This window comes from Triticum urartu, chromosome 6A, assembly GCF_056163025.1.
Source record: "Triticum urartu cultivar PI428250 chromosome 6A, HENAU_Tu73, whole genome shotgun sequence".
NCBI classification, from domain to species: domain Eukaryota; kingdom Viridiplantae; phylum Streptophyta; class Magnoliopsida; order Poales; family Poaceae; genus Triticum; species Triticum urartu.
The window spans coordinates 137,922,311-137,994,399 of record NC_141878.1 but is presented as its reverse complement, the minus strand read 5'-3'; the positions used below and the strand labels follow the sequence as shown (position 1 = coordinate 137,994,399).

At 44.1% G+C, this 72,089-nt stretch overlaps 1 protein-coding gene across 1 annotated transcript; it reads left to right on the top strand.

The window, feature by feature from the left end:
* Positions 1–22,840: 22,840 nt before the first annotated feature.
* On the top strand, positions 22,841–56,498 carry LOC125517644 (E3 ubiquitin-protein ligase SINA-like 4). The gene is made up of 3 exons (XM_087529998.1): positions 22,841–22,848; positions 55,579–55,720; positions 55,803–56,498. Exons 1-3 carry the CDS (start codon positions 22,841–22,843, stop codon positions 56,496–56,498), a joined length of 846 nt encoding a protein of 281 aa, XP_087386124.1.
* Positions 56,499–72,089: the final 15,591 nt, after the last annotated feature.

Genomic DNA, 72,089 nt, shown 5'->3' with positions numbered 1-72,089 from the left:
AGAGGCATACTAGTGACACTCTGTTTGTCTATGTATTCACACATGTATTATGTTTCCGGTTAATACAATTCTAGCATGAATAATAAACATTTATCATGATATAAGGTAATAAATAATAACTTTATTATTGCCTCTAGGGCATATTTCCTTCAGGTATTTCCCCAAAGAGGAAGGGATGATGCAGCACAGTGGCGGTAGGTATTTCCCTCAGATATGAAACCAAGGTTATCGAACCAGTAGGAGAACCAAGCAACACAACGTAAACAACCCCTGCACACAGATAACAAATCCTCGCAACCCGACGTGTTAAAGGGGTTGTCAATCCCTTCCGGGATACGTGATAACCCACAAGTATAGGGGATCGCAACAGTTTTCGAGGGTAGAGTATTCAACCCAAATTTATTAATTCGACACAAGGGGAGCCAAGGAATATTCTCAAGTATTGGCAGTTGAGTTGTCAATTCAATCACACCTGGAAACTTAATATCTGCAGCAAAGTGTTTAGTAGCAAAGTAATATGATAGTAGTGGTAACGGTAGCAAAAGGTAATGATAGCAAAAGTAATGTTTTTGGTATTTTGTAGTGATGATAGCAATAGCAACAGAAAAGTAAATAAGCGAAGAACAATATATGGAAAGCTCGTAGGCAATGGATCAGTGATGGAGAATTATGCCGGATGTGGTTCATCATGTAACAATCATAACCTAGGGTGACACAGAACTAGCTCCAATTCATCAATGTAATGTAGGCATGTATTCCGAATATAGTCATACGTGCTTATGAAAAAGAACTTGCATGAAATCTTTTGTCCTACCCTCCCGTGGCAGCGGGGTCCTAACGGAAACTAAGGGATATTAAGGCCTCCTTTTAATAGAGTACCGGACCAAAGCATTAACACATAGTGAATACATGAACTCCTCAAACTATGGTCATCATCGGTAAGTATCCCGATTATTGTCACTTCGGGGTTAACGGATCATAACACATAATAGGTGACTATAGACTTGCAAGATAGGATCAAGAACTCTCATATATTGATGAAAACATAATAGGTTCAGATCTGAAATCATGGCACTCGGGCCCTAGTGACAAGCATTAAGCATAGCAAAGTCATAACAACATCAATCTCAGAACATAGTGGATACTAGGGATCAAACCCTAACAAAACTAACTCGTTTACATGATAAATCTCATCCAACCCATCACCGTCCAGCAAGCCTACGATGGAATTACTCACGCACGGTGGTGAGCATCATGAAATTGGTGATGGAGGATGGTTAATGATGACGATGGCGACGGATTCCCCTCTCTGGAGCCCCGAACGGACTCCAGATCAGCCCTCCCGAGAGGTTTTAGGGCTTGGCGGCGGCTCCGTATCGTAAAACGCGATGAATCCTTCTCCTTGATTTTTCTCTCCCCGAAACCAAATATATAGAGTTGGAGTTGAGGTCGGAGGAGCTCCAGGGGGCCCACGAGGCAGGGGGCGCGCCCTAGGGGGGCAGGCGCGCCCCCACCCTCGTGGATAGGTGGTGGGCCCCCTGGTCTTCATCTTTTGCAAGGATTTTTTTATTATTTCCAAATAGACGTTCCGTGAAGTTTTAGGTCATTCCGAGAACTTTTGTTTCTGCATATACATAACACCATGGCAATTCTGCTGAAAACAACGTTAGTCCGGGTTAGTTCCATTCAAATCATGCAAGTTAGAGTCCAAAACAAGGGCAAAAGTGTTTGGAAAAGTATATACGACGGAGACATATCAACTCCCCCAAGCTTAAACCTTTTCTTGTCCTCAAGCAATTCAGTTGACAAACTGAAAGTGATAAAGAAAAACTTTTACAAACTCTGTTTGCTCTTGCTGTTTTAAATATGTAAAGCCAGCATTCAAGTTTTTAGCAAAGATTATGAACTAACCATATTCACAATAACACATAGGTCTCATGTTTACTCATATCAATGGCATAATCAACTAGCGAGCAATAATAATGAATCTCGGATGACAACACTTTCCCAAAACAATCATAATATGATATAACAAGACCCTATCTCGCTAGCCATTTCTGAGACTGCAAAACATAAATGCAGAGCACCTTTAAAGATCAAGGACTGACTAGACGTTGTAATTCATGGTAAAAGAGATCCAGTCAAGTCATACTCAATGTAAACTAACATTAATGAATGCAAATGACAGCGGTGCTCTCCAACTGGTGCTTTTTAATAAGAGGATGATGACTCAGCATAAAAGTAAATAGGTAGGACCTTCACAGAGGGAAGTAGGGATTTCTAGAGGTGCCATAGCTCGATTTTAAAATAGAGATGAATAATATTTTGAGCGGTATACTTTCATTGTCAACATAACAACCAAGAGATGGCGATATCTTCCATTCTACACACATTATAGGCGGTTCCCAAACAAAATGGTAAAGTTTATACTCCCCCTCCACCAACAAGCATCAATCCATGGCTTGCTTGAAAGAACGAGTGCCTCCAACTAACCAGAGTCCCAGGGGGAGTTTTGTTTGCAATTATTTTGATTTAGTTTGCATAAAGCATGGGACTGGGCATCCCGGTGACCAGCCATTTTCTCGTGAGTGAGGAGCGGAGTCCACTCCTCTTGAGAATAACCCGCCTAACTTGGAAGATACAGACAACCCTAGTTGATACATGAGCTATTCGAGCGTACAAAACAGGATATTTATTTGAAGGTTTAGAGTTTGGCACATACAAATTTACTTGGAACGGCAGGTAGGTACCGTATATAGGCAGGTATAGTGGACTCATATGGAATAACTTTGAGGTTTATGGAGTTGGATGCACAAGCAGTATTCCCGCTTAGTACAGGTGAAGGCTAGCAGAAGACTGGGAAGCGACCAGCTAGAGAGCGACAACAGTCATGAACATGCATTAAAATTAATCAACACTGAATGCAAGCATGAGTAGGATATAGTCCACCATGAACATAAATATCGTGAAGGCTATGTTGATTTTGTTTCAACTACATGCGTGAACATGCGCCAAGTCAAGTCACTTAAATCATTCAGAGGAGGATACCACCCTATCATACCACATCATGACCATTTTAATAACATGTTGGCACGCAAGGTAAACCATTATAAGCCCCTAGCTAACAAAGCATGGCACAAGAAACTATGATCTCTAGTTGTCATTGCAAACATGTTTATTCATAATAGGCTGAATCAGGAACGATGAACTAATCAGATTTACAAAAATAAGAGAGGTCGAGTTCGTACCAGCTTTTCTCATCTCAGTCAGTCCATCATATATCGTCATAATTGCCTTTCACTTGCATAACCGAACGATGTGGATAATAATAATAGTGCACGTGCATTGGACTAAGTTGGAATCTGCAAGCATTCAATAAATAGGAGAAGACAAGGCAATATGGGCTCTTTTGTCAGATCAACAATAATGCATATAAGAGCCACTTCAACAATTTAATTATAGTCTTCTCCTATCGACCCCCAAAGAAAAGAAAAGAAATAAAACTATTTACACGGGAAAGCTCCCAACAAGCAAAAGAAGAACAAGAAATCTTTTTGGGTTTTCTTTTTTAATTACTACTACAAGCATGGAAAGCAAACGGATTAAAAGGTTCAACTAATTTTTTTTGGTTTTTCTTAAGGTTTATTAAACACACAAGAAGAAAGCATAAAAAGGAAAACAAACTAGCATGGATGATACAATGAAAAAGTATGACCACCGACATCTAGCAATGAGTGTGTGAACATGAATGTAATGTCGGTGAGAAATACATACTCCCCCAAGCTTAGGATTTTGGCCTAAGTTGGTCTATGGCCACGGCTGGCCTGGCGGATGTCCATAATAATAGTTGGGGTCATAATGCAACGAAGAAGACTCTGACTGCCACTGGTTGGCAATCATCTCCGGATCCCACTGGTAATTGGACTGTCGTGGAGGATCAACTTGTGGTTCCGACTCTGGCTCTGTGGCTGGTGCAGGGTCCCGGTAGGCGTGAATGTCCTCCGGCGAGACGAGGTACTGGCCTGCAGATAAATCAAACAAGGAAGGAGCAGGCAAGGTAATAGTCTCCGGATGGCGTTTATCAAAGAACAAGTTGTATTTAAGCTCCCCTTCCCTATTATTTATAATGAAATCATGCTCTACCATACTATTATAATCTAAATAAACAGTAGGTAGCAATTTTTCTTCTTTTTCACAGTGCCTAATAGGTATATTATAATATGCATCAAGGCGTGAAGCATAGATACCACCAAAAATGGGACCCTTTGTACGGTTCAGACTTAACTGTTTAACAATAATACTACCCATACCAATAGAGTTATCAGAGAATAAACCGTGGAACAAAATAATAATATCAGGAACACTAATGTTTCCACAGTTTCCACGACCAATTAAGCAACGACTAGCAAATATGGCAAAGTAGCGTAAAACAGGAAAATGTATGCTAGTGATTCGTGCATCGGAAACCTTCCTCGTTTCCCCTACAGTGATGGTATCAATAAACCCATCCACACCGCCGCGACGTGGTTCCTCTATCGTGCCCTCGAAAGGGACCAAACAAACCCAACAAAAATCATAAAGTGACATCTCCTTATGCTCATCATATAAATAAAACTCCACCGTAGGTGGTGAGCTCCTAGAATGGAAATGAAAGTTTTGCACAAAGATATTAGTGAGTAAGAGATACTGGTCGCGTTGGTCGTGGAGGAAGGCGGTGAGGCCTGCATTCTCAGCCATTTCATAAAAATCATCATAAATCCCGGCTGCTCTCAAGAATTCATCGGAAGGCCATTCACACGGCCGAACCTCCGCGGTGCGAGGCAGATTATACTTGGGCTTCGCTACCTTTTCATTTTGCTTTTCCTTCGAGCTTCGGCTCGATGAGCCCCTCAAAAATCTCTTCATTATTTTCTGAAAAAATCTGAAATTTTTAGTAACTCCAAAATAAAAGTAAACCAAACTCAACAAAATTGATAGCAACTACTCCTACAAGTGCCTAGAGCCTATATCATGCATCAAAACTACTTTTGACCATATAAATTTGACATGCAAGCTCAAGAACAGGGTTACCTAAGCAGCACAAATTTGCAATGAATAAAGCACTAGAACAAAAACTAATTGGACCAATGGAGGAGTCACATACCAAGGAACAATCTCCCCAAGCAGTTTTGTGAGAGGTGCTTTGAGCAAGGAGATCGAAAATGGCAGCAAAATGAGCTTGGACTCAGGTTTGAGCTGGATATTCATGTTTGTGGGAGGAAGAACGAGTGTGTGGGTGCAGGAATAAGTGGAGGAGGGCCACCGTGGGCCCACGAGGCAGGGGGCGCGCCTAGGGGGGTAGGGCGCGCCCTCCACCCTCGTGGCTAGGTGGATGCCCCCCTTTTGTGTTCTCGGTGCCAAATATTCTCAAATATTCCAGAAAAAAATCATATTTAAATTCCAGGGAATTTGGAGAACTTTTATTTTTGGGGTATTTTTATATTGCACGGATAATTCAGATAACAGACGGAAAATACTTATTTTTATTTTATTTAATATAAATAACAGAAAGTAAGAGAGGGTACAAAAAGTTGTGTTTTCTAGTTTCATCCATCTCATGATCATCGAAAGGAATCCACTAACAAGGTTGATCAAGTCTTGTTAATGAACTCATTCCGAATAACATGGAACCAGAGAAATTTCGAATAACACTATGTTACCTCAACGGGGATATGCACATCCCCAATAATAAGAATATCATATTTCTTCTTGACAGTAGGAAGAGGAAATTCAAAAACCTCCAAATATAATCAATGGAATTTTCCCAATAGAGTTGATACTATGAACTTGAGGTTGTTTCCTCGGAAAGTGTAGCGTATGCTCATTACCATTAACATGAAAAGTGACATTGCCTTTAGTGCAATCAATAATAGCCCCTGTAGTATTCAAAAAGGGTCTTCCAAGAATAATAGACATACTATCGTCCTCAGGAATATCAAGAATAACAAAGTTCGTTAAAATAGTAACGTTTGCAACTACAACAGGCACATCCTCACAAATACCGACGGGTATAGCAGTTGATTTATCAGCCATTTGCAAAGATATTTCAGTAGGTGTCAACTTATTCAAATCAAGTCTACGATATAAATAGAGAGGCATAACACTAACACCGGCTCCAAGGTCACATAAAGCAGTTTTAAAATAATTTCGTTTAATGGAGCATGGTATAGTGGGTACTCCTGGATCTCCTAGTTTCTTTGGTATTCCACCCTTAAAAGTATAATTAGCAAGCATGGTGGAAATTTCAGCTTCCGGTATCTTTCTTTTATTAGTAACAATTTCTTTCATATACTTAGCATAAGGATTCATTTTAAGCATATCAGTTAATCACATACGCAAAAACATAGGTCTAATCATTTCAACAAAGCGCTCAAAATCCTCATCATCCTTTTTCTTGGATGGTTTGGGAGGAAAAGGCATGGGTTTCTGAACCCATGGTTCTCTTTCTTTACCATGCTTCCTAGCAACAAAGTCTTTCTTATCATAACGTTGATTCTTTGATTGTGGGTTATCAAGATCAACAACAGGTTCAATTTCTATATCATTATCATTACTAGGTTGAGCATCATCATGAACATTATCATTAACATTATCACTAGTTTCAGGTTCATTACCAGATTGTGTTTCAGCATCAGAAATAGAAATATCATTTGGATTCTCAGGTGTATCAATAACAGGTTCACTAGAAGCATGCAAAGTCCTATCATTTTTCTTTTTCTTCCTTTTAGAAGGACTAGGTGCATCTATATTATTTCTCTGAGAATCTTGCTCAATTCTCTTAAGGTGGCCTTCAGGATACAGAGGTTCCTGAGTCATTCTACCACCTCTAGTCATAACTCTAATAACATTATCATTTTTCTTACTATTCAATTCATTGAGCAAGTCATTTTGAGCTTTAAGTACTTGTTCTACTTGAGTGGTTACCATAGAAGCATGTTTACTAATAAGTTTAAGTTCACCTTTGACATTAGCCATATAATCACCCAAGTGTTCAAGCATATTTGAATTGTATTTCAATTGTCTACCAAAATAAGCATTGAAGTCTTCTTGCTTAACCATAAATTTATCAAACTCACCTAAGCATGGGCTAGCAAACTTAGTAAATGGGATTTCAACTTTATCATATCTATAGAGAGAATTTACCTTTACTACTTGTGTCGGGTTATCAAGACCATGAGTTTCTTCAATAGGTAATGGATTAAGATCATATGTTTCTTCAACAGGCGGTAAATTAAGACCGTGTATTTCTTCAATAGGAGGTAAATTCTTAACATCTTCAGCTTTAATACCTTTTTCTTTCATAGATTTCTTTGCCACTTGCATATCTTCAGGACTGAGAAATAGAACACCGCTCTTCTTCGGAGTTGGTTTAGGAATAGAATCAGGAATTGGCTCAGGAAGTGTCCAATTATTTTCATTTGTCAACATATTATTCAATAGAATTTCAGCTTCATCCGGTGTTCTTTCCCTGAAAACAGAACCAGCACAACTATCCAGGTAATCTCTGGAAGCATCGGTTAGTCCATTATAAAAGATATCAAGTATTTCATTTTTCTTAAGAGGATGATCAGGCAAAGCGTTAAGTAATTGGAGAAGCCTCCCCCAAGCTTGTGGGAGACTCTCTTCTTCAATTTGCACAAAATTATATATATCCCTCAAAGCAGCTTGTTTCTTATGAGCAGGGAAATATTTAGCAGAGAAGTAATAATCATATCCTGGGGACTACGCACACAACCAGGATCAAGATAATTAAACCATATCTTAGCATCACCCTTTAATGAGAATGGAAATATTTTAAGGATATAAAAGTAGCAAATTCTCTCATCATTAGTAAACAGGGTGGCTATATCATTTAATTTAGTAAGATGTGCCACAACAGTTTCAGATTCATCGCCATGAAAAGGATCAGATTCAACCAAAGTAATTATATCAGGATCAATAGAGAATTCATAATCCTTATCAGTAACACAAATAGGTGAAGTAGCAAAAGCAGGGCCAGTTTTCATTCTAGCATTAAGAGATTGCTGCTTCCATTTAGCTAATAATTTCTTAAGATCACTTCTATTATTACAAGCAAGAATAGCTCTAGCAGATTCTTCATCCAGAACATAACCCTCAGGAACAACTGGCAATTCATAAGTATTAGGGGGGGAGTCTTCATCATCATTATCTTCAATATAATCAGTTTCTTTAATTTCATTCTCTCTAACCCTAGCAAGTTGTTCACCAAGAAATTCACCAAGTGGCACAGTAGTATCAAGTGTAGAAGTAGTTTCATCATAAGTATCATGCATAGCAGAAGTGGCATCATCAATAACATGTGACATATCAGAACGAATAGCAGAAGCAGGTTTAGGTGTCGCAAGCTTACTCAAAACAGAAGGTGAATCAAGTGCAGAGCTAGATGGCAGTTCCTTACCTCCCCTCATAGTTGAGGGATAAATCTTGGTTTTTGGATCTCTCAAGTTCTTCATAATGATAAGCAGATATAAATCCCAAGTGACTCAAAGAATAGAGCTATACTCCCCGGCAACGGCGCTAGAAAATAGTCTTGATAACCCACAAGTATAGGGGATCGCAACAGTTTTCAAGGGTAGAGTATTCAACCCAAATTTATTGATTCGACACAAGGGGAGCCAAAGAATATTCTCAAGTATTGGCAGCTGAGTTGTCAATTCAACTACACCTGGAAAGTTGATATCTACAGCAAAGTGTTTAGTAGCAAAGTAATATGATAGTAGTGGTAACGGTAGCAAAAGGTAATGATAGCAAAAGTAATGTTTTTGGTATTTTGTAGTGATGATAGCAATAGCAATGAAAAAGTAAATAAGCGAAGAACAATATATTGAAAGCTCGTAGGCAATGGATCAGTGATGGAGAATTATGCCGGATGTGGTTCATCATGTAACAGTCATAACCTAGGGTGACACAGAACTAGCTCCAATTCATCAATGTAATGTAGGCATGTATTCCGAATATAGTCATACATGCTTATGGAAAAGAACTTGCATGACATCTTTTGTCCTACCCTCCCATGGCAGCGGGGTCCTAACAGAAACTAAGGGATATTAAGGCCTCCTTTTAATAGAGTACCGGACCAAAGCATTAACACATAGTGAATACATGAACTCCTCAAACTATGGTCATCACCAGTAAGTATCCCGATTATTGTCACTTCGGGGTTAACGGATCATAACACATAATAGGTGACTATAGACTTGCAAGATAGGATCAAGAACTCTCATATATTGATGAAAACATAATAGGTTCAGATCTGAAATCATGGCACTCGGGCCCTAGTGACAAGCATTAAGCATAGCAAAGTCATAGCAACATCAATCTCAGAACATAGTGGATACTAGGGATCAAACCCTAACAAAACTAACTCGATTACATGATAAATCTCATCCAACCCATCACCGTCCAGCAAGCCTACGATGGAATTACTCACGCACAGCGGTGAGCATCATGAAATTGGTGATGGAGGATGGTTGATGATGATGATGGCGATGGATTCCCCTCTCCGGAGCCCCGAACGGACTCCAGATCAGCCCTCCCGAGAGGTTTTAGGGCTTGGCGGCGGCTCCGTATCGTAAAACGCGATGAATCCTTCTCCTTGATTTTTTTCCTCACCAAAACCAAATATAGAGAGTTGGAGTTGAGGTCGGAGGAGCTCCAGGGGGCCCATGAGGTAGGGGGGCGCGCCCTAGGGGGGTAGGAGCGCCCCCCCACCCTCGTGGACAGGTGGTGGGCCCCCTGGTCTTCATCTTTTGCAAGGATTTTTTATTATTTCCAAATAGATGTTCTGTGAAGTTTCAGGTTATTCCGAGAACTTTTGTTTCTGCACATAAATAACACCATGGCAATTCTGCTGAAAACAGCGTCAGTCCGGGTTAGTTCCATTCAAATCATGCAAGTTAGAGTCCAAAACAAGGGCAAAAGTGTTTGGAAAAGTAGATACGACGAAGACGTATCAGTACGGCGCCTCAAGATAGGCAAACAGACGTGATTTAAATTTGTAGTAAGTTGATAGATAGATCTAAAATAAAATAAATAGAAATAAAACGCAACTAGGTATTTTTGTATTTTTTTGGATTAATAGATCTAAAAATAAATGCTAGAGAAAAGTAGATCACAAAGGCAAATATATGAGAAAGAAGACCCGGGGGCTGAGGTTTCACTAGTGGTTTCTCTCAAGAAAAACAACAAATGGTGGGTCAACAAATTACTGTTGGGCAATTGATAGAACTTCGAATAATTATGACGATATCGAGGCAATGATCATTATATAGGCATCACGTCTAAGATTAGTAGACTGACTCCTGCCTGCATCTACTACTATTACTCCACACATCGACCGCTATCCAGCATGCATCTAGTGTATTAAGTTCATGGAAAAATGGAGTAATGCAATAAGAACGATGACATGATGTAGACAAGATCTATCTATGTAGAGATAGACCCCATCGTTTTATCCTTAGTAGCAACGATACATACGTGTCATTTCCCTTTATGTCACTGGGATCAAGCACCGTAAGATCTAACCCACTACAAAGCACCTCTTCCCATTGCAAGATAAATAGATCAAGTTGGCCAAACAAAAACCAAATATCACAGAAGAAATACGAGGCTATAAGCAATCATGCATATAAGAGATCAAAGAAACTCAAATAACTTTCATGAATATAAAAAGATAGATCTGATCATAAACTCAAAGTTCATCGATCCCAACAAACACACGCAAAAGAGTTACATCATATGGATCTCCAAGAGACCATTGTATTGAGAATCCAGCGATAGAGAGAAAGCCATCTAGCTACTAACTACGGACCCGAAGGTCTACAAAGAACTACTCACGCATCATCAGGGAGGCACCAATGGAGGTGGTGAACCCCATCCGAGATGGTGTCTAGATTGGATCTGGTGGTTCTGGACTCTGCGGCGGCTGGATGAATATTTTGTCGACTCCCCTAGGGTTTCTGGAATATTGGGGTATTTATAGAGCAAAGAGGTGGCCCGGGGGGCACCTGAGGTGGGCAAAACTCACCAAGGCGCGCCTGGGCCTCCTGGCGCGCCCTGGTGGGTTGTACCCTGATGACCCACAAGTGTAGGGGATTTATCATAGCTTTTCGATAAGTAAGAGTGTCGAACCCAACGAGGAGCAGAAGGAAATGATAAGCAGTTTTCAGTAAGGCATTCTCTGCAAGCACTGAAATTGTCGATAACATATAGTTTTGTGATAAGGTAATTTGTAACGAGTAGCAAGCAATAAAAGTAAATAATGTGTAGCAAGATGGCCCAATCCTTTTTGTAGCAAAGGACAAGCCTGGACAAACTCTTATGTTAAGGAAAGCGCTCCCGAGGACACATGGGAATTATCGTCAAGCTAGTTTTCATCACGTTCATATGATTCACGTTCGGTACTTTGATAATTTGATATGTGGGTGGACCGGTGCTTGGGTGCTATCCTGTTACACCCACGATGCGACGATATCTCCCACGTGTCGGAGCACGACTTAGAGGCATAACCGCATTGCAGGCAATGTCGCAAGAGGGGAATAAGAAAGAGGTACAGAGTTGGCTTACAATCGCCACTTCACACAATACATGAATAAAGCACTACATCATTCAGATACAATCAAGGTCCGACTACGGAACCAAAATAAAAGAAGACCACCCCTAATGCTACAGATCCCCGATCGCCCCGACTGGGCTCCACTACTGATCAACTTGAAACGAAACAACACAACAAACACGATCTTCATCGAGCTCCCATCTGAGCTCAGTTGCGTCACCTGCACCGGTATCATTGGCACCTGCAACTGTTTGAAATAATCCGTGAGTCACGGGGCTCAGCAATCTCAGCCCCTCGCGATCAAGACTATTTAAGCTTATGGGTAGGAAAAGTTATGAGGTGGAGCTGAAGCAAGCACTAGCATATATGGTGGCTAACTTACGCAAATGAGAGCGAGAAGAGAAAGGCATAGCACGGTCGTGAACTAGAAGTGATCAAGAAGTGATCCTGAAACTACTTACATTCAAGCATAACACAAGAACCGTGTTCACTTCCCGGACTCCGCCGGAAAGAGACCATCATGGCTACACACGCGGTTGATGCATTTTAATTAAGTTAAGTGTCAAGTTCTCTACAACCGGACATTAACAAATTCCCATCTGCCCATAACCATGGGCACGGCTTTCGAAAGTTCATAACACTGCAGGGGTGTCCCAACTTAGCCCATCACAAGCTCTCACGGTCAACGAAGGATATTCCTTCTCCCAGGGTGACCCGATCAGACACGGAATTCCGGTTACAAGACATTTCGACAATGGTAAAACAAGACCAGCAAGACCACCCGCTGTGCCGACAAATCCCGATAGGAGCTGCACATATCTCCTTCTCAGGGCACACCGGATAAGCTAAGCATACAGGAGCCGACGTAACCCAAGTTGCCAAGGGATGGCCCTGCACGGTGCTCTACTTTGGACCAACACTCAGAGGAACACTGGTCCGGGGGTTTAAATAAAGATGACCCTTGAGTCTGCAGAACCCAAGGGAAAAAGGCTTTGGTGGCAAATGGTAAAACCAAGGTTGGGCCTTGCTGGAGGAGTTTTATTCAAAGCGAACTGTCAAGGGGTTCCCATTATAACCCAACTGCGTAAGGAACGCAAAATCAAATAACACCGGTATGACGGAAACTAGGGCGGCAAGAGTGGAACAAAACACCAGGCATAAGGCCGAGCCTTCCACCCTTTACCAGGTATATAGATGCATTAAAGTAGACAATATATAATAGTGATAACCCAACAATAAACATGTTTCAACACGGAACAAACTCCAATCTTCACCTGCAACTAACAACGCTATAAGAGGGGCTGAGCAAAGCGGTAACATAGCCAAACAACGGTTTGCTAGGACAAGGTGGGTTAAAGGTTTGACATGGCAATATGGGAGGCATGATAAGCAAGTGGTAGGTATCGCGGCATAGGCATCGCAATAGAGCGAGCAACTAGCAAGCAAAGATAGAAGTGATTTCGAGGGTATGGTCATCTTGCCTGAAATCCCGCATGGAAGAAGAACAAGTCCATGAAGAAGACAAACGGACGGAGTCGAACGGACCCTCACTACTCCGGAACGAAAACCGAAGCTACCGCGAGAAGCAACCCGGAAAGAAGCAAACAACATAGTAAACAGCCATCACATCAACATGGCATGATGCGCAACCAAGTATGATGCATGTCCGGTTTAATTAGGCAGGGCATGGCAAAGTGCACAAACACAACTACAAGTTAAGTGGAGCCCAATATGCAACGAGTTGCATCTTGACAGAACACCACATCAATTATTTAGTTCACTCCCGGTTAGGTACTCAACAATATTGAATGTTGGTTAACATGGCAAGAGGTGAAGCATAACCAAACTACACCATCTAAACAATTTAAATGGGGTCGAATATAACAAACAACGAATCTGGTAAATCCCCATATGCATTAGTAATTTATTGCAACAACAATTTAAACATTCTTGATGTTGTTAACATAATGCGGATGACATGTTCAAGTTTATGCCATTTTTGTTAAAAGTTGACAAGAGCAATATGAAGCATTTGTCACCGTGGTGGAAAGAAAGGGTGCCACGGCGACGAATCCGAAAATGATGCCATGACAACATATCGGTTTTGGTAACTCGATTGAGGTGCCAATGAAAAAGATAGGGCGTGAGCGAGTTGAGCAAGATGGTGGGGTGCTCCAGACTACCGGGTTCCCACGGGACGACGGCAAGGCAAAAGAGGGGCTTCGTGCAACGAACAACTCAGACACGGAGCAACACATAGCCCAACTCATACATCGCAAGCATTCATCCACGGGCGTCGTCTCGGTGGTATACCTTTAAAGCATGCAAACGGGACGGTTCTCGTTCGTAGAGGGAAGTAGGCATTCTCGCGACGGCGGTAGTGGAAGTAGTCATTCTCGCATGCTCTAGGGTCGACGGTAAAGGTTCTCACGATCTCGGCGACGGTAGTGGTACATGTTTCGGAGTGGTACTTGCATCTTCGGACTTGTCGGTCTCGATTCTTGTGATGGTAGCGGTACACGTTTCGTAGATGTTCGAGCCATCGGTAGCGGTACTTGGTGAATCCCAAAATGGTCTTGGCGTCTTCGTGCGTAGGGGAACATGGCGTTTCCGTGTGGTACTTGGCATCAGTGAACCTTCGAGGGACTTGCATATTCGAAGGGGTACTTGACGATCGATGGACATCGCGGAACTTGTCGAAATCCACATAGGATGTAGTTGAACATTTTAAAACAGAACTTGGCGCGTCCAAAATCTGCGGGCGTCGGTGTCCAACATGACAAACAAACCGGCTGCAACCGAAGGCAGCAGGGCTTGTAGTTGTTGTGCTCGCGGAAGAAGATGCCAGGGAAGTCAACGTGGGGCTGGTCATGGCCTAACGCAGAAGAGGCCGCGACGAAGGGATGGCACGACCCGGTTGACCGAGGAGGTCGACGGCGGACATGCTCCAGCGGCCCCGGTCGCCGGCAGCAGGGGTGTGAGGCGAGCGACAGCCCCCTGGTGGTCGCGGACGACAGCGTGCAGAAGAGCAACGGCAGCAGGGCGCGGTTGCCGTGGTGTGGCAGCGCAGCAGTGAGGGCACGAGGTCGAGCTCCTGGTGCTCGACGAAGATGGCGCGGAGGAAGGGGGGGGGAAACTGACGAAGGAGGGGACGGAGGAGCTCGCTGATGAGGCGCCGAGCAGCAGCGAGGAGGAAAAGGAGCAGGAGCACTCCGGATGTGGAGTGGCGCCTGGTCGGGAGCGCGCCATGGCGAGGTGAGCAGGAGGCGGGCGCTGGCTCGCTGGAGAAGGAGGAGAGGGAGGACGCGGCGGCCAGAGGAGTTGATGGCGACAGGCAGTGCAGGAGGATGGCCGGGGTGCACGGAGCAGCGACGGTCGCCGGAGGCGAGGACGCGGGGTCGGCGTGGACACGCGCCCAGGGCGGCGGCGGACCAGAGAGTTGCTCTTGCTCTCCCTCTGTCTGTAGATGCGGCGCAGGAGAAGGAAGAGATGGGATCGAGGGAGAGGAAGGTTCGGTCGTGGGGGCTTCTGGCGGCGCGAGGAAAGAGGGACGAAGGAGGAGGAGGGGGATCGAGGAGATGGGCTCTCTCCCTGCGCTAGGGTTTAGAATGGATCGGGCACTAATGGGCCTAGGCGCACATGGTTGGGAGGCCCAGCTGGGCTGGCTTCCCTCCTCTCTCTCTTTTTTTTTAAAAAAATATCCTCCCTGCCATTTTCTTTCAGAAAAACAACAAAGAAAGAAAAGGGGCGAAAGAAAGAGAGAGATAAAGAATTTGTGCAGGAGGCCAATTTTTCCAGGGCTCACAAAATGATATTGATCCAAAAAAATACATTTGACACCGTTTTGGAAGGATTGCATTTGAACATATTTGAATGTGATTCAAATAAGTTGAATTAGGAAAACATTTTTGGAGAGTCCAAAAATGTTCGGAATTTTTGTGGAGATCGGGAAAGCGATGAAAGAAAATATGGGCAAAGTTTGGGCACCAAACTTGAAGCGGGAAAAGGCATGTGATTATTTGCAAGTGTGTTTATGGGTGATTCCGAAAATGGAATATTTAATATAGCTCCCTAATATCGGGAGGATATGTTATAAAGAGAATCACCATGTGAATTCCCTCGATTTAAATGGATCAAAGATCCATGCCCTTTATTTAGTTGAGTTAAAAAAAGACATGATGGCATGATGACATGATGCAATGCACATGATGCAATGATGAATGCAACAAGCAAAAACAAAACACACAACGAAACTCGGAAAACCTGGAAGGCATCTAAAGCTCCGGTCTTGGGGCGTCACAACACTCCACCACTACGAGAGGATCTCGTCCCGAGATCTAGGATGGCACCGGAGGGAAAAGGAAGAGGAAGAGGTAAAACAAAGTTGCTTCTTGACAAAAGAGTGAAACCAAAGAACCTTGAGAGGTTGAACAAATTGAAAAGAAGAAAACAACGGAGATGAACAAAGTTGAAAACACTCTGTTAGAGAAGAGGAACAAGGAAGAACAAATTCGGACAGCACTCCGGTTGAAAAGAGATGCAAGACTTGATAAGGTGAAAAGATCTTACGCAGAGGACACAATACTCCGGTTAAATTGATAAGCATGAAAAGAACACGATCCTGACAAAACAAGAAGATGGGTTGAAGAGAGCAACATCACAATGCCTCCGGAACAAAAGAATAGAAGTTGGATCGTTGGAAAGGAAAGAGTTGAGAAGAAAATGACATCTTCTACCACAATAGAATTCGAGAAGCATCCTTAGAAAGAAGTATTGAACGGATTTGTTGGAAAATCAACAACGAAAACAAAAGTCTATTTGTGGGCTTATGAAAACATCTCAAAACTTAAGGTGAAATTCTGCCACTAACGAAAACAAGATTGGATTGATAAGAACAAGGAGGCGAGAAACTTATTTCACCAGGAGGATAAATGAAGAACTTGGGTCATTTATAAGCACCATAAATAGCAACAATCCTTAGGGAAGGCTTTAGGTGAAACATGACACAAGATAACTCCAATGAAGAGATTGATGGGTTTAAATATCTCATTCCTGACAACTTTTGAATCATGAAACATGAAGGGAAATTGTCAACAATGACATAACACCACCTCAAAAGATAAGGTAAAAAGAATTGCACTCCAGATTGCAAGATGAAGAATACTTGAGCTTCTCTGAAAAGAATCTCGATGAACACTTCGAGAAGGAATTAAATCCTTGATGAACCATCATGTAGAACCTCCATGAAGAACTTCGGTAATAAAAGCATGATCAAACGGAATGAAGGATGAAAAGAATAAGGTTGAAGTCTTGCAATGATTAGATGGATCTCCGTGGTGATATAATTGCGAGAGCTTGGAACTCTTGGAAAAGAAAAGATAAAGCATCTCGAACCGAGAATGTGATATGAACCACTCCGGAAAGCAGGAAATTAGATCACTTGGATGAAACAATAATAAGAATTACGTTATGCTTATCCTTCACCAATTAAATTGATGACAAATAATGGATTTGGCACACTACTTATTCTCGTAGAAAGGATTAAGAGAGATATAACGCAAACTTGAGAAAAGACTTCAACGATCCACCGGTAGAATTTGGAAGGCATGAATGAATAAATTGATATGATAAACGAAGGAAGAAGAATCTTGAAAGAACCACCGTAAGAATTGAAAAATGAACAAAGTAAAGGGATGAATCACCGGTAAGAATTAGCAAATGAACGAAGATACATGAGAGAGTTTAGATACAAGAGAACGAAGAGATCATGAACTGATTAGAGGATATTTGATCGATGCACCGGTAAGATTTGGAGAACGAGAGCCGAAAGCTGAGAATGAATAAATTCTGAGATGATGGGCTTCGGAGAATCAAACTGAAAAGACTCCTGAATTGCTCCGGATGGGTGAAAAGAATTTTCACAATAAAAAACAATTATGAGAGGATATCATGAAGCTAGAACCACGAATCCTTGAGAGAACAGAAAAGATTTGGAGGAAAAACTCTTCTTCGGTCTTCAAAATCCGAGAATGACGACGAGAAACACCGTCATGAATTGTTGAGGCACTCCGGAATAATGAAAAGCGAAGATGTTGGGCCAATAATGATAAGAATTTGAAAGATCTTGGAGCAATACAAATGACTGATGGCAATTCATTCTTACGTCAAACTTGGAAACGAATTTGGGAGTAACTCCGAGAAAAATTAGAAGAGTCAGTAAGATCCTGGGAAAAGACGTGTGGGTTAGTGCCCACTCAAAAGAAACACCGTTGAATGATTTAAAAGATAGATTGCGCCGGTTGAATTAAATAGCTTGAATGAGATAACAACCTGAAAAGAACTTGAATGGATCGAGAATGTAACCATGAATCTTCTAAGATATCTTCAGCACTCCGGAACAATTGAATAGCGAGAAGTGGATTATTAAGAGGTGCACCGACATGAGAAAACATTGAAATGAGGAAAGGATATGATCAACAAAGCTTGAATTTAATCCACCGGAGAAGGAAAAGAACGAAGAATGATGAACTTGAAGCTCCGTTAGTAACTTTCTGAGAATCACCGTATAAGAAGATTGATGGAAACGAATGGAGAGACTTCACATCCATAAGATGGATACTCGAATAAGAAATCTGAGTCCTTGAAGAAAAAGGGTGGGAGGGCGGGAAAACAAAGACAATTTGGGATGGATGAAATGAACAACGTTGGGAAAACCGAGAGGTAATCTTGGGGATGTTGAAATGATCGAATCCACTTGAAGAGAAAAACACGCCGATTGAAAAGGATTGACATGACAATCTCGATTATCATGAAGGATTAGTATTGACATAGAAATATGAGAACACCACTTAGGAAAGGTATGGAATCGACATTGACATTGAAGCAACTCAAATACCACAAGTGAAAAAACAAAACAAAGGATTGGCTTGCAAAATAAGCCGGAACAAACATATGATAGTGATTTCGTCCAAAGTTTTCCTGGTGGGGCCCACACGGGATCGATCGTACATCACCATCATGTACAAGGCAGTGCACATGACATACGAAGCGTCCCCGAGTCAGCATAGCCAAGGACTCTTTAAGACACAATGAGACCACTGTAAAACCAACCGTGGATAGGCGGACCACTAGATGTCGAACCCCAATCTCATATCATGCATCTGTCAGAAAGATATCCTAGGAGCTACTTGAATTCCCACTTATAAACTCCCGAAACTTTCTGGTTATGCAATCAGGTGTTGGGGATACAGGGGAAGCATAATACCTCACCCAAAACTAACAAATCCTACATCCAGCTATATCCATCCTTCAACACATAACCAAGAAACCTTCGAAAATCGTTTACCTCAACCTTCAAAAAGCATCCGTTATACGAGTTATGGCAATACTCCCGAACTCCCGCCCCAGTACTGGGTGGCGTCGAGGTTATCTCACCAACAACTGCATAAAAGAGATTTTTGATGTCGGCGAAACTCAGGTATTCCAGAACTGGAACGATAAAATTGTGACGACAACACCTCGGAGCTCAACTCCCCGGGACACTGCCACAATCCCTAAATGTCAGGAGGCACCAAGGACAATGTTCTCGTCACAAAACCATCGGAACGATTCCAAGATACCCGCGTGATCCTAAAAAAAATTCATGAAATTTGAGGAGAGAAGAGTCAAAACTCTACGTCAGGAGGCCTCACCAGAGCGATGAAGGGACCGAGGAGTAAAAAGAATCCTACTCTATGATATATATAATCCTAAAAGACTCAAAACATTTTTCTAGACTCAACAACGCCAGCGATTCGATCAAGCAGGGGCTCCTAAGTCGGGGAAGGCTATGATTACCAACTTGTTACACCCACGATGCGGCTATATCTCCCACGTGTCGGAGCATGACTTAGAGGCATAACCGCATTGTAGGCAATGTCGCAAGAGGGGTAATCTTTACACATCCCATGTACTGAATAAGAAAGAGGTACAAAGTTGGCTTACAATCACCACTTCACACAATACATGAATAAAGCATTACATCATTCAGATACAATCAAGGTCCGACAGCGGAACCAAAATAAAAGAAGACCACCCCTAATGCTACAGATCCCCGATCGCCCCGACTGCACTCCACTACTGATCAACTTGAAACGAAACAACACAACAAACACGATCTTCATCGAGCTCCCATCTGAGCTCAGTTGCGTCACCTGCACTGGTATCATTGGCACCTGCAACTGTTTGAAGTAATCTGTGAGTCACGGGGACTCAGCAATCTCACCCCCTCGTGATCAAGACTATTTAAGCTTATGGGTAGGAAAAGTTATGAGGTGGAGCTGCAGCAAGAACTAGCATAAATGGTGGCTAACTTACGCAAATGAGAGCGAGAAGAGAAAGGCATAGCACGGTCGTGAACTAGAAGTGATCAAGAAGTGATCCTGAAACTACTTACATTCAAGCATAACACAAGAACCGTGTTCACTTCCCGGACTCCGCCGGAAAGAGACCATCACGGCTACACACGCGGTTGATGCATTTTAATTAAGTTAAGTGTCAAGTTCTCTACAACCGGACATTAACAAATTCCCATCTGCCCATAACCATGGGCACGGCTTTCGAAAGTTCATAACACTGCAGGGGTGTCCCAACTTAGCCCATCACAAGCTCTCACGGTCAACGAAGGATATTCCTTCTCCCAGGGTGACCCGATCAGACACGGAATTCCGGTTACAAGACATTTCGACAATGGTAAAACAAGACCAGCAAGACCACCCGCTGTGCCGACAAATCCCGATAGGAGCTGCACATATCTCCTTCTCAGGGCACACCGGATAAGCTAAGCATACAGGAGCCGACGTAACCCAAGTTGCCAAGGGATGGCCCTGCACGGTGCTCTACTTTGGACCAACACTCAGAGGAACACTGGTCCGGGGGTTTAAATAAAGATGACCCTTGAGTCTGCAGAACCCAAGGGAAAAAGGCTTTGGTGGCAAATGGTAAAACCAAGGTTGGGCCTTGCTGGAGGAGTTTTATTCAAAGCGAACTGTCAAGGGGTTCCCATTATAACCCAACTGCGTAAGGAACGCAAAATCAAATAACACCGGTATGACGGAAACTAGGGCGGCAAGAGTGGAACAAAACACCAGGCATAAGGCCGAGCCTTCCACCCTTTACCAAGTATATAGATGCATTAAAGTAGACAATATATAATAGTGATAACCCAACAATAAACATGTTCCAACACGGAACAAACTCCAATCTTCACCTGCAACTAACAACTCTATAAGAGGGGCTGAGCAAAGCGGTAACATAGCCAAACAACGGTTTGCTAGGACAAGGTGGATTAGAGGTTTGACATGGCAATATGGGAGGCATGATAAGCAAGTGGTAGGTATCACGGCATAGGCATAGCAATAGAGCGAGCAACTAGCAAGCAAAGATAGAAGTGATTTCGAGGGTATGGTCATCTTGCCTGAAATCCCGCATGGAAGAAGAACGAGTCCATGAAGAAGACAAACAGACGGAGTCGAACGGATCCTCACAACTCCGAAATGAAACCGAAGCTACCGCGGGAAACAATCCAGAAAGAAGCAAACAACATAGTAAACAACCATCATATCAACATGGCATGATGCGCAACCAAGTATGATGCATGTCCGGATTAATTAGGCATGGCATGGCAAAGTGCACAAACACAACTACAAGTTAAGTGGAGCCCAATATGCAACGAGTTGCATCTTGACAGAACACCACATCAATTATTTAGTTCACTCCCGGTTAGGTACTCAACAATATTAAATTTTGGTTAACATGGCAAGAGGTGAAGCATGACCAAACTACACCATCTAAACAATTTAAATGGGACCGGATATAACAAACAACGAATCCGGTAAATCCCCATATGCATTAGTAATTTATTGCAACAACAATTTAAACATTCTTGATGTTGTTAACATGATGCGGATGACATGTTCAACTTTATGCCATTTTTGTTAAAAGTTGACAAGAGCATTATGAAGCATTTGTCACTGTGGTGGAAAGAAAGGGTGCCACGGCGACGAATCCGAAAATGATGCCACGGCAACATATCAGTTTCAGTAACTCGATTGAGATGCCGGTGAAAAAGATAGGGCTTGAGCGAGTTGAGCAAGATGGTGGGGTGCTCCCGACTACCGGGTTCCCACGGGACGACGACAAGGCAAAAGAGGGGCTTCATGCAACGAACAACTCAGACACAGAGCAACACACGGTCCAACTCATACATCACAAGCATTCATCCACGGGCGTCGTCTCGGTGGTATACCTTTAAAGCATGCAAATGGGACGGTTCTCGTTCGTAGAGGGCAATAGGCGTTTTCGCGATGGCGGTAGTGGAAGTAGTCATTCTCGCATCTCTAGGGTTGACGGTAGAGGTTCTCATGATCTCGGCGACGGTAGTGGTACATGTTTCGGAGTGGTACTTGCATCTTCGGACATGTCGGTCTCAATTCTTGCGATGGTAGCGGTACACGTTTCGTAGATGTTCGAGTCATCGGTAGCGGTACTTGGTGAATCCCGAAATGGTCTTGGCGTCATCGCGTGTAGGGGAACATGGCGTTTCCGTGTGGTACTTGGCATCGGTGAACCTTCGAGGGACTTGCGTATCCGAAGGGGTACTTGGCGATCGACGGACGTCGTGGAACTTGTTGAAATCCACATAGGATGTAGTTGAACATTTTGAAACGGAACTTGGCGCGTCCAAAATCTGCGGGCGTCGGTGTCCAACACGACAAACAAACCGGCTGCAACCGAAGGCAGCATGGCTTGTAGTTGTTGTGCTCGCGGAAGACGATGCCAGGGAAGTCAATGCGGGGCTGGTCATGGCCTAACGCAGAAGAGGCCGCGACGAAGGGATGGCACGACCCGGTTGACCGAGGAGGTCGACGGCGGACATGCTCCAGCGGCCCCGGTCGCCGGCAGCAGGGGTGTGAGGCGAGCGGCAGCCCCCTGGTGGTCGCGGACGACAGAGTGCAGAAGAGCAGCAGCAGTAGGGCGCGGTTGCCGTGGTGTGGCAGCGCAGCAGTGAGGGCACGAGGTCGAGCTCCTGGTGCTCGATGAAGATGGCGCGGAGGAAGAGGGGCCCAGCAGGGAAACTGACAAAGGAGGGGACGGAGGAGCTCGCAGATGAGGCGCCGAGCAGCAGCGAGGAGGAAAAGGGAGCAGGGGCACTCTGGATGTGGAGTGGCGCCTGGTCGGGAGCACGCCATGGCGAGGTGAGCAGGAGGCGGGCGTTGGCTCGCTGGCGAAGGAGGAGAGGGAGGACGCGGCGACCAGAGGAGTTGATGGCGACGGGCGGTGCAGGAGGATGGCCAGGGTGCACGGAGCGACGACGGTCGCCGGAGGCAAGGACGCGGGGTCGGCGTGGTCACGCGCCCAGGGCGGCGGCGGACCGGAGAGTTGCTCTTGCTCTCCCTCTGTCTGTAGATGCGGCGCAGGAGAAGGAAGAGATGGGATCGAGGGAGAGGAAGGTTCGGTCGTGGGGGCTTCTGGCGGCGCGAGGAAAGAGGGACGAAGGAGGAGGAGGGGGATCGAGGAGATGGGTTCTCTCCCTGCACTAGGGTTTAGAATGGATCGGGCACTAATGGGCCTAGGCATAGATGGTTGGGAGGCCCAGCTGGGCTGGCTTCCCTCCTCTCTCTCTTCTAAAAAACAATATCCTCTCTGCCATTTTCTTTCAGAAAAACAACAAAGAAAGAAAAGGGGAGAAAGAAAGAGATAGAGAAAGAATTTGTGCAGGAGGCCAATTTTTCCAGGGCTCACAAAATGAGATTGATCCAAGAAAAAAAAATATAGTTGACACCGTTTTGGAAGGATTGCATATGAACATATTTGAATGTGATTCAAATAAGTTGAATTAGGAAAACATTTTTGGAGAGTCCAAAAATGTTCGGAATTTTTGTGGAGATCGGGAAAGCGATGAAAGAAAATATGGGCAAAGTTTGGGGACCAAACTTGAAGGAGGAAAAGGCATGTGATTATTGGCAAGTGTGTTTATCGGTGATTCCGAAAATGGAATATTTAATATAGCTCCCTAATATCGGGAGGATATGTTATAAAGAGAATCACCATGTGAATTCCCTCGATTTAAATGGATCAAAGATCCATGCCCTTTATTTAGTTGAGGTAAAAAATGACATGATGGCATGATGACATGACGCAATGCACACGATGCAATGATGAATGCAACAAGCAAAAACAAAACACACAACGAAACTCGGAAAGCCTGGAAGGCATCTGAAGCTCCGGTCTTGGGCGTCACATGTCCTTACTTGGACAAGAATCCCACTTATGATTAACCTCCATTGCAAGCATCCGCAACTACAACAGAAGTATTAAGGTAAACCTAACCATAGCATGAAACATATGGATCCAAATCAGCCCCTTACGAAGCAACGCATAAACTAGGGTTTAAGCTTCTGTCACTCTAGCAACCCATCATCTACTTATTACTTCCCAATGCCTCCCTTTAGGCCCAAACAATGGTGAAGTGTCATGTAGTCGACGTTCACATGACACCACTAGAGGGATGACAACATACATCTCATCAAAATTTCGAACGAATACCAAATTCACATGACTACTTATAGCAAGACTTCTCCCATGTCCTCAGGAACAAACGTAACTACTCACAAAGCATATTCATGTTCATAATCAGAGGGGTATTAATATGCATAATGGATCTGAACATATGATCTTCCACCAAATAAACCAACTAGCATCAACTACAAGGAGTAATCAACACTATTACCAACCCCCAGGTACCAATCTGAGGTTTGGATACAAGAGATGAACTAGGGTTTGAGATGAGATGGTGCTGGTGAAGATGTCGATGGAGATTGACCCCCTCCCGATGAGAGGATCATTGATGATGACGATGGTGATGATTTCCCCCTCCCGAAGAGAAGTTTCCTTGGGAACATCTCTGCCGGAGCCCTAGATCGGTTCCGCCAAGGTTCCACCTGGTGGTGGCGGAGTTTCTTCCCCAAAGATTGCTTATTATTTTTCTCGGACAAAAGACCTCATATATCAGAAGATGGGCATCGGAGGGCCACCAGGGAGCCCACGAGGCAGGGGGCGCGCCCCCACCCTCGTGGCCAGGGTGTGGGCCCCTGGGCGCGCCCCCACCCTCGTGGCCAGGGTGTGGGCCCCCTCTGGAACTTCTTTCTCCCAATATTTTTTATATATTCTAGAAATAACTTCCGTGAAGTTTTAGGACTTTTGGAGCTGTGCAGAATAGGTCTCTAATATTTGCTCCTTTTCCAGCCCAGAATCCCAGCTGCCGGCATTCTCCCTATTCATGTAAACCTTGTAAAATAAGAGAGAATAGGCATAAGTATTGTGACATAATGTGTAATAACAACCCATAATACAATAAATATCGATATAAAAGCATGATGCAAAATGGACGTATCAACTCCCCCAAGCTTAGACCTCGCTTGTCCTGAAGAGAAAGCCGAAATCAAAAAAAATATGTCCACATGTTTGGAGATAGAGGTGTCGATAAAATAAAATACGGACATGAGGGAATCATGATCATCCTTAGAGCAACAACATATATATATATTGTCATATGATCTCTTATGCTAAAGTAACAATTCAATCACAATTTCAAGTATGAATCATAAACTTCATTGAGAACCAACAACTCTAATCTCAGTCATTGGGGCAATTGCAATTTATCATAATATAGGAAAGAGTCAATATAAGAGCTTTTCAGCAAGTCCACATACTCAACCATCTTTTTGTCTTTCACAATTGCTAACACTCACACAATATTTATAGGTATGAAGTTTTAATCGGACACAGAGAAAGATAGGGGCTTATAGTTTTGCCTCCCAACGTTTTACCTCAGCGGTAATGTCAACAATAATAGTTCATGAAAACTCACATCCAATTAGCTATATATATCAGGATCTTTCCAACACACCGTGCTTGCCAAAGGATAAAATGTAAAAAGGAAAGGTAAATATCACCATGACTCTTTGCATGAAGTATAAGACAAGAATAAAAGATAGGCCCTTCGCAAAGGGAAGCATAGGTTGTCATGCGCTTTTATAGTTGGATGCACGAAATCTTAATGCAAAAGAACGTCACTTTATATTGCCACTTGTGATATGGACCTTTATTATGCAGTCCGTCGCTTTTATTTCTTCCATATCACAAGATCGTATAAAGTTTATTTTCTCCACACTAATAAGTCATACATATTTAGAGAGCATTTTTTATTGCTTGCACCGATGACAACTTACTTGATGGATCTTACTCAATCCATAGGTAGATATGGTGGACTCTCATGGAAATACTGGCTTTAGGGATATTTGGAAGCACAAGTAGTATTTCTACTTCGTGCAAAGAAATTGGCTAGCATGAGAGGGAAAGGTAAGCTCAACATGTTGGATGATCCATGACAATATAATTTATCTCAGATGTAAGAAAACATAACCCATTACATTGTCTTCCTTATCCAACGTCAACTCTTTAACATGTCATACTTTAATGAGTGCTCACAATCATAAAAGATGTCCAAGATAGTATATTTATATGTGAACCTCTCTTTCTTTATTACTTCCTATAAATTGCAGCGATGACCAAAACTATGTTTGTCAACTCTCAACAACTTTTATTCATCATACTCTTTATATGTGAAGTCATTACACTCCATCAGATCCATATGATCTCTTTGTTTCTTTTTATTTCTTCTCTTTTATTTTATTCCCTCAAGATCATAGCAAAATAGTCAAGCCCTTGACTCAACACTAATCTTTATTATATATAGCTCACGGACTCGATTACATAAGAAGATCATAAAGCAAAACTCACAACTAGATCATACTAAAACTTTATTCTACTTGATCAAGATATTATCAAAAGGATCGAACTAAGAAAAACGATAAAGATAAAAGTGATGGTGATACGATACCGGGGCACTCCCCCAAGCTTGGTAGTTGCCAAGGGGAGTGCCCATACCCATGTGTTTATGTTTCCTTCCTCGGAGGTGGTGATGAAGGAGTTGTTGATGATGTAGGCTTGTCGTCCATCTTCCAAGGCATAGGCTCACCATCATAGAAGGATGATCGAGTCTCCGAGATCCTCAAATCTGCAGCCAAACTCACCCCCTTGAATCTATATTTATACTCACAGTTTTGGTTTTGCAGGTCATAGATCTGGGCTTGGAGGCGCTCGATTTTCTCGTGAAGCTTGAAGATGGCCTCCCCAATGTCCTTGGCGTCCAGCTTGTGGTTGTTGGTGAACTCCGTGATCATTATGTGATTGGAGTCGAGTCCACGCTCCACCATCTCCTGGCACTTGAAAACTTGTTGCTCCATTGCCTCAAGCCTTGTCTCCACGCTTCTGGTCCTCATTGGTCCCTACACATCGTGTATGTGCAACAACCCCTCATGTATCTCAATGGTTTGTGGGTGTTGCAGCACCTCTGCGAGGTAGGGGTTGATGACCTTCTCGAAGAACTTGTCCTTGGGGGCACTTGAAGACGACATGGCGACCTAGATCTGTCAGAAAACAGCTTGAAACAAAGACAAGAGATATTTGCGTGATACGGTGGTCAAAACCTTCGGGAGATTATATAATGAATTTTTACCGAGCAAAAGAAGTATCGTGCAAGAAAACGGAGTCCAGAGAGCACACGAGGTGCCCACGAGGCAGTGAGGCGTGCCTTCCACCCTCGTGGAGGCCTCGTGTCCTTTCCGGTCTGCTTCTTATTTTCATATTTTCTTAAATATTCCAAAACGGAGAAAAATTGCCATTAGAACAGTTTTGGAGTCGGTTTACTTACCGTACCACGTACCTATTCCTTTTCGGAGTCTGAGACGTTCTGGAAAGTCTCCCTTATGTATTCCTCTGGGGTTACGGTTTCAATAACATTACTTTCAACATTTATAGGATTACCTGAGATATAATGTTTGATTCTTTAACCGTTCACCACCTTCGGATTTGTGCCTTTGAAGTTGTTGATTTTTATGGCACCGGAACAATAGACCTCCTCGATGACGTAAGGACCTTCCCATTTAGAGAGAAGTTTGCCTGCAAAAAATCTTAAACGAGAGTTGTATAACAATACATAATCACCTACATTGAACTCACGTTTTTGTATCCTTTTATCATGCCATCTTTTAACTTTTTCTTTGAACAATTTGGCATTTTCATAAGCCTGGGTTCTCCATTCATCAAGTGAGCTGATGTCAGATAACCTCTTCTCACCGGCAAGTTTGAAGTCATAGTTGAGCTCTTTAATGGCCCAATATGCATTATGTTCTAATTCAAGAGGTAAGCGACATGCTTTACCATAAACCATTTTATACGGAGACATACCCATAGGATTTTTATATGCAGTTCTATAAGTCCATAGTGCATCATCAAGTTTCTTGGACCAATTATTTCTAGATCTATTAACAGTCTTTTGCAAAATTAATTTAAGCTCTCTATTGCTAAGTTCTACTTGACCACTAGACTGTGGATGATACGGAGATGCAATTCTATGATTAACATCATACTTAGCAAGCATTTTGCGGAAGGCACCGTGAATAAAATGTGAACCACCATCAGTCATTAAATATCTGGGGACTCCAAACCTCAAAAAATAACTTCTTTAAGCATCTTAATAGAGGTGTTATGATCAGCACTACTAGTTGGAATAGCTTCTACCCACTTAGTAACGTAATCAACATCAACTAAAATATGTGTATACCCATTAGAGGAAGGAAAAGGTCCCATATAATCAAAGCCCCAAACATAAAATGGTTCAATAACAAGTGAATAATTCATAGGCATTTCTTGACATCTACTAATATTACCAATTCTTTGACATTCATCACAAGATAAGACAAACTTACGGGCATCCTTGAAGAGAGTAGGCCAATAAAAACCGGATTGCAATACATTATGTGCAGTTCTATCTCCAGCATGGTGTCCTCCATAAGCTTCGGAGTGACACTTACGTAGGATCTGTTCCTGTTCATGCTTAGGTACACAACGTCTAATGACACCATCTACTCATTCTTTATAAAGATGTGGGTCATCCCAGAAGTAATGTCTTAAATCATAGAAACACTTTTTCTTTTGCTGGTATGTGAAACTAGGTGGTGTAAATTTAGCAACAATATAATTAGCATAATCATCATACCATGGAGCACTGTGAGAAGCATTTATGACATTTAATTGTTCATCAGGAAAGCTATCATCAATAGGTAGTGGGTCATCAAGAACATTCTCTAACCTAGAAAAGTTGTCTGCAATGGGATTCTCAGCTCCCTTTCTATAAATAATATGCAGATCAAATTCTTGTAGCAAGATAACCCATCTAATAAGTCTAGGTTTAGTATCTTTCTTTTCCATAAGATATTTAATAGCAGCATGGTCAGTGTGAATAGTTACTTTAGAATCAATAATATAAGGTCTAAACTTATCACAAGCAAATACAACTGCTAAGAATTCTTTTTCAGTAGTAGCATAATTTCTCTGGGCATTGTCTAGAGTTTTACTAGCATATTGGATAACATTTAATTTTTATCAACTCTTTGCCCTAGAACAGCCCCTACGGCATAATCACTAGCATCACACATAATTTCAAAGGGTAAATTCCAATCAGGTGGCTGAACAATAGGTGCAGAATCAAAGCTTTCTTAAGTATTTCAAATGCTTCTACACAATCATCATCAAAGACAAAAGGAATATCTTTTTGTAATAGGTTAGTCAGAGGCCGAGAAATTTTTGAGAAGTCCTTAGTGAACCTCCTATAAAAATCAGCATGACCAAGGAAACTTATTATACCTTTGATGTCCTTGGGACACGACATCTTTTCAATAGCATCAACCTTAGCTTTGTCAACTTCAATACCTCTTTCAGAAATTTTATGCCCCAAGACAATACCTTCATTAACCATAAAGTGGCACTTCTCCCAATTCAAGACAAGGTTAGTTTCTTCACATCTATGCAAAACTCGATCAAGGTTGCTCAAGCAATCATCAAAAGAGGATCCATAAACGGAAAAATCATCCATGAAAACTTCACAGATCTTTTCACAAAAGTCAGAGAATATAGCCATCATGCATATTTGAAAGGTAGCATGTGCATTACATAAACCAAAAGGCATACGTCTATAAGCAAAGGTACCAAAAGGGCAAGTAAAAGTAGTCTTTTCATGATCATCAGCTGACACGGGTATTTGAGAGAAACCAGAGTAACGATCTAGAAAGCAAAAGTGTGTATGTTTGGATAATCTTTCTAGCATTTGATCAATAAAGGGCAAAGGGTAATGATCTTTTTAGTAGCCTTGTTTAATTTGCGGAAATCAATTACCATTCTATAACCTGTAATAATTCTTTGCAGAATTAATTCATCTTTATCATTAGGAACGACAGTAATACCTCCCTTCTTAGGGACACAATGAACAGGACTTACCCACTGACTATCAACAACGGGATAAATTATACCTGCTTCAAGGAGCTTTAATATTTCCTTTCTTACCACTTCTTTCATCTTAGGATTTAGCCGTCATTGATGATCAATAACTGGTTTGGCGTCTTTCTCCAAATTTATTTTGTGTTGACATAAAGTGGGACTAATGCCCTTAAGATCATCAAGAGTATATCCAATAGCACCACGGTGCTTCTTCAGAGTTTTCAATAATCTCTCTTCTTCATGCTCTGAAAGGTTAGCACTAATAATAATAGGATATATCTTCTTTTCATCAAGATAAGCATATTTTAGAGTACCAGGCAATGGTTTAAGCTCAAACATGGGATCACCCTTGGGTGGAGGAGGATTCCCTAGGATTTCAACAGGCAAGTTGTGTTTCAGAATAGGTCCCTGTTTAAAGAATACTTCATCTATTTCCCTTCTTTCATTCATAAACATATCATTTTCATGGTCTAGCAAATATTGTTCTAAAGGATCAGTAGGAGGCACGACAATAGAAGCAAGACCAATAATTTCATCTTTACTAGGCAATTCTTTATCATGGGGTTGTCTACGGAACTTAGCAAAATTAAAATCAAGAGATATATCCCCCAAACCAACAGAAACAATATCCTTATTGCAGTCTATCTTAGTATTAACAGTATTCAAGAAGGGTCTACCAAATATAATGGGACAAAAGTCATCTTGTGGGGAACCAAGAACAAGAAAATCAGCAGGATATTTAACTTCCCCACATAAGACTTCAACATCTCTAACAATCCCAATCGGTGAAATAGTATCTCTATTGGCAAGTTTAATGGTAACATTGATATCTTCTACCTCAGCAGATGCAATATCATGCATAATTTCTTTGTATAAGGAATGAGGTATTGCACTTGCACTAGCACCCATATCACATAAGCCATGATAACAATGATCTCCTATTTTAACAGAAATAACAGGCATGCCTACAATAGGTCTATGTTTATTTTTAGCATCAGGTCTAGCAATTCTAGTAGCTTCATTGCAGAAGTAAATAACATGCCCATCAATATTATCGGCCAAGAGATATTTAACCATAGCAATACTAGGTTCAACTTTAATTTGCTCGGGAGGTTTGGGTGTCTTAATATTACTTTTGTTAACCACAGTTGAAGCTTTGGCATGATTCTTTATTCTAACAGGGAAAGGTGGTTTCTCAATATAAGCAGCAGGAACAACAGGATCATCATAAGTGATAGTCTTTTCTTCAACTTTAATAGGTGCAACTGCTTTTACTTCAATAGGAGGATTAATTTAAACCACTTCTCCTTAGGGAGATCAACATGAGTAGCAAAGGATTCACAGAAAGAAGCTACTATCTCAGAGTCAAGTCCATATTTAGTGCTAAATTCATGAAAGGCATCGGTATCCATAAAAGATTTGACACAATCAAACTTAGGTGTTATACCTGACTCCTTACGTTTGTCGAGGTCCCAATCTTTAGAGTTGCGTTTAATTATTTCCAATAAATCCCATTTGAATTCAATAGTCTTCAGCATAAAAGATCCAGTACAAGAAGTATCGAGCATGGAGCGATTACTAACAGAAAGCCGAGCATAAATTTTTTGAATAATCATTTCTCTTCAGAGCTCATGATTGGGGCATGAGTATAACATTGACTTAACCCTCCCCCAAGCTTGAGCGATGCTTTTTCCTTCGCGAGGCCAAACATTATATATATATAATTGTGATCACGATGAACAAGATGCATAGGATAAAACTTCTGCTGAAATTCCAATTTCAATCGCTTATAGTCCCATGATCCCATATCATCACATAGCCTATACCATGTCAATGCATCTCCCTTCAAATATAAAGGGAAAACCTTCTTCTGATAACATCCTCGGGCATACCTGCAAGCTTAAATAATCCACACACTTCATCCACATAGATTAAGTGCAAATCAGGATGTAATGTTTGATACGTCTCCAACGTATCTATAATTTTTGATTTCTCCATGCTATTATATTATCTATTTTGGATGTTAATGGGCTTTATTTTACACTTTTACATCATTTTTGGGACTAACCTACTAACTGGAGGCCCAGCCCAAATTGCTGTTTTTTTGCCTATTTTAGGGTTTCAAAGAAAAGGAATACCAAACGGAGTCCAAATGGAATGAAACCTTCGGGAACGTGATTTTTTCAACAAACATGATCCAGGAGACTTGGAGTGGGCATCAAGAAACAAGGGAGGAAGGCACGAGGCAGGGGGCGCGCCCTCCACCCTCGTGGGCCCTCCGTTGCTCCACCGACGTACTTCTTCCTCCTATATATATCCACGTACCCCCAAACATCCAGGAGCACCACAAAAACCTAATTCCACCGAAGCAACCTTCTGTACCCAAGAGATCCCATCTTGGGGTCTTTTCCGAAGCTCCGCCGGAGGGGGCATTGATCACGAAGGGTCTCTACATCAACTCCATGGCCTCTCCGGCGATGTGTGAGTAGTTTACTTCAGACCTACGGGTCCATAGTTATTAGGTAGATGGGTTCTTCTCTTTCTTTGGATCTCAATACAAAGTTCTCCTCGATCTTCTTGGAGATCTATTCGATGTTATCTCCTTTTGCGGTGTGTTTGTCGAGATCCGATGAATTGTGGGTTTATGATCCAGATTATCTATGAACAATATTTGATTCTCCTCTAAATTCTTTTATGTATGATTGGTTTATCTTTGCAAGTACTAGATTGATCTTTCTTGCAATGGGAGAAGTGCTTAGCTTTGGGTTCAATCTTGCGGTTCTCGATCCCAGTGACAGAAAGGGAACCGACACGTATTGTATTGTTGCCATCGAGGATAAAAATATGGGGTTTATATCATATTGCATGAGTTTATCCCTCTACATCATGTCATCTTCCTTAAAGCATTACTCTGTTCTTATGAACTTAATACTCTAGATGCATGCTGGATAGCGCTCGATGTGTGGAGTAATAGTAGTAGATGCAGAATCGTTTCGGTCTACTTGTCTCGGACGTGATGCCTATATACATGAACATACCTAGATATTCTCATAACTATGCTCAATTCTATCAATTGCTCGACAGTAATTCGTTTACCCACCGTAATACTTATGCTCCTGAGAGAAGCCACTAGTGAAACCGATGGCCCCGGGTCTATCTTCCATCATATTAATCTTCCAATACTTAGTTATTTCCTTTGCCGTTTATTTTACTGCATCTTTATTTCTCTTTATCATAAAACTACCAAAACTATTATCTTATCATATCTATCAGATCTCACTCTCGTAAGTGACCGTGAAGGGCTTGACAACCCCTTTATCGCGTTGGTTGTGAGGTTCTTATTTGTTTGCGTAGGTGCGTGGGACTTGAGCGTGATCTCTGATACGTCTCCATCGTATCTATAATTTTTGATTGTTCCATGCCAATATTCTACAACTTTCATATACTTTTGGCAACTTTTTATACTATTTTTGGGACTAACATATTGATCCAGTGCCCAGTGCCAGTTTCTGTTTGTTGCATGTTTTTTGTTTCACAGAATATCCATATCAAACGGATTCCAAACGGGATAAAAATTGACGGAGATTTTTTGGAATATATATGATTTTTGGGAAGAAAAATCCATGCGAGACGGTGCCCGAGGGAGGCACGAGGCAGGGGGCGCGTCCCACCCCCTGGGCGCGCCCCTGACCCTCGTGGCCACCTCATAAGGCGGTTGACGCCCTTCTTTCGCCACAAGAAATATAATATCCGGATAGAGATCGTGTTAAAATTTCAGCCCAATTGGAGTTACGGATCTCCGGGAATATAAGAAACGGTGAAAGGGAAGAATCTGGAACGCAGAAACAGAGAGAGACAAATACATATCCAATCTCGGAGGGGCTCTCGCCCCTCCCACGCCATGGAGGCCATGGACCAGAGGGGAAACCCTTCTCCCATCTAGGGAGGAGGTCAAGGAAGAAGAAGAAGGAGGGGGGCTCTCTCCTCCTCGCTTCCGGTGGCACCTGAGTGCCACCGGTGGCCATCATCATCACCGCAATCTTCACCAACAACTTCACCGCCATCATCACCAACTCTTCCCCCTCTATGCAGCGGTGTAACCTCTCTCTTACCCATTGTAATATCTACTTAAACATGGTGCTCAACGCTATATATTATTTCCCAATGATGTATGGCTATCCTATGATGTTTGAGTAGATCCGTTTTGTCCTATGGGTTATTTGATGGTTGCGATTGGTTTGAGTTGCATGTTTTATTATTGGTGCTGTCCTATGGTGCTCTCCGTGTCATGCAAGCATGAGGGATTCCTGCTATAGGGTGTTGCAATACGTTTATGATTCGCTTATAGTGGGTTGCGTGAGTGACTGAAACACAAACCCGAGTAAGGGGGTTGTTGCGTATGGGATAAAGAGGACCTAATGCTTTAATGCTATGGTTGGGTTTTTACCTTAATGATCTTTAGTAGTTGCGGATGCTTGCTAGAGTTCCAATCATAAGTGCATATGATCCAAGTAGAGAAAGTATGTTAGCTTATGCCTCTCCTTCAAATAAAATTGCAATAATGTTTACCGGTCTAGTTATCAATTGCCTAGGGACAAATAACTTTCTCGTAACAAAAAGCTCTTTCACTACAAAAAAAACACATCCGTGACATTTTGGGCTGAACGAATTTTTTTCTGTCATACATATGACACTTCTATGACGATAATTGTGACAAACCCGGTATCATCATAGATGTGGTGGGCTCCTACTTCTATGACAAAAAATCATCATAGAAAATGGGCTTTTCGTCCTGGGCGGGCCGGAGACGCAGCTGCATGACATTCTTTGGGCCGTCCATGATGGAAAAAACCGTGGTAGAAGCGAGGGCGAGGAAAATTTCGGCGAGTTCCCGATTACGGTGGGAGGTCGGGGGCCGAGTGATGCGCGTTTCTCTCGTACATGTACGTGCGTGTGTGTGAGGCGTTGGCTCTAACTGAACCCGAGCGAGGCGTTGGGCTCTAACTGAACTCAAGCGATTGCACTGCAGGCTACGCGTTACTGAACCTGAGAGATCGATCGATGGCTATTAACTGAACCCGATCGAGCGATTCCTTCGCTATTGCTGCTAACTGAAGCCGATCGATTGGATGAACAGTGCGCGTTGCGGGGGGGGGGGGGGGGTGGATGAATAGTGAGCGGTGGTGTTGCCTCTGGATGAATAGGACCCCGTGGTGTGGAGGGCTGGATGAACAGTAGACGGTGGAGGGGTGCCCGTGTAGGGGTGGTTGAATAGGACCCCGTGGTGTGGAGGGCTGGATGAACAGTAGACGGTGGAGGGGTGCCCATGGAGGGGTGGTTGAACAGTAGCCGGTGGAGTAGCGCGTGGTGGAGGCTGGATGAACAGGAGCCCGTGGAGGCTGGAGGAGGTCGATGGTAGCCCGTGGAGGCTAGAGGAGGTCGACGGTGGAGATGAACAATATCCCGTGGAGTCTCGTTTTGCGGTACGCCACACCCCTCCCGATGAACAGGACCCCCGTTTCGACCGTAGAGGTCCGTTTCGTCCGTTTTGCGGTACGCCACACCCTTCCTGATCAACAGGACCCCCGTTTCGACCGTAGGAGGTCCATTTCGTCCGTTTTGTGGTACACCACACCCCTCCCGATCAACAGGACCCCCGTTTCGACCGTAGGAGGTCCGTTTCCTCCATTTTGTGGTACGCCAGACCCCTCCCGATCAACAGGACCCCGTTCCGAACGTAGGAGGTCCGTTTCCTCCATTGTGCGGTACGCCAGGCCTCGTTTCCATCGCCTGTTCCGTCCAAGCCCTCCCGATGAACACGACCATGCATTCCATTCCGACCCAGCCGGTTGGCTCCCACGCGTTCCGTTGTATCCCGATGAACACGACGCATTCCGTTGCCTCCCCATGAACACGACGCATTCCGTTGCCTCCCCATGAACACGACGACGACGCTGTTTCTCCGTTCCGACCTAGCCATGTACACGAGCCCTGGCCGTACATATGCGCGAGTAGGCGTTCGAGACCCCGCCCGTATGTACACATACATGGCCGTATTTTCTTTCTTGCACCCTGGCTGCTGTACGTACGTGTACATGCTACATGCGCGCCTCTAGTACGAGGCGGTACGCGCCTCTACTACGACATGTGCAGGCCTCTACATCCACCAGTATATATGTACGTACACTTTCGCGACCAGAATGACAACACTACGTACGCTTCGACCAGGTGGGTCTCGACTGTCAGGCACTTCCTTGCCTGCGAAGACGTAGCTGGTGGGTCCCAGCAGTCAGGGGGGCGAATCGTTTTTTTTGCCCGTACGCACTTCCTTGCGTGCGAAGATGTAGCTGGTGGGTCCCAACAGTCAGGGGTAAATGTTTTTTTCGCGAAATACGGTGGCCCGTTCGGTGGGTCCCCGCTGTCAGGTGGAGGAATAATTATTTTGCACGTAATAAGGAGGCACTTCCTTGCTGCGGCCGTGGACCCAGCTGTCAGCCTCTCCACGTACAGTCCACGTCCGATGGAAGCCGTTCCTTGACCACGTTGACCACACCGCGCCGAGGGCACCAGGGCGGTGGACGACGGCGATGAAGGAAATATGCCCTAGAGGCAATAATAAAGTTATTATTTATTTCCTTATAATCATGATAAATGTTTATTATTCATGCTAGAATTGTATTAACCGGAAACATAATACATGTGTGAATACATAGACAAACAAAGTGTCACTAGTATGCCTCTACTTGACTAGCTCGTTAATCAAAGATGGTTATGTTTCCTAACCATGAACAATGAGTTGTTATTTGATTAACGGGATCACATCATTAAGAGAATGATCTGATTGACATGACCCATTCCATTAGCTTAGCACCCGATCGTTTAGTATGTTGCTATTGCTTTCTTCATGACTTATACATGTTCCTATAACTATGAGATTATGCAACTCCCGTTTACCGGAGGAACACTTTGGGTACTACCAAACGTCACAACGTAACTGGGTGATTATAAAGGAGTACTACAGGTGTCTCCAAAGGTACATGTTGGGTTGGCGTATTTCGAGATTAGGTTTTGTCACTCCGATTGTCGGAGAGGTATCTCTGGGCCCTCTCGGTAATACACATCACTTAAGCCTTGCAAGCATTGCAACTAAATAAGTTAGTTGCGGGATGATGTATTACAGAACGAGTAAAGAGACTTGCCGGCAACGAGATTGAACTAGGTATTGGAATACCGACGATCGAATCTCGGGCAAGTAACATACCGATGACAAAGGGAACGATGTATGTTGTTATGCGGTCTGACCGATAAAGATCTTCGTAGAATATGTAGGAGCCAATATGGGCATCCAGGTCCCGCTATTGGTTATTGACCGGAGACATGTCTCGGTCATGTCTACATTGTTCTCGAACCCGTAGGGTCCGCACGCTTAAGGTTACGATGACAGTTATATTATGAGTTTATGCATTTTGATGTACCGAAGGTTGTTCAGAGTCCCGGATGTGATCACGGACATGACGAGGAGTCTCGAAATGGTCGAGACATAAAGATTGATATATTGGAAGCCTATGTTTAGATATCGGAAGTGTTCCGGGTGAAATCAGGATTTTACCGGAGTACCGGGAGGTTACCAGAACCCCCCGGGAGCTATATGGGCCATTATGGGCCTTAGTGGAAAAGAGAAGAGGCAGCCCCTCATGGGCCGCGCGCCCCTCCCCTCCCTTGGTCCGAATAGGACAAGGAGAGGGGGCCGGCCCCTCTCTCTCTTTTCCCCCCTCCGCAAGTCCTATTCCAACTAGGATTGGGGGGGGGGAATCCTACTCCCAGAGGGAGTAGGACTCTCCTGGCGCGCCCTCCTTGGCCGGCCGCCTCCCCCCCTTTTGGTCCTTTATATACTGAGGCAGAGGCACCCTAGAGACACACAAGTTGATCCACGTGATCTTTTCCTTAGCCGTGTGCGGCGCCCCAGCCACCATAGTCCTCGATAATATTGTAGCGGAGTTTAGGCGAAGCCCTGCTGCTGTAGTACATCAAGATCGTCACCACGCCGTCGTGCTGACGGAACTCTTCCCCGACACTTTTCTGGATCGGAGTCCGGGGATTGTCATCGAGCTGAACGTGTGCTAGAACTCGGAGGTGCCGTAGTTTCAGTGCTTGATCGGTCGGATCATGAAGACGTACGACTACATCAACCAAACGCTTCCGTTGTCGATCTACTAGGTATGTAGATCACACTCCCCCCTCTCGTTGCTATGCATCACATGATCTTGCGTGTGCGTAGGAATTTTTTTGAAATTACCACATTCCCCAACAGGCGAGGCCTAGGAAGGGGACGACGCGGAGCCGGGGAAGACGCGGCAGTGGATGCCCACGCGTAGAGGAGTACGAGGGTTCACTGGTTCGCTGCTGTGTGAGGCTGCCGTCGCCGCAGAATAACAGGGGGTTTGGGTGAGTAGAGGGATGGCCTGGCCAGCGGTGGGAGTAGTAGGGGGCGGTGAGGCCTCCGCCGCATCGCAGCCGGCCATGGGAGGCAGGAGCACAAGGCACGACCGACGCTGGTTTGGGCAGCTGGAGCAAGAACACCAGAGGTTGAAGAAGCACTATGGCCGTCGGATGGACATCGTACGGTCACTGGAGCTAGAATCGTGCATATTGACTAATTTGACAAAGCCCTCCGTCCCTGTCAACTTAGTAGGCCCACAAGTCAGCCTGCCACTATACTGGGTCCCAGTCAACAAGGGGACTATTCATTTTTTTGTGCATAATAAGGAGGCACTTCCTTGCGTGCGAAGATATAGCTGGTGGGTCCGAGCTGTCAGCGCGGTAACATTTTTTTGCGAAATACAGGGGCCCTTTTGGTGGGTCCCTGATGTCAGGTGGAGGAATCATTATTTTGCGCATAATAAGGAGGCATTTCCTTGCGTGCGGCCGTGGACCCAGCTGTCGGCCTCTCCACATACAGTCCACTTCAGATGCATGTCGGTCGTTGACCACGTTGACCAGGCCGCGCCAAGAGCACCAGAGCGGTGGAAGACGGCGAGGCCTAGGATGGGAACAACACGGAGGCAGGGAAGACTCGGCAATTGTTTCCCACGCGGAGGGGAGTACGACTATACGAGGGTTTACTGGTTCGTCTGCCGTCGCCGGAGAATAACAGCAAGTGTGGGTGAGTAGAGGGATGGCTAGGCTAGCGATGGGAGTACGGTGGGGCAGTGAGGCCTGCGCGGTAGCACAGCCGGCCATGGGGAGGACGGAGTAGGCAGTCCCACCGGCGCTTGTTTGAGCGGCTGGAGCAGGAAGAGCAGAGATTGAAGAAGCACGACGGTCATTCGATGGACATCCAACAGTCACTGCTTGTGCGTCAACCTTTTTTTTGGGAAAGCCTCAAATCTATGGAAAATAGCATACATCCCATCTGCCATTATTTCTAATAATTTACAGCCCATTTGCTAATTCTTAAGGTTTTTTTGGAGCCCATATTCTTTTTGTTAGCATTACAACCCATATTGTGGCCACGGTTAAAAAATTATACGAAATTTTGCATATTTCGGTGCGGTCTGAACTGTTTTTAATCCCGAAATTTCGACTCACATTCAAACTGATTTTAAAAATAAATGTATATATAAAATCCAACAAATTCTCCATGCATAAAAATTAATGTAATTTAAAATCTCAAAATGAAAAAAAGATATTTGAAACTAATTGCCGGTTTGATGTGTTTTAAAAATGTACAACCCATTTCTCATTGCTGATAGGCCATTTTCTCGGCCAGCCGAATGAAGCTCTCCTCGTCTTGAAAGATTTGCAGCCCAACAGGCCTCACAAAGCGACTTACTTGGCAAATCACAAAAAAACTGGGTTGTGGCCATGGACCCAGCTGTCAGCCTCTCCACGTACAGTACTCTTCTGATGGAAGTCGGTCGTTGACCACATTGACCACGCCGTGCCGAGAGCACCAAGGCGGTGGACAACGACGAGGCCTAGGAAGGGGATGACGTGGAGCCGGGGAAGACGCGGCAGTGGATGCCCACGCGGAGAGGAGTATGAGGGTTCACTGGTTCGGCTGCGGCGTGAGGCTGCCGTCGTTGCAGAATAACAGGCGGTGTGGGTGAGTAGAGGGATACCCTTGGCCAGCGGTGGGAGTAGTAGGGGGCGATGAGGCCTCTGCGGCATCACAGTCAGCCACGGGAGGCAGGAGCATGCGGCACGACCGGCGCTGCTTTGGGCGGCTGGAGCAAGAAGACCAGAGGTTGAAGAAGCACTATGGCCGTTGGATGGACATCGTACGGTCACTGGAGCTAGAATCGTTCATATTGACTAAGTTGACAAAGCCCTCTGTCCTCGTCAACTTAGTAGGCCCACAAGTCATCCACCCACTATGGTGGGTCCCAGCTAGCAGGGGGTATTCATTTTTTGGTGCGTAATAAGGAGACACTTCCTTGCGTGCGAAGATATAGGTGGTGGGTCCGACCTGTCAGCGGGGGAACATTTTTTTCGCGAAATACAGAAGCCCTTCCCACGTACAGTGCATGTACAGTGCGTAATAAGGAGGAACTTTCCTTGCGTGCGACCATGGACCTCGTGGGTCCCAGCTGGGAGGCTCTCCATGTACAGTCCTCTTTCGATGACTCTCGTATGTTGACCACGCCGCGCTGAGCGCACCGAGGCGGTGGACGACGGTGAGGCCCCAGACTGGAACGACCCGGAGATGGGGAAGACGCGGTAGTGGAGTCGCAGACGGAGAGGTGTGGGAAACTTGACTGGTTCGGGTGCGGAGTGGGCCTACACTCGGCAGAGAATAATAGGAGGTGCGGAGTGGAGGGATGGCCTGGCCGTCGGTGGGGTAGCGTTTCGCTGAGGAGCGCAAAACAACGCCGCTGGATGCCGAAGGCTGGATCAGGCGGTTCTTGCAGCGCTGGGGGAAGAAGACGAGAGATTGAAGAAGAATGTCGGCCGTTGGATGTAAATCCCACGCCTTCTTAGGCTTCGACCTACTGGCCCACATGTCAGCCAGTCCATTTGTTTTTTAGTCCATTTGGTGGGCTGGGTGAAACAATGATGTAGCATCTATGCAGCCCGTTTAAATCCCATTTGCATTTTTCTCGAAATCCGCGGACTTGTTGGGCAGGGTGAAAATATCATGTTGGGCTAGACGGAGAAATGTTATAACAACATAAACACATGATTGCACGTCATTAAAATCTTTGCAAGCTTATGTACACAATCACTAGGAGTTAACTTGTCAAGTTATATATAAACAATTATTATTATTATTTATTTATTTTGTAAGAACTTGCAACTTACGAAATAAAATATCATTTTAATTTGATGAGTTAATAGTACGTGGTGTATTATTATTTTTTAGGCTAGACGTGGGACAGTTGAGTTGGTTCTAGGGGAAAGTACTGGGAGAAAACTCAGTTTACATCGAAAAAGAAAGTGGGAGAAAATTCAGAGACCTGCTGGGTCCACCTGAGGAGGGGAATATGTTGGGAGGAAGGAGATTCAAAGCACGGTAGCCGAGTGAACTAGTTTTTTTACGGACAAGTGAACTAGTTTACATACATAAGCAAATAGCCACTAAAAAAGCAATCATGTTAATGGGTTCTTAAAAGAAATATTTCGGACAAAACAGATAATTACGACACATAGGCTAATGCATGAAACACTCAGATGATAAAGGTGCTTATAAAGAGATAAAGTACAACATCTAGACCTTCCTGGCACGCTTGATCATGACGCTGCGGCTGTCCGTGTACTCGTCGGTTACGGGAAGCAGTCACGCCCTCATGTCCAAGATCTGCCTGTACATGTCGTAGCATGCGTATGCGTCCTTGGCCACGTAGGTTATGTAGGCTAGATTCAGAGGTACCTCCCACGTGTTCAGGTCGTCTTCTTTCATGTTGGCGTATCAGGGGTCAATGATGGTCTCAGCGAGGTCAACCACAGAGTCCTTCTCCTACCCGTTGCTGATGATCTTGTATTGCTTCTGGATGTCGACAAGCTTGTTGCACCAGATGGCCGAATCATCGCGTTCTTCCTTCTCCCCACCGTAGCGAAGGTGCAGTCGGCGCTGCCGATGAAACAGGTGAATGCTCCAGAACCTGGTGCAGCCATAGGACTGAGGCGAGACAGAGCTTCACCGAGTCCGTATCGTTGGTGTACATCACATTCAACTTGGTGCAGCCATAGGACTGAATGGCAAACTCAAAGGGGAACTCCTTGCTGAAGTCCATATCCAGCAGGCTCACCCCTCGGATCGCCATTGGAGTCTCTTCGAGTGAACGAGTATGTAGGCGGCGGCAGCAGTTTGTTTTTCAGCTCTTAGGGAACTGGATTCAACAGTAAGCTGAGTGTGTACAGGCGACAACAATTACTACCCCTCCCTCGTCCGCTGCACGCCCGGCAGAAGATGCACCCTCGGCCACACGTCGGTTCACGAGCGGGTCTGTATTGGTACTGTAATAACAGGAGTTAGTGGTCACTTTACTTAAATTTAATTAGCTTTAATAGAAATTTATACTTAAAACAAGCAATGCATTCGCTCGTTCTATCAGTGCCACAGGATCAACATGCACAACAATTAGAATTATTATTCTCAGGACGCACACGATCAGCACATTTGTCGCACTTTCACAAAGATAATACTACCAAGTTTGAACTATTTGTTATGGTTGTTGTCCTCTGCATCATCATGCCGTGTTTCCCAGCTTGCAAGATTCAGAACCAACAAATAAGATCCAAATAATAAGTACAACAAAGATGCCTACACATCTCATTGATTCCCAGCTTGCAAGATTCAGAACCAACAAATAAAATCCAAATAATAAGTAAAACAAAGATGCCTACACATCTCATTGATTCCCAGCTTGCAAGATTCAGAACCAACAAATAAGATTCAAATAATAAGTACAACAAAGATGCCTACACATCTCACTGATTCCCACCTTGCAAGATTCAGAACCAACCCATTAGAGCCTTTTGATAAAGTGAATATCGGGATTAAATCCATCTTGGCTAGCCATGTCATACAATCGAAGAACTTGGCGAATGCTCTTGACCGTCACAACATCTGTAGTTGAGTATTCATGTTTGCACAACACAAACAAGGAGACATGAGAGCATGATTTCGCTTTAATAGCGGCCTCCTTGAACTCAACCTCCAGCTCTACTTGGATGAGGTCTGCTTGGAGTTCCATGATTCAATTCATGCGCCTTTTTCTGCAGTTCACCTGAAATGAAGCAAAGATTGCATCATTCAGCTAGCAAGAAGTACTTGCTCTTGTGAGCTGGCAGGTTCTTCTTTAGTAGTTGCACTAAAATTGAGGAACATTAAGGTTGGCTGTCCGGCTCATGTAAGGTGCAACTATAATTTTCTTATCCTTTTGTGCAGTTCCACTAAAATAAAGTGCCATTGTGGTGACAGCGAAGGCTCCATCTTGCAAAGGCTAATAAAATGTTGCACGAGATTACCGGCAGAACTTGACGGAGATTTTGGAAACTCCAATCACCATTTTGTGCAGTTCCACCAAAATTGAGAGATGTTGCCCACGTGACATTTTAGTTGAACTGCACAAGACACTCATTCCAAAAAAGTGTTTTCTGCAGTTCACCAAAAGGTCACAATAGCAACAAGGTGAAATGGATATCCCTATATGCACAAAAAGATAGAAAGTAAACAGTTGTTGGTCAATAAGAATATACGAAACATATACAAAATGAAAAGAAGCATCTTAATTATGTTCATGGCAATCACGCAAGGACAATAGAAATTTTAAAACATCAGCAATGCTTCATGTTACCAGAAGCATTACGATCAACAATGAGATTCCTCAAATATGGGATTACTTTAATGGTGGCATTGCTTGTTTACCAGACACAGTAAATCAACAGTAGCTAAAGAGTTGGTTTAAGGGCATGGGACCGTGGGGACACCAGGACACTCAGCAGCGTAAAGGAGCAACTTAGTTATCATACTGGGGAAAACAGCAGGATTGCCATTTGTAACACAGTTTAATTGCATCTTATCACTGGAGGCATTAGATTAACAATAACACTGGTTAGACATGTCCCTAAGGTAACAGTGTGATCGCTTCATTTTACATGCGCCCTTACATTAACAACAGCAAAAGGTTGGTATAAGGACATGCGACAGTTGACGCATCAACACAATGTACCTACAAGGAGGCATAAAGTGGTGATGCCGAGTTTGTTCATGCTATGTGAGGGCAACAAACCTAATCCTGGAGACCTTGTACTATGTGAGGGAAGCAAATCTAATCTTGGAGATCTTTTACTGTGTGAGGGCAGCAAATCTAATCCTGGAGACCTTTTATTATGTGAGGGCAGCAAATCTAATCCTGAGACCTTTTACTATGTGAGGGCAACAAATCTAATCCTGAGAGCTTTTACTATGTGAGGGCAGCAAATCTAATCCTGGAGACCTTTTACTATGTGATGGCAGCAAATCTAATCCTAGACATACTCTGTTGACTTGTCCACCAGCCGCCACTTTCTATCCTTTTTTCAACCAATAATAGATCTGTTCCTTATCTAGTTTGTACTGCATTTTCCCATTATTTCCCTTTTCAACCAAGAGACCGGTTGGGTATCCGGTCTCTACTACTTTCGCCATATTATTTCCTCTTTGAATCAAGTCCTAGATTCATGCTACAACTTTCCCCCTTTCTTCGTTGTTTGAACAAAGCTGTAGATTCGAATGCATGAAGTAGCTTTACCTCTAATAATACTAAAAATTTAGGTGGCTTTGGAAGAGCTGATGGGAGTAGAAACAGATGCACATGCAGACACGTGGGGAGCTGGGGCAGTAGAGCAAGGCCGCTTTCGAAGAACTTATACCTGAGGGTCACCGGTGTTGGGGAACGTAGCAGAAATTCAAAATTTTCTACGCATCACCAAGATCAATCTATGGAGTAATCTAGCAACGAGGGGAAGGAGAGTGCATCTACATACCCTTGTAGATCGCTAAGCGGAAGCATTCAAGTGAACGGGGTTGATGGAGTCATACTCGTCGTGATCCAAATCCCCGATGATCCTAGTGCCGAACGGACGGCACCTCCGTGTTCAACACACGTACAGCCCGGTGACGTCTCGTACGCCTTGATCCAGCAAGGGGAGAAGGAGAGGTTGGGGAAGACTCCATCCAGTAGCAGCACGATGGCGTGGTGGTGGTGGAGGAGCGCGGGACTCCAACAGGGCTTCGCCAAGCACTACAAGAGACGAGGAGGGAGAGGGGTAGGGCTGCGCCAACAGGGAAAGCAAATCACCTGTCTTGGGCAGCCCCAAACCTCAAGTATATATAGGGGGAGGGGAGGGGCTGCACCCCCACCTAGGGTTCCCTCCCTAGGGGTGGCGGCAGCCCCCAGATCCCATCTGGGTGGCGGCCACAAGGGGGAGAGGGGGAGGCGCACCTGGGGTGGGCCTTAGGGCCCATCTGCCCTAGGGTTTGCCCCCTTCCCCTCTTGGAGGCGCCTTGGGCCTTGATGGGAGGCGCCCCAGCCCACCTAGGGGCTGGTCCCTTCCCACTATTGGCCCATGTAGGCCTCCGGGGTTGGTGGCCCCACCTGGTGGACCCCCGGACCCCTCCGGTGGTCCCGGTACACTACCGGTGATGCCCGGAACACTTCCGGTGGCCAAAACCATACTTCCTATATATCAATCTTTACCTACGGACCATTCCAGAACTCCTCGTGATGTCCGGGATCTCATCCGAGACTGCGAACAACATTCGGTAACCGCATACATACTTTCCCTATAACCCTAGCGTCATCGAACCTTAAGTGTGTAGACCCTACGGGTTCGGGAAACATGCAGACATGACCGAGAAACCTCTCCGGTCAATAACCAACAGCGGGATCTGGATACCCATGTTGGCTCCCACATGCTCCACGATGATCTCATCGGATGAACCACAATGTCAAGGACTTAATCAATCCCGTATACAATTCCCTTTGTCTAGCGGTACGATACTTGCCCGAGATTCGATCGTCGGTATCCCGATACCTGGTTCAATCTCGTTACCGGCAAGTCTCTTTTACTCGTTCCGTAACACATCATCCTGTGATCAACTCCTTGATCACATTGTGCACATTATGATGATGTCCTACCGAGTGGGCCCAGAGATACCTCTCCGTTTACACGGAGTGACAAATCCCAGTCTCGATTCGTGCCAACCCAACAGACACTTTCGGAGATACCTGTAGTGTACCTTTATAGCCACCCAGTTACGTTGTGACGTTTGGCACACCCAAAGCACTCCTACGGTATCCGGGAGTTGCATAATCTCATGGTCTAAGGAAATGATACTTGACATTAGAAAAGCTTTAGCATACGAACTACATGATCTTGTGCTAGGCTTAGGATTGGGTCTTGTCCATCACATCATTCTCCTAATGATGTGATCCCATTATCAATGACATCCAATGTCCATGGTCAGGAAACCGTAACCATCTATTGATCAACGAGCTAGTCAACTAGAGGCTTACTAGGGACATGGTGTTGTCTATGTATCCACACATGTATCTAAGTTTCCTATCAATACAATTCTAGCATGGATAATAAACGATTATCATGAACAAGGAAATATAATAATAACCAATTTATTATTGCCTCTAGGGCATATTTCCAACAGTCTCCCACTTGCACTAGAGTCAATAATCCAGTTCACATCGATATGTGATTAACGCTCAAGGTCACATCCCCATGTGACTAACACCCAAAGAGTTCTGGGTTTGATCGTGTTATGCTTGTGAGAGAGGTTTGAGTCAACGGGTCTGCAGCATTCAGATCCGTATGTACTTCGCAAATTTCTATGTCATCTTGTAGATGCAACTACTACGCTACATTTGGTGCCTTTTCAAATAACTGTTCTACTTGGAGCTATTCTAATTGTTGCTCCATTATACGTATCCGGTATCTCTACTCAGAGCTATCCAGATAGGTGTTAAGCTTGCATCGATGTAACTCTTTACGTCAAACTCTTTATCACCTCCATAACCGAGAAACATATCCTTATTCCTCTAAGGATAATTTAGACCGCTATCTGGTGATCTACTCCTAGATCACCTTTGTACCCTCTTGCCAAATATGTGGCAAGGCACACATCAGGTGTGGTACTCAGCATGGCATACCGTATGGAGCCTATGACAAAAGCATAGGGGACGACCTTCGTCCTTCCTCTTTCTTCTGCCGTGGTCGAGCTTTAAGTCTTAACTTCATACCTTACAACTCAGGCAAGAACTCCTTCTTTAACTTATCCATCTTGAACACCTTCAAGATCATGTCAAGGTATGTGCTCATTTGAAAGTACCATTAAGCGTTTTGATCTATCCTTATAGATCTTGATGCTCAATGTTCAAGTAGCTTAATCCAGGCTTTCCATTGAAAAACACTTTCCAAATAACCCTATATGCTTTCCAGAAATTCTACGTCATTTCTGATCAACAATATGTCAACAACATATACTCATCAGAAATTCTATAGTGCTCCCACTCACTTCTTTGGAAATACAAGTTTCTCATAAACTTTGCATACACCCAAAATCTTTGATCATCTCATCAAAGCGTACATTCCAACTCCGAGATGCTTACTCCAGTCCTGAGAAGGATTGCTGGAGCTTTGCATACTTGTTAGCATCTTTCAGGATTGACAAAACCTTCCGGTTGTATCACATACAACCTTTCCTCAAGAAAATCGTCGAGGAAACAATGTTTTGACATCCTATCTGCAAGATTTCATAAATAATGCAGTAATCGCTAATATAATTCCAACAGACTCTTAGCATTGCTACGAGTGAGAAAGTCTCATCGTAGTCAACTCCTTGAACTTGTCGGAAAACATCTTGACGACAAGTCGATCTTTCTTAATGGTGATACTTACCATCATTGTCCGTCTTCCTTTTAAAATCCATATGTACCTAACAGCCTTACGACCATCAAGTAGTTCTTCCAAAGTCTACACTTTGTTTTCATATATGGATCCTCTCTCGGATTATATGGCCTCGAGCCATTTTGGAATCCAGGCCCACCATCGCTTCTCCATAGCTCGTAGGTTCATTGTTGTCTAGCAACATGACTTCCAAGACAGGATTACGTACCACTCTGAAGTAGTACGCATCCTTGTCATCCCACGAGGTTTGGTAGTGACTTGATCTGAAGTTTCATTGTCACTATCATAAGCTTCCACTTCAATTGGTGTAGGTGCCACAGGAACAACTCCCTGTGCCCTGCCACACACTAGTTGAAGAGACAGTTCAATAACCTCATCGAGTCTCCACCATCCTCCCACTCAATTCTTTCGAGAGAAACTTTTCCTCGAGAAAGGACCTGATTCTAGAAACAATCCCTTATTGCTTTCGGATCTGAGACAGGAGGTATACCCAACTGTTTTGGGTGTCCTATGAAGATGCATTTATCCGCTTTGGGTTCGAGCTTATCAGCCTGAAACTTTTCACATAAGCATCGCAGCCCCAAACTTTTAAGAAATGACAGCTTAGGTTTCTCTAAACCATAGTTCATACGGTGTCATCTCATCGGAATTACGTGGTGCCCTATTTAAAGTGAGTGTGATTGTCTCTAATGCCTAACCCATAAACTATCGTGGTAATTCGATAAGAGACATCATGGTATGCATCATATCCAATAGGGTGCAGTTATGATGTTCGGACACACCATCACACTATGGTGTTCCAGGCTGTATTAGTTGTGAAACAATTTCCACAATGTCTTAATTCTGTGCCAAACTCGTAATTCAGATATTCATCTCTATGATCATATCATAGATATTTTATCCTCTTGTCACGATGATCTTTCAACTTCACCCTGAAATTACTTGAACCTTTCAATAATTCAGACTCGTGATTCATCAAGTAAATGTACTCAACATCACTCAAATCATCTGTGAAGTAAGAACATAACGATATCCACTACACGCCTCAGCACTCATTGGACTGCACACATCAAAATGTATTACTTCCAACAAGTTGCTTTCTAGTTCCATTTTACTGAAAACGAGGCTTTCAGTCATCTTGCCCATGTGGTATGATTTGCATATCTCAAGTGATTCAAAATTAAGTGAGTCCAAACGGTCCATTTGCATGGAGTTTCTTCATGCATATACACCAATAGACATGGTTCGCATGTCTCAAATTTTTCAAAAACGAGTGAGCCCAAAGATCCATCAACATGGAGCTTCTTCATGCATTTTATACCGATATGACTTACGTGGCAGTGCCACAAGTAGGTGGTACTATCATTACTATCTTATATCTTTTGGCATGAACATGTGTATCACTACGATCGAGATTCAAAAAAACCATTCATTTTAGGTACAAGACCATTGAAGGTATTATTCAAATAAACAGAGTACCCATTATTCTCCTTAAATGAATAACCGTATTGCGATAGACATAATCCAATCATGTCTATGCTCAACGCAAACACCAATCTCGATGGTAGAGGGAGCGTGCGATGCTTGATCACATCAAGCTTGGGAAAAACTTCCAACACATATCGCCAGCTCACCTTTAGCTAGTCTCCGTTTACTCCGCAGCCTTTTATTTCGAGTTTACTAACACTTAGCAGCCGAACCGGTATCTAATACCATGGTGCTACTAGGATTACTAGTAAAGTACACATTAACACAATGTATATCCAATATACTTCTATCGACCTTGCCAGCCTTCTCATCTACCAAGTATCTAGGGTAATTCTGCTCCAGTGGCTGTTCCCCTTATTACAGAAGCACTTAGTCTCGGGTTTGGGTTCAACCTTGGGTTTCTTCACTAGAGCAGCAGCTGATTTGCCGTTTCATGAAGTATCCCTTCTTGCCCTTGCCCTTCTTGAAACTAGTGGTTTCACCAACCATCAACAATTGATGCTCCTTCTTGATTTCTACTTTTGTGGTGTCAAACATCGCGAATATCTCAAGGATCATCATATATGTCCCTGATATATTATAGTTCATCACGAAGCTCTAGCAGCTTGGTGGTAATGACTTCAGAGAAACATCACTATCTCATCTGGAAGATCAACTCCCACTCGATTCAAATGATTGTTGTACTCCGACAATCTGAGCACAAGCTCAATTATTGAGCTTTTCTCCCTTAGTTTGCAGGCTAAGAAAATCGTCGGAGGTCTTATACCTCTTGACGTGGGCACGAGCCTGAAATCCTAATTTCAGCCCTCGAAACATCTCATATGTTTCGCGACGTTTCAAAACGTCTTTGGTGCCTCAACTCTAAACCGTTTAACTGAACTATCACGTAGTTATCAAAATGTGTATGTCAGATGTTCGCAACATCCACAGACGACGTTCGAGGTTCAGCACACTGAGCAGTGCATTAAGGACATAAGACTTCTATGAAGCAATGAGGACAATCCTCAGTTTACGGACCTAGTCCGCATAATTTCTACTATCAACTTTCAACTAAATTTTCTCTAGGAACATATCTAAACAGTAGAACTAAAGCGCGAGCCACGACATAATTTGCGAAGACCTTTTGACTATGTTCAGGATAATTAAGTTCATCTTATGAACTCCCACTTAGATAGACATCCCTCTAGTCATCTAAGTGATTACATGATCCGAGTCAACTAGGCCGTGTCCGATCATCACGTGAGACGGACTAGTCATCATCGGTGAACATCTTCATGTTGATCGTATCTACCATACGACTCATGCTCGACCTTTCGGTCTTCCGTGTTTCGAGGCCATGTCTGTACATGCTAGGCTCGTCAAGTCAACCTAAGTGTTTTGCATGTGTCCCGAGGCCATGTGTGTACATGCTAGGCTCGTCAACACCTGTTGTATTCGAACGTTAGAATCTATCACACCCGATCATCACGTGGTGCTTCAAAACAACGAACCTTCGCAACGGTGCACGGTTAGGGGGAACACTTTCTTGAAATTTTAATGAGGGATCATCTTATTTACTACCGTCGTTCTAAGCAAATAAGATGCAAAAACACGATAAACATCACATGCAATCAAAAAATAGTGACATGATATGGCCAATATCATATAGCTCCTTTGATCTCCATCTTGGGGCTCCATGATCATCTTGTCACCGGCATGACACCATGATCTCCATCATCATGATCTCCATCATCATGTCTCCATGAAGTTGCTCACCAACTATTACTTCTACTACTATGGCTAACACGTTTAGCAATAAAGTAAAGTAATTTACATGGCGTTTCGCAATGACACGCAGGTCATACAAAAAATAAAGACAACTCCTATGGCTCCTGCTGGTTGTCATACTCATCGACATGCAAGTCGTGATTCCTATTACAAGAACATGATCTCATACATCACATATATATCATTCATCACATCCTTTGGCCATATCACATCACAAAACACTTGCTGCAAAAACAAGTTAGACGTCCTCTAATTGTTGTTGCAAGTTTTTACGTGGCTGCTATAGGTTTCTAGCAAGAATGTTTCTTACCTACGCCAAAACCACAACGTGAATTGCCAATTTCTATTTACCCTTCATAAGGACCCTGTTCATCGAATCCGATCCGACTAAAGTGGGAGAGACAGACACCCGCCAGCCACCTTATGCAACTAGTGCATGTCAGTCGGTGGAACCGGTCTCACGTAAGCGTACGTGTAAGGTTGGTCCGGGCCGCTTCATCCCATGATGCCGCCAAATCAAGATAAGACTAGTAACAGCAAGATAATTGACTAGTAACGCTTAAACCTGGCTCTGATACCACTGTTGGGGAACATAGCAGAAATTCAAAATTTTCTACGCATCACCAAGATCAATCTATGGAGTAATCTAGCAATGAGGGGAAGGAGAGTGCATCTACATACCCTTGTAGATCGCTAAGCGGAAGCGTTCAAGTGAACGGGGTTGATGGAGTCGTACTCGTCGTGATCCAAATCCCCGATGATCCTAGTGCCGAACGGACGGCACCTCCGTGTTCAACACATGTACAGCCCGGTGACGTCTCCTACGCCTTGATCCAGCAAGGGGAGAAGGAGAGGTTGGGGAAGACTCCATCCAGCAGCAGCACGACGGCGTGGTGGTGGTGGAGGAGCACGGGACTCTAGCAGGGCTTCGCCAAGCACTACGAGAGACGAGGAGGGAGAGGGGTAGGGCTGCGCCAACAGGGAGAGCAAATCACCTGTCTTGGGCAGCCCCAAACCTCAAGTATATATAGGAGGAGGGGAGGGGCTGCACCCCCACCTAGGGTTCCCTCCCTAGGGGTGGCGGCAGCCCCCAGTTCCCATATGGGTGGCGGCCACAAGGGGGAGAGGGGGAGGCGCACCTGGGGTGGGCCTTAGGGCCCATCTGCCCTAGGGTTTGTCCCCTTCCCCTCTTGGAGGCGCCTTGGGCCTTGGTGGGAGGCGCCCCAGCCCACCTAGGGGCTGGTCCCTTCCCACTATTGGCCCATGTAGGCCTCCGGGGCTGGTGGCCCCACCTGTTGGACCCCCGGACCCCTCCGGTGGTCCCGGTACACTACTGGTGATGCCCGGAACACTTCTGGTCGCCAAAACCATACTTCCTATATATCAATCTTTACCTATGGACCATTCCGGAACTCCTCGTGACGTCCGGGATCTCATCCGGGACTCCAAACAACATTCGGTAACCGCATACATACTTTCCCTATAACCCTAGTGTCATCGAACCTTAAGTGTGTAGACCCTACGGGTTCGGGAAACATGCAGACATGACCGAGACACCTCTCCGATCAATAACCAGCAGCGGGATCTGGATACCCATGTTGGCTCCCACATGCTCCACGATGATCTCATCGGATGAACCACGATGTCAAGGACTTAATCAATCCCGTATACAATTCCCTTTGTCTAGCGGTACGATACTTGCCCGAGATTCGATCGTCGATATCCCGATACCTGGTTCAATCTCGTTACCGGCAAGTCTCTTTTACTCGTTCCGTAACACATAATCCTGTGATCAACTCCTTGATCACATTGTGCACATTATGATGATGTCCTACCGAGTGGGCACAGAGATACCTCTCCGTTTACACAGAGTGACAAATCCCAGTCTCGATTCGTGCCAACCCAACAGACACTTTCGGAGATACCTGTAGTGTACCTTTATAGCCACCCAGTTACGTTGTGACGTTTGGCACACCCAAAGCACTCCTACGGTATCCGGGAGTTGCACAATCTCATGGTCTAAGGAAATGATACTTGACATTAGAAAAGCTTTAGCATACGAACTACATGATCTTGTGCTAGGCTTAGGATTGGGTCTTGTCCATCACATCATTCTCCTAATGATGTGATCCCGTTATCAACGACATTCAATGTCCATGGTTAGGAAACCGTAACCATCTATTGATCAACGAGCTAGTCAACTAGAGGCTTACTAGGGACATGGTGTTGTCTATGTATCCACACATGTATCTGAGTTTCCTATCAATACAATTCTAGCATGGATAATAAACGATTATCATGAACAAGGAAATATAATAATAACCAATTTATTATTGCCTCTAGGGCATATTCCCAACAACCGGGATGTCGGCGGCGGCAGGTCGGATCTGCGAACAATACGGCATGGAGGAAGAAGGGTCGGAGGACCTCCCGAGTCGGCACTGTGTCGGAGATAACGGCACGGGCAGACGATCGGGCCCCTCCGGCAGCTGTGGGTTTCCTCCCTCGGTGGCGATGACCGCGTGAACGATTCCTGCGGTCGCCAGCACCGTCTGGAAATGCTGCACGGTGCGGGGCCGCAGGCCGGTGCCTTGGATGATTTGGCACAGCCGACTGCCGCTCGCATCCATCGCCTCCATAGGTGCTTGTGGCTTCTGGTCACTTGGTCTTGGATTGGAGTGAGCAGTGTTGTGCAGAGACTTGGGAGTAGATGGATTGGAGTGGTGGGGCGCCTTTATTATATGAGAGTCCAAACTTTGTTGCATTCACATCGTGCTGGCTCTATTCTGCTTCTCCAATTAATTTCCTCTGCATGTAATTGAGGATGCATCATTGACCGTTCAACGTCTCGAGAACCGTACCGTCTCCCTCCTTGGCATTCAAGCACCTATGGACCCGTCGACGACGAGGTGCCTATGGTGACTTCGTAAATTTCAAGATGATAGTGCCGTGCATGTGTGCGTTCATAGGGGTGAGTGTATGCGCGTGTATATGAGCGCTTGCGTCTGTACTGTGTAAAAAACGTAAATGCGTGTCAAAAATAGACTAGTCATTTTGCTCCATATGTACTCCGTCTCGGTGTAGTCTAGTCACTTGTTGAAATCTCTAGAAGGGCAAATACTCCTTTCTGGTTTATATGGCTATACTAGCAAGTAGTTGTACGTACTAGTACAATAGTGGGCTCACATAGCAATTTTGTGTCATGCAAGAGCCTGGCTATATGCGTGCTCCAATGTTCACAACTGCAACGTTCGGTTTGCACTTGGCTCTTCGCCTCTTTGAGAAGACGAACAATGATGTTACTACTACTGCTTCTACAGTGTCGAATCCACTGCTGCATGTCCGTCCACCGCGAGCGGGACGGATAGCTTGTTGTAGAAGTACTACTAAGCAAAAGTCTGTCCTCGTTTGCGAGCAACCGCGTGCATGGGTGAGGGTGAAGGCATGTAGTAAAATCAAGCTTCTCCTCGTTGTACGAGTTGACGCGACACATCACAGCATTGTCCCCACATGCTTGCCTCTAAACTTGGCTGAAAGACCTGCAGTGTACAATATATTTGCTGCAACCTCTAACATTTACCCACCACAAATTAAAATATATGTGGCCGTATGTATCGTTCTGATGCAGAGGCCGGAGAGGTCCCCCTTTAAAAAAACAAATTAAAAAATATATTCCTGTCTTGACCAGATGAGCGTGCAAACTACAATCACCAGGGTGTCAGGTAGGGCCAGAAGACTATTTTTTTAAACTTTGAGACAGCCACATAGCATGGAGCCGACCCCAACGATTTTAAGCTTACAGGCATGATACACGCTATCCTAGACTACTCTACACATGAAACTTCCACACGAGCGTCCGGGCTGCGCTTGGCTCTTCGCCTCTTCGGGAAGTCGAACAATGATGGAGTACTACTGCACTGGAGGAGTACTACAGTATGCTTCTGGCCATCTGACACCGATTGAACTGCTGCATGTCCACCGCGTGCGGGAGGGAGAGCGTGTAGCGAAAGCTTCTCCTAGTCTTGCCAGCCACCACGCTCATGGGCGAGGGAGGGACGCTCCTGCCTTTGCGTGTATGACAGGTGGGCCCGACAGGTGTGTGGCCAACCTGTCATACAGCCAAAGGTAGGTGCAGTTAAGTCCGCGAGGGAGAGGATAATCAAACTTCTCGTTTATGTACGAGTTGACGCGACACATCAAAGCACTACACTCGATATATTTCAATAATTTGTGTTTACCGATGCATTAATTACAACGCGTGCATGCATGCCGTGACTCTCCTTTTGATACTTGCATGTGTTGATTTAATGCACCTTGAAGTAGTATAAAATATGTGATGGTAAAGCTTTGTAATACCCCGGCCCAAGTCGAGAGATGGTTGTGCACGAGGAGGGCGAGATCATGCAGACCGAACAAGACCCGACGATGGAGCTCTCTAAGGTCTCGATGGACCTCACCGTGATCCACTGCCCCTTGTGCCTCCGCCCCTTGACGCCTCCTGTGTATGAGGTTCGAATACACCTCGTCCGTTCGGCTAATTGAGAGAGGTGCAGGTTTCTTGATTGATGTGCTGTTCGATTGATTTCTGCAGTGCAAGGGAGGGCACCTGGCCTGCGCGGACTGCCGCGTCGAGCGCCCCGGGAACCAGCGGCAGTGCCAGAAGTGCGAGCGCGGCGGTGGCTTCGACGTGCGGAACACGGCGGTGGACTCCGTCCTTTCGTTGGTGAGGGTGGAGTGCCCGCACGAAGGCTGTGGGCTCTACGTCACTTACCACAAGCTCGCCGATCACCAGAGCATGTGTCCGCTCGCGCCCTGCAAATGCCCCGTGCCCGTCTACGGCTACGAAGGCCCGCCGCCGGCGCTCTACCACCACATCAGCACCGCGCATCCCATGCCTGTGCACAGGATCCAGTACGGCAAGGTGCTCCAGCTGCAAGTGCCACTATCGGAGCCACGACTCTTGCTGTTCGTGGAGGAGGACCGCCGCGCATTTTTCTTGGTCGGCGGCGTGCTCGACATCGGCGCGCCTATCACCGTGTCGGTCGTCTACATCAGAGCGGGGGTGTCCCCACTGCCGCACTACGTGGCCAAGCTGTGGGAGAACGGCCCGCCGGGGGATCCCAAAGGCATGACCGACGCTGTCAAGGTGGAAATGGAGGTGACAAGTAGCAAGGATCCCAGCGACGTCGACGTGCAAGAGTTGACCTTCTTGACAGTTCCGCCCAAGCTGATAGCCGGGGCTAAGCTTGTGTCCCTCCACATTCAGATTGACAAGCTCACGTCCTAAATGTTTCTACATTGCCTTCTGTTTATCTTAGTAATATGCTAATATAGGGATTACCTTGGTCTACTTTAGCTTAAGAAATGGTGGGTTTTGGTGGCGATGCAGCAATTACTTCGACATCATATCAGTAATTTCCAACAGTCGAACGGATATTTTGTGTCTGTTGGATATAAAGTTCCTTTGGGTAAGAAGTACTACTTGTCATCAAAATGGATAAAAGGATATGTATGTAGACGTATTTTAGTTCTAGATACGTCCCTTTTTATCCATTTTGATGACAAGCACTCCCTCCGTTCCACAGTACATGGCTTACATTTGTCAAAATATAGATGTATCTAGACATGTTTTAGTATATAGGTACATCCATGATAGAGCCAATCGGATGGTTGAGAACACTACAATTCATAGCTACAGATGCGTGTGTGACTCCCAGATGCAGAGGCCGGGGGTCATCATCCTCCTTTTCAAGAAAAAAATAGACGCGTGTGTGAGAGGACGAGTGCGTGCGTGCACCTCTTCTCTTCCTATATAATGTACTACTAAACTCAGAGTACAAGTTTTTGTGGGTGGCACGATGGTGCATGCGAGAAGTCCCGAGAGATAGGTTTAATGCGTCTGAAAAAAAGACTAGCCTAGAGCTCGCCACGCGACTATTCCTGTCGAACGCCCCATTAACTGTAAGATATGTATACGATGGTGCCAGTTATTGCACGTACACATCAGTACTCCCTCCTTTCCGGTTTATAGGGCTTAATTCAAAAATCTCACCAACCAAGATGGTGAGTGGTGGAATATTTTTTGTAGTTTGCAAAAGCACCTAATTAATGCTCTTGTTTTTCTCAAAAAATTATGTTTATCAATGCATTATTTGCAATGCATGCATGCATAAAGTACATGCATTGGTCAATTTTCTCTTAATACTTGCATGCAATGATTTAATGCACCTTGGAATCTGAACATGTGTTGGGGAACAACCAAATTGAGCCTTATAAAATGGAAAAACTAAAATTTTGAGATAAGCCCTATAAAACCGGAAAGGAGGGAGTAGAAAAAGAAGTACTCCATCCGGGAATAGTGCCGCACTTCGAAACTAGAACCGTCAATAAATTTTGAGCTTGCGTCTCGTCACATTCCAAATTACTCCACGCTATGTTGAATTGCAAACCTATTCACACCGATCACAACCTAAACGGTTTCCCACTTAGGAGCGTATTAGTACCACGCTACTCCCTCCGTCCGGGTTTATTAGGCCTAAAGACAATTTCTCTTAGACCAGGACACATAGTAATTTGCTCACATTAATTGTTTCATTTCACTCCGAATGCACTCTCTCACATGCATGCAGCCAATGAAAAAGCACGCATGAAGTATATTAATTTTTCAACCATGGCACCAACAACAATGGCTTTCAATGCAACCAATGAAATGGTTGCATGCATGCACCTTTCCAAAGCGGGGTCTTACAAAAGGGGACATGCTTGTGATGCTGAGAGGCCTAATAAACCTGGACGGAGGGAGTATATTAAATTGCAAACCTGTTCACACCGATCACAACCTAAACGGTTTCCCACATAGGAGAGTATTAGTACTCGGTTATAAATACTAGTATGCCAAGATGACTGCACATTCCTCCTCAACTCCTCATCCAGAAAAACAAACAAGTCATTCAGCATCCTTCCCTTGCGTCTGCCATGGCCAGCGTGAGTTCTGGGTCGAGAGATTGCCACCAGGGAGAGGCGAGCATGGAAGCGGAAGCACGAGAGATGTCCCGCCTCGCTGCGAGAACAGCCAACATGTCCCGCCGCACGGAAGTAGCAACACAGAGGTCCCGCCGCGCCGCTGAAGCAGCACGGAGGTCCCGCCGTGCCATCGATGCAGCAGACTGGTCCGGCCACGCCGCAGAAGCAACAGAGATGTCCCGTCGCGCCACGAATGTAGCAGAGATGTCCCGCCGCGCCGCGGCGGCCTGGGAAAATTTCTCACGAACAGGCGACAACTGTTACAGGCGCATGCATGCGATCATCCATAGCCGGATGGATCAGATCTCCGACTGGGCGAGGTTGCAGGACGACATGAAAGCCTCGTTTGAACAGGCTACCGGCGTCATCCGGCAACTAAGGGAGGGCAATGAGAGGCTCCGATCCAAGCGCGACCTGCTGAGGGAAAAGATCGTCTGAAGTGCAGACCAGCAGGAGGAGACCAGTGCCTTGTTGAAGAGGACCGGCGTCATCGTCAAGAAACTTATGGACGAGAATGACATGCTCCGCAACGAGTGCCAAAGGTTGGTGGAGGAATTCGTGGATGTTCTCAAGCAGCGTCTTGAGGACACGAAAGAGCTCATCACCGCTCGCCGCAAAGACTAGTTCCCGCGGCCTGCAGCAACGCATCAAGAAAGTAGAGATTAGCGAGCCAGATCCTTGTCTTCCTTCTTCTTTTGCCATTGTGTATTTCGGGCATAGCCGCATGTGGCTTTTTTTAATTATCTTTCAAATTATGTAAGACAATTAATTGTCCTTATCTTTATGTGGAAGATCAATGTTGTGAGGCTGGAATGAAGAAAACTCTTGCTATGGCGACCATGGCGTTGCTGTTCTTCTAGTTGCTGCTGGGCTTCCTTTAGTTTCCTGGTTTCTTTTGATGTAATAATCGGTTTAGGATGTGGATTGTGTCGTCGGTTGTGAAATGTTGGGTTCTAGCGCGGATGTTTGGCCTTTGTTGGCCTCTTGGGATGTTGCGATTTCAATCTGGTAGCTTTTAGTCCTTTGTGTTAGGCTGGAGTTGTGCTGAACTTCTTGTGAATTGTGGTGGTTTTCAGTAATGAAAATCGGAAGGGGCAAGCCCTTCTTTGATCAAAAAAAATTAATCGTCCTTATATATTCATCAGTCTTGCTATAAGTCGCAGTAGATGCTATATAGGTCCATCAGATCTTACATCAAGATCCGTGCTTTCAATTTTTCTTTTTTCTCTCTTAAATCTCAGTCGAGTGAGACATAGCCATGCCATTAAACAGAGGCTCAGGCACCATTAGTGGAGACCTTGGGAGAGAGGTGGACAGCAGATGGAGGTCAAAGGGCTCTCCTCCCGATAAGCACGCGCAGGGGTCTGATCGCACGCCTCTCGTACTCAAATAGCTACCTTGCACGGCGCCTCCTAGCTAATAAAAAATGGGGACGCGTGGCGGCACGTAAATGGTACTAGTAAGTAGAACGCCCACGGTTTCAATAATACTTGTATTTCCGATTGTAATGTGACAACACTTGTTCCAAAATGACTTTGTTGACTGTTAATGTGTGCGCCTTCGCAAATCGGACTGCAAATTTACCACAGCATGTTGGTGCCATGTCATGGCACCAAGCCAAGTTTCATTATTTTCATGTGTGTTTTGGATTTACAGGAATTAAGAAACTAAGTTTCTCAATGTTTCCAACCCAGCCACGACACCCAGAATTTTGAATTTCATTCCCATTTCTTGCATGGAACCTAGAAATTTACCCGAAGACACACATGTGATTTTTCAACCAACTTTGGTGCACTGGAACATGTGCTTGTATTTCAAATTTGAATTATGCACACAAAGGTGACACATTCCCTCCCAGAACCACGAGCCTTCTTGAGAGAAGCTCCGATTTGCAAGAAGCTTACAACAAAATTTGTTCCTATTCGGCCAATTTTTTTACCACGGCATGGTACTACCATGACATGACACCATGCCAAGTTTCATGATTTTAAAACCAAGTTTCTGAATGTTCTCGACCGAGCCACGATGCCCAGATGTTTGAATTTTATTCTCATTTTTTGCATGGGACCTACTCCCTCCTTCCATCTATATAGGGCCTAATGTGTTTTTCAAGACAGCCTTTGACTATTGACAAGATTAATAGCACATGAGATGTATACTATGAAAATTATATTATTGGAAGCTCCTTTGACATACAAATTTGAAGGTATGCTTTGTGTAAGTTGCATGTCATATATTATTGCTCTAATGTTTGGTCAAAGTTAGCCTCGAAAAACACATTAGGACCTATATAGATGGAAGGAGGGAGTAGAAATTCACCCGAGGACACAAATGTGATTGTTCAACCAACTTTGGTGCACGGGAGCATGTGCTTGTAGTTCAAATTTGAATTATGCACATTAAATGACCAAAAACTCAATGAATGTGTAAATAAGGCCAAACGAAGCCGAAATAATTCCAAAATTTAACAGGGCACCCATGTAGTTCTATGTTGCCTTTGTAAATAAACTCAAGGGGGACAACGCATATCGTTTCACACTCAAAGGTGGCACGTTCCCTCTCAGAACCATGAGCCTTCTTGAGAGAAGCTTCGGTTTGCAAGAAGCTTATACCCAAATCTGTTCCTATTCGGCCATTTTTTTTACCACAACATGGTAGTACCATAACATGACATCCACGCCAAGTTTCATGATTTTCAGACGTGTTTTGGATTTACAAGAATTTTAAAACCAAGTTTCTCAATGTTCTCGGCCGAGCCACGATGCCTAGATGTTTTAATTTTATTGTCATTTCTTGCATGGGACCTAGAAATTCACCCGAGGACACAAATGTGATTTTTCAACCAACTTCGGTGCACGAGAGCATGTGCTTGTAGTTCAAATTTGACTTATGCACATTAAATGACCAGAAGCTCAATTAATGTATAAAAAACGACAAACGAACCCGGAATAATTCCAAAATTTAACAGGGCACTAATGTAGTTCTATGTTGCCTTTGTTAAGAAACTCAAGGGGGGGGGGGCAGCGTATATCGTTTCACACTCAAAGGTGGCACGTTCCCTCTTAGAACTATGAGCTTCCAAATCGGCCCAATTGTTTACCACAACATGTTAGTGCCATGACATGACACCATGCCAAGTTTCATGATTTCCAGGCGAGTTTTGGATTTACATGAATTTAAAATCAAAGTATCTCGATGTTCTCGGCCGAGTCATGACGCCCAGATGTTTGAATTTCACTCTCATTTCTTCCATGGGACCTAGAAATTCAACCAAGGACAGACATGTGATTTTTCAACCCACTTTGGTGCACCGGAGCATGTGCATGCAATTCATATTTAGATTATGCACTTTAAAAGTCCAGAAACTCAATTAATGTATAAAAAGGCCAAATGAACCCGAAATAATTCCAAAATTTAATGGGGCACTCATATAGTTCTATGTTGCCTCTGTAAATAAAATCAGGGGGGAGGCAGCGTATATCGTTTCGCACACAAAGGTGACACGTTCCCTCTCGGAACCGCGAGGCTTGTTGAGAGAATCTCCGGTTTTGCAAGAGGCTTATACCAAAACTTGTCCCAATTCAGCCAAAAATTATACGTATGAAAACAGGGTTTAGATTATCCCAAACATCTCGCTACCTAGACCAATAATATACTATGATTTGAATTCAACATAAAATGGATACAAATATTTGAATTGGAGAGCGTATGGTACATGTAGTTCATAGTGAAATGTGATTACTGCTATATGTATGTTTTTTTATCAAGATAATATTTAAATTATTGTATAACTTGACAACAATCGTATTCAAATAAGTAAAATTGATTCAAATTTAGTGCATATGGTAGACGACAATATATATGTTCACATGGTGGAGTAAAATGTTCATATATGATGGAAGATCAAAATGTATGACTACATCAATTATAAACCGCAAGGTCACCTAACGATATATTCGAATTCAACATAACATGGATTCAAAAATTGAAATTCAAGATCATGGCATCTGTAATCATATAAAAAGGGACATTACTCTTTCTTTGGTGGGAGTTGATTTGTTTTTTGTTGTTGTTGAGGGAAGTGCGAATCGATTTGGTACTGTGCAGGGTAATCTTGTTCTCCCGATTTTTTTACATTTTTCTTGTAGTTTTTTCAATGGCATCTATAGCAATATAGTAAAAGGGGACATGACTCTCTTGTGTCTTGTATGAATTGTTTTTTTACACGTTAAGTTTGTTCTGCCGAACAAGGAATCCGCACCTTGTTATCCCGAAATTTTTAAGCTCGAGTATCTTTTGTCTCACCTGCTTTGAAACTCCCGCTTCTTCAACCCGCGTCGCGCCTTGTTATCCTGAAATTTGGACGCGCGTGAGAACTCCCTCCTCATCCGAAATCGCTCCCGCAGCCCAGACATGCGAAATCCCCCTTCTACCCCTCAGCCGGAAATGAAGCTCCACATCGCGGTGTCAAAACCGGTGGGGGTACGCTGGTAACTTACCCTACATTTCGGACAAGCGCGTCCCTAAGCTTGGCTCCCCCTTCGCCCCCCCATTCCTACACTGAGGCCGCCAAAACCCATGAAACCCCACGCTCCTCCGTCGGCCTCCCGACCGCCGCCCAGCCGGAGACTCTTCCCCGACTACGTCGTCCACCGCAACAGCTCGCCGTCCCTCATCCACCACACCGGATGAGGATCGGTTGTCGATCTCGTCGTCCCGCCGGATCAGCTGCCCCGTCCTCCACCTCCAAGGAGCTGCCCCGACGTTCGCCTCATCTATCGCGCCACCTCAATCCCCACAGCGCCGTCTTGACCTGCCCCACCGGAACCGCAGCACCCTGACCCATTCCTCCGATGAAGCCGAGGCCAACTCGGCGCCACCAAGGAGGTTCTGCACTCACCGCTGCATTTTATCTTTTATTCGATCTCATGGGGTTGCCGGTGCTCGATACCGAGCAGACATGGTGTGTCTCCATCGACGGCGCCGTCGCCGGCCACATCATCCACGGCGTCTCTCCCCATGTCGTTGCTTCCTCGGCGGCGACTTCCACAACGGCACTAGCTGCAGCTGCTCCGGCTCTCGCTCACGTTGCGGCTCTATTCTTGCTGTCGGTCGCGCTGCTGCACTGCTCCTGCTTTCGTTCGTGCTCTTGCTCTGCTCTTGATCTCGCTTGCGCTGCTGCTGCACGACCTCCAACAGCTACAGGAGTTGCTGCTTTAGCACTCGCTCGCGGTGCTACTGCCCGACTTGCTCTCTGCTAGTGTGTTCCCTGCTCGAGCGTCTGCTGATTTAGATCACTGCTTGTCTGCTACTAGTGCTCGAACGCCCTAAACATCTATTGCAATGCTCTGTTACTAGTTCAATCAGTTTTGACAGTAAAATTCAGTTTCGACTGTGAAGTTCATTTTCTTCAGTTAAGTTCAGAGTGAACAGTACTTACAGCATCTGTCGGAGCGTTCGTGGCGCGGCTGATGCGTTTTACATCTAGCACTTTTTGGTGATGTATTTTACATCATCTATTGCAGATTATATTAGGGTCCCACTTCATTAACGTTGTCTGTCTTGTCATGCTTTAGCCTCGTCGCCGTACACCTTAGCGGAGCTCCTCCAACAACGGAACCGTCCATCACAGCGGAGCAGTACCCTCGGCACCGTTTCCAGAGGCCTCGGATCTTCTTCCCCACCTTCGACAGTCACACCAGCATCATCACCATCCTCCATGTCCAACCCAATGATGCTGAGGTCCACAAGGCTATGCCAAAGAGGTTGTACACTCGTCGCATCACTTTGTTTCTCCATTCCTCTGTTCTTCCAATTCATGTGAGCCAAACACCCAGGTTGACTGAAATCCTATGTTTCCAAATGCTCTGTTTTGCACGTGCATTCCTATCCTGTTCCTGTGTTTTTCCTGTCCCTGCGTTTATAGAATCCTCCAATTCTAAGGAGCCCTTACAGATGTACTTCATTTTCAGATAGGCATCAAAGAAAACTCTGTGTGTTATGTCCTGCTCCTGCCGTGCCGTCATCCACCCCACCTGAGGTGCACCATCGATAGAAGCGTTCACTGCAGCAGAGATCCCCCCTGCAGACTTCCTTTCGCCGCCTCGGATCATCTTCCCCGTTGCCGGCAGCCACGCCAACTGCATTATCATCATCGACTGAGCAGATGAACCTGAGGACTACACAGTTCCGGAAGAGAGGTCGCAGTCTTTCGTGTTTGCTTACGTAATACATCGGTTATTATTACCTGCTACTTTATCGTTAAATCTTGAGTTTTGAATTGCCCATGGGTCTCATATCGGGCCAGCAACGGATAGTATCTGTCTACTATCTGGTTCATCTGGGGTCTTCTATGTGGTTCATGTTGGGTGGGCAACAAACAATAGATGATCCATTGTCTATCTTTTTAAACTGAAGCTATAATCTACCTTCTATCATTAGTTTTGGATCCATCCACTCGTTTGCTACCACCAGTCTTGATTTTTGCATGCACCCCTTAGGCCTTCCAAAATCTAACTATTTTTATTATTATGCATGTTAGATATTGTACACAATCATACTGAACATGTAGATAAAAAGAGAAGACCGTTGTGTGTGAATATAATGTCATGCAGACGCCGCTCCATGGTGGGCGAAGTGCCCCCCTCCTGCATTTCCAGATTGTATTCCAGAGGAAGATAACTGTTCAGATGGAGATTCAGAAGGAGCCGACCATGCCTGTTTACCACTTGAGGTGTTTGCTCTAACCTGGCATGCTGATGTTGGTCATATCATGCATATGGTGCCTTGCATTGCTTACATTATACATCTTATATGTCATCAGCTTAGTTTAGATTTGCTTTGTGTGAATGCCACATTTTTGGTTTCTATATCATACTCCCACCATTCCTAAATATTTGTCTTTTTAGAGATTTCAACAAGTGACTACATACGCAACAAAATGAGTGAATCTACACTCTAAAATATGTCTATATACATCCGTATGTGGTAGTCCATTTGAAATCTCTAAAAAGAAAAATATTTAGGAACGAAGGGAGTATATGGGAATTATGCAATGCCATCTTCTTTAGCCAGGCATCATATACGTGAATCATGCAATGCCATCCTGTTTAGCCAGTCATCGTATATGTGAATTGTATCGTGCCATATTTTTTTCCATAATGTATTCCATTTGTCAACAATGTTTATACCTTCATCTACTCTTCCTGTGCATCAGCCATTTGAGTCGGTCATGGGAAAATCTGGAGTGAAAACAAGGTCTTCTAAGCAGTCAGTGCTACCTGTCAATGCAGATTTCTTGCTGGTTAGAGATAGCTCCTCAGAGGAGGATTCAGAGAGAGATGACCAGTCGTATTCCCCCCCGAGGTGCATGCTCTAACTTGGCTGGGTTATATTGCTCATATCATGCATATGGTGTCTTGCATCGCCATGCCATCTGCTTAGATTAGACATGCTTTGTGTGAATGCCTCATGTTTGCTTTCTATATCAGATATGTGAATTATGCAATGCCATGTTTTTCAGCCAGTTATCATATATGTGAATTATGCACCGCCATGGAGCCAGGCATCATATATGTGAATTATCTCATGCCAACTTTTTTTCATTACGTATTCCATTTGTCGACAATCTATGTATATTGAACTACTCTTCATGTGTATCAGCCATTTGAGCCGGTTATGGAAAAATCTGGAGTGAAAACAAGGTCTTCAGAGCAGGCAATGGTACCTGTCGAAGCATATATCTCGATGGTTACAGGGAGCTCCTTAGAGGAGCATTCAGAGACAGATGACCAATCCTATATACCACCTGAGGTGTATGCTCTAAGTTGCAATGTTTATATTTCTCATATGATGCATATGGTGTCTTGCATTGCTTAGTTTATACATCATATGCACAATATTGAATTCTATCTGCTTAGTTTAGAGATCATACATGCGAGTGTCGGCTGCTTAGTATATGAATCAATTATGTCAATTATATCATGCCATCTTGTATACTTAGACAACATGTATGTGAATTATTTCATCCCAACCTATTTTAGAAAGACATCATATAGTTTTGTCATGTCATCCTGTTTAGGTACTCATCCTATGTTGAATTATGCCATTATATCCTGTTAAGTTATCCATCATATATCTGAAACTGTGTCATGCTATCCTGTTTAGTTAGGCATCATATATGTGAAATTGTGTCATGCTGTCCTGTTTGGTTAGACAACATATATGTGAATTGCCACATCTGTCTATCATACAATGTCTGTACGTTCAATTTCTTTTCTTGTTTATCAGCCATTTGAATTGGAGGGGGTGATGGCAGTATCTAAGGGAGCAAAAACCCGTTCTTCACAAAAGACAGTGCTACCCATCGATGAAGATAGAACCATGGTTGTACTAGCCCACAAACTAGCCCCACCACACATAATCGAGACTCTTCCAGATTGCACACTTACACCGTTGGGCAGAGAACCAGCTACAACCCATCTAACCGCAGCCCCAGCGGATAGTAACCCACTTATAGTTGACAAAGCACCATGTCCACCACAGAGTACCCCCACACGAGCAGTTTGTAAAGCTACTACAGTGCCCAAAGCACGAAGACCACCACAGCTAACCCAAACTCCACGTTTAAAGCAGAAGAGCAATTGTTCTCAGGTCAGATTCCGTAGCTATGGTTCATACTCCTTTGCTGTTGCATCACTGTATTTACTCATGCCAACTACTTTCGAATTTGAAGGATCCAATTGAAACTCCAATGGTGCAACAGGTATGTTTTAAACCTATTTCTTTAACTGGATTGCTGTTCTAACTTCTTGCTCTATGTTGATTTCAGTTTAAGTTGTATAAACAGTTATGTTCTCATGTGATGCACATTACAAGTGCTGCCAATGTTGTGTAGTTTCTCACACTTATATTCTGTCTATGCTGTTGTGTCTTAAAAATATATGAGTTGAACTGTGTCTCTATCTTGATTAGGGAATATAAACTAGAATGATATGGACAATACAGTGACCATAGTACATAGATATATGTTTGTTTCATGTTGTTATACTGTCCACCTTACTACTGAACCGGTTTACCAAAATGAGTTCCATATACTACAAGCTAAACATGTGATGTGTCTGCTTGTTTCTCTTGTAGTATGCAAACAGAATATTGGAGAAGAGCACCCCACTATGCAATGGTAGAGAAAGTAATACAGATAAGGTTCAAGATAGTGAGACAACCCTGTTGGTCTCCAAGAAAGGTGATAAAAACGATCTTGTAGACAGTGAGAAAACCCCACAGTTCTGTGTTGATTTAGTGTTCGAGTTACTGGCCAGCACCGCTAGCACAAGCTTTTCGAACTCGCTGCCTGAATCACTTTGGCTTCTTCAGTCTCAGCTACAAGCTGAAAGGCATCAGTCAGCTGTGCTGCGACTAGAAGTAGAAGGACTGAGGAAGTCCCTGCAGAATTCAGATGCGTACTTTCTTGTGCAACAGCAAGCACTAGAGGATTTAAGCGCCAAACAAGATAAAGTTAATAAGCTTGCTAAGCATCTTCCAGCATTATGGGTACCCAGGATATTGTTTCTTGAACTCTTCTAAAGTGGTTTCAGTTCTGGACTTGTTTTGCTGCGGCGTCTATATGCTGCTTTGTTCCCTATATTTGCATTGGTGGCGAACTTTGATGCCTAGTGGATGTAATATGTGTAATAGCCGTGATAGCCTAGCATAAGTTGCTTGCTTATTTATTTGTTTGCTTGTAGTTAGTGCGGTTCTTTTTTAGCAGTTTGCTAGTGGCTGCAATAACCTATTTTTTAAAACTAGGCCACAATAACCATGGGCTAATTTTTACTGTAGTGACACTGGGCCTCCTACGGGCCGTAGAAACAGTGGGCCTTCTACGGGCCGTAGAAACAGTAGGCCTTCTATGGGCCGTAGAAACAATGGGCCTTCTACGGGCCGTAGAAACAATGGGCCTTCTATGGGCCGTATCATCAATGGGCCTTATACGGGCTGTATGATCGATTGGCCAAACATGGGCCAATAACAGCCCGCATTATGGCCGTAAATGGGCTAGAGTTGGAATCGCCCGTTCATGGGCCGACCATAACGGGCCATCGTTAATAGGCCGTATTTGATGACGCTATGAAAACGGCCCAACGTATTAACGGACCACAAACGGGCCGAATGTAACCACGGGCTGAATTTGGCCCACAAGCAGAAAATGACAGTAACGGGCCGTAAGTAAATGAATGCTGGAAATGAGCCCAAGAATAAATGGGCTCTGAGAAGGGCGAAATAAAACATGGGCTGGAAACGGCCCAACGGAATAACGGGCCGTTAATGGGTATAAAGTGATACACTATTCATTACGGGCCAGTTTCACCATGGGCCGTTAATGGGTGTAAAGTGATACACTGTTCATTACGGGCCAGTTTCACCACGGGCCCTTAATAGGACAAGAGTTACATAGGGCCTCATATGGGCCGAAAGAAATCATGGGTCATACATGGGCCAGAAGTGAAAACAGGCTGGAATCATATTGGATGGCCCAGATGACGCTACTGGGCCTAATTCGGATAGGGCGCAACGGGCCTTGGGTTAGCGGGATGTAAATGGGCTATATGCGAACAGGCCGTTAACAGGCTTTCCATGGGCCGGCCCACCACCTTTTGACCAAGTCAAACGGGCCGGCCTTTTCACAGGAATGAGCCTCTGTTGGGCCGTGCCACGTGTCGATGTATCATAGGCGCCTTCTGTCCAATGAGTGGATGACATCTGTCCCAACGATGAGCCGACACGTGTTTCCTCCAGCCAATGATGATTTTACACGTGGAAAATCCCCATTGGTCGGGGCTGTTAACGGGTTATCGGATCCAAAACCCGACCCGATAGCTTAACGGCATTCCATTACGGTGGATGCCACGTGTCGGTCACCCTTGACAAAAGCACTTCTGTGACGCGCGATTTATCATCATGGAAGTGCACACTTCCGTGATGATAATTTTGCTAATGTCATGGAACACTTCTACGACAACACAGGTATGACTATCTTGATTCTGTCATAAAATCGTCATGGATGTACATGCATGACAAAAAACGCGACTTACTGTGAAAACACGTATCATCACAGAAGTGTATTTTTTTGTAGTGTTTACTAAAACTAACTTAGTTGTGTCCTTATCTAAACAGCCCCTACTTTTTATTTACGTAATCTTTATTATCTTGCAAACCTATCCAACAACACCTACAAAGTACTTCTAGATTCATACTTGTTCTAGGTAAAGCGAACATCAAGCGTGCGTAGAGTTGTATCGGTGGTCGATAGAACTTGAGGGAATATTTGTTATGCCTTTAGCTCCTCGTTGGGTTCGACACTCTTACTTATCTCAAACTGTTGTGATCCCCTGTACTTGTGGGTTATCAATCTCCTACTGGATTGATACCTTGGTTCTCAAAAGCTGAGGGAAATACTTACGCTACTTTGCTGCATCACCCTTTCCTCTTCAAGGGAAAACTAACACAGTGCTCAAGAGGTAGCAACGTTCCATCTCTTGCAAAAGGATTAGCTAGCAGTTTCTCTATCATACCCGAAGGAATTTCAAAGTAAACATTTTCAGTAGGTTCAGTAGGTTGAGGAGCAACTCTTTGCTCTACTGGTCGGGGCGAAGATACCCCGAACAAGCCCCTTAAAGGATTATGTTCCATAGTAACAAGTGACAGTAAATTTCAGCACACTATATAAATTTTTCCTTACCAAATTCCACCTACCAAAGGCGCTTCACTCCCCAGCGATGGCACCAGAAAAGAGTCTTGATGACCCACAAGTGTAGGGGATCTATCGTAGCTTTTCGATAAGTAAGAGTGTCGAACCTAACGAGGAGCAGAAGGAAATGATAAGCAGTTTTCAGTAAGGTATTCTCTGCAAGCACTGAAATTGTCGATAACAAATAGTTTTGTGATAAGGTAATTTGTAACGAGTAGCAAGCAATAAAAGTAAATAAGGTGTAGAAAGATGGCACAATCCTTTTTGTAGCAAAGGACAAGCCTGGACAATTCGCCGGCCTTCCTAGTGAAGATGCCGCTACCCATCTAAACAACTTTGTTGATTTGTGTGATATGCAAAAGAAGGAAGATGTGGATAATGATATTGTTAAATTGAATCTATTGCCGTTTTCGCTTAGAGATCGTGCTAAAGCTTAGTTTTCGCCTTTGCCTAAAAATAGTATTGATTCATGGAATAAGTGCAAAGATGCTTTTATCTCTAAGTATTTTCCTCCCGCTAAGATCATCTCTTAGAAATGATATTATGAATTTTAAGCAACTTGATCATGAACATGTTGCACAATCTTGGGAGAGGATGAAATTAATGATACGTAATTGCCCTACCCATGGTTTGAATCTTTGGATGATTATACAAAACTTTTATGCTGGATTGAATTTTGCTTCTAGAAATCTTTTAGATTTGGCCGCGAGAGGCACTTTTATGGAAATCACTTTAGGAGAAGCTACTAAACTCCTAGATAATATTATGGTTAATTATTCTCAATGTCACACCGAAAGATCTACTAATAAAAAAGTGCATGCAATTGAAGAGATTAATGTTTTGAGTGGAAAGATGGATGAACTTATGAAATTGTTTGCTAATAAGAGTGCTCCTACTGATCCTAATGATATGCCTTTGTCTACCTTGATTGAGAATAATAATGAATCTATGGATGTGAATTTTGTTGGTAGGAACAATTTTGGTAATAACGCGTATAGAGGTATTTTTAATTCTAGGCCGTTTCCTAGTAATTCCTCTAATAATTATGGTAATTCCTACAACAATTCCTATGGAAATTATAATAAGACGCCCTCTGATTTTGAATCTAGTATTAAAGAATTTATTACTTTGCAAAAGAGTTTCAATGCTTTGATTGAAGAAAAATTGCTTAAGATTGATGGGTTGGCTAGGAACGTTGATAGAATTTCTCTTGATGTTGATTCTTTGAAACTTAGATCTATTCCACCTAAGCAAGATATCAATGAGTCTCTCAAAGCCATGAGAATTTCCATTGATGAGTGCAAAGAAAGAACCGCTAGGATGCGTGCTAAGAAAGATTGCTTTGTGAAAGCGTGTTGTTCTAGTTTTCATGATAATAAAGATGAAGATCTAAAAGTTATTGATGTGTCTCCAATTAAATATTTGTTTTGTAATATGAATCTTGATAATGGTGAGACTAAAGATGAGCCACCTTTACCTAGAAGGCGTTCCAAAAATTCTGAGTTTTTAGATCTAGATGCAAAAATTGTTAAAAGTGGGATTGAAGAGGTCAAAACTTTAAATATCAATGAACCCACTATTTTGGATTTCAAGGAATTTAATTATGATAATTGCTCTTTGATAGATTGTATTTCCTTGTTGCAACCTGTGCTAAATTCTCCTCATGCTTATAGTCAAAATAAAGCTTTTACTAAACATATCGTTGATGCTTTGATGCAATCTTATGAAGAAAAACTTGAGTTGGAAGTTTCTATCCCTAGAAAACTTTATGATGAGTGGGAACCTACAATAAAAATTAAAATTAAAGGTCATGAGTGCTATGCTTTGTGTGATTTGGGTGCTAGTGTTTCCACGATTCCAAAAACTTTGTGTGATTTGCTAGGTTTCCGTGATTTTGATGATTGTTCTTTAAACTTGCACCTTGCGGATTCCACTATTAAGAAACCTATGGGAAGAATTAATGATGTCCTTATTGTTTCAAATAGGAACTATGTGCCCATAGATTTCATTGTTCTTGATATAGATTGCAATCCTTCGTGTCCTATTATTCCTGGTAGACCTTTCCTTAGAACGATTGGTGCAATTATTGATATGAAGGAAGGGAAT

Coding starts and splice junctions, on each gene's coding strand:
- LOC125517644 (XM_087529998.1), top strand. Junction 55,721..55,802: donor TGACGCCTCCTGTGTATGAG/GTTCGAATACAC, acceptor TGATTTCTGCAG/TGCAAGGGAGGGCACCTGGC.